General features: G+C 36.5%; 1 long non-coding RNA gene and 1 pseudogene across 1 annotated transcript in view; both read left to right on the top strand.

Moving 5' to 3' along the window:
• Nucleotides 1–11,057, top strand: part of LOC103237121 (uncharacterized) — a 250,174-nt gene extending 239,117 nt beyond the window's left edge. The window contains exons 3-5 of the long non-coding RNA XR_498555.3: nt 4,050–4,114; nt 5,929–5,966; nt 9,453–11,057. This is a non-coding gene — a long non-coding RNA (uncharacterized lncRNA). The remainder of the gene's footprint in view (nt 1–4,049; nt 4,115–5,928; nt 5,967–9,452) is intronic.
• Nucleotides 11,058–47,208: 36,151 nt separating this feature from the next.
• Nucleotides 47,209–47,454, top strand: LOC119624799 (cytochrome c oxidase subunit NDUFA4-like; annotated as a pseudogene).
• The last annotated feature ends 24,635 nt before the right edge of the window (nt 47,455–72,089 follow it).

Genomic DNA, 72,089 nt, shown 5'->3' with positions numbered 1-72,089 from the left:
GGATCCATGGAGGTCCAAATGTTTAAAGCTCCAAGTTTTGAGGATAAACAGAGGCAAAATTATTCTTCAGAAAAAAAGCCTTATGACTACACTGAGTCCCTTTCTGACTCCTTAGTAATGACTTAGGGATTGTGGTAGATTATTTGCAAAGTCCCTTTCTTCTTAAACATGTGACTCTAGCTTTGCCACCTCTCTAATCATTGAGTAGAGTCTATTTCCCCTCCTCTTGAATCTGGGCTGGGTTTGTGACTTCTTTGATTAATGGAATGTGGTAGAAGTGACTTCCAAACCTCCGCCTGAAAAGATCCTGTACCTTCTACCCTTTCTGCCTTGGAACCTGGGACCACTATGCTGTGACGACTCCAGGGATGTGAGGTCATGTGGAGAGAGTCCCAACCATTACAACCATCCCAGCCATTTAGCCAGATTGCCCCCACTGACTCTGTTACTGGTGTTCTTGTAATCTCCCAGGATAGAAATCAAGAGAGATCACCAGCCATAGCAGCAAAGAAAAAGAGAAAGCTTCATTTAGCTGGTGTGCAGGGAAAAGCAGCACCATGAAAGGTAAAGGGAGGGTTGTGTCCTGAAGGTAGAATGTATGTTACTTTTATAGGACCTATTCTACAGAAAACGATTTCATTGGGGCATGAATAGGAGAGATTTCTCTAGCACTTGCACAGTGGCTTTACATGCTTCTTCATACAATTCATATAACGTTAACGTTTTAAACTTCCAGCTCTGAGCATGATTTTTAGCATCAAAATGAGAAAAAAAGATCACTATGAGTTGAAACTTAAGCCTAGCTGTGCATTCAGGGCCTCAGTGAAGTCCCTAGCCCCAAAACCAGGAACTTGTGGTTAATAGTCTCTTGGGCCTTTGATGCTGATTGGCTGTAGAGGAAGTAAGATACAGCTTGAGTTAAGGGGCGTTTGTTCTTTTTCTCTAGACAATATAAAAACAGAAAACCAGCCAGCTTGTCTGTCTCAACTGTAGCCCATGTATGAACTAGGCAATTACAGCAAAAGAACTACCCAATCAATACAAGCAATAATTTGTTAACATTTTAAGACACCATGACTTGGGTTGGTTTGTTATGCAGCAAGAGATAACTGTTACAAAGGTCAAGCATATTACAGAAAATACAGAGAAGGATTTTACTATTTACTCAATGATTACCCAGCGATAGTGGTGGAAGCAACTGCAACACTCACTTTTACTGCCGTATATTCATATTACTTTTAAGTCCCAAAATACCATTATTCTTGTTAGTGCCATGTTATATTTTCTGTATATTGAAAAATCTAAAACCCAAATTATGTATGTGTTGAGCCTTACCCACAGAATCAATGCTACAGTAATGTTTTCATTCCAAGAAATTTGTCCTCATTTTGAAAATATCCTGAACATATCAAATAAACGGATCCATGGATTCCTCATGTGTTGAAAATCTTTTCAGGTTATCTTATTATTTTAATTTCAATTTCTTAGGTTAATTGGGAATCTTTCATGTTTATAGTTCATTTTTATTTCCCCAGAGTTAATTTGGGCCATCATCAATTCCAAGGTCTCTGATGGAGAGGTTTTAGCATGGAGGTGGGAGAGAATACTTAAAGCAGGAGGGAAAATATGTTTGGGGAGTTAGGAGAGGAGGAACATGGAGATGAAGTCTCCTGGGCCCAATTCTCAACCTTCTCATGAGGTCCAAAATCTTCCTTTACTCCAGAGCTGAATTCCCTCAGGGCCCTTCCACTTCACTTACTTTTTTTTGGATTTGCATAACTTCAACTTCTCTTTTAGATTCAGAAGTTATGTGTATAGGTTTGTTACATGGGTATGTTGTTTGGAATACCAATCCTGTTACCCAGGTGATGAGCATAGTACCCAATAGGTAGTTTTTCAACTCACACCCTCCTCTTTCCCTTCCTTCTCTAGTAGTCCCCATGTCTATTGTTCCCATCTTTATGTCCACATGTACCCGATGACTAGCTCCCACATATAAGTGAGAACATGCAGTATTTGATTTTCTGTTCCTCTATTAATTTGCTTAGGATTACCCAAAGGAAAGCTAATTGTTCTACCAAAAAGACACACGTGGTTGTGTGTTCATCACAGCACTATTCACAAACCAAAAATGGAATCAAACTACGTGCCCATCAACAGTGAATGGGTTAAAGAAAGTGTGGTAAAAATTAGCTGGGCGTGGTGGTGGGCACCTGTAGTCCCAGCCACTCAGGAGGCTGAGGCAGGAGAATGGCGTGAACCCGGGAGGTGGAGATTGCAGTGAGCAGAGATAGTGCACTGCACTCCAGCCTGGGCAACAGAGCGAGACTCCGTCTCAAAAAAAAAAAAAAAAAAAGTGTGGTGCATATACACCATGGAATACTATGCAGCCATTAAAAAGAACAAAATCATGTCCTTTCACTTGCTTTTTCCTGTTAGAGCCTGGTTCTGGTTTTTAGGGCCTCACTCATTCCTCTATTAATAATATTTATCTTGACCAAAACACACTTCCTTGGTCATCCTCTCTGACTAAGCTGTGGTCAGTCAGGCGACTCAGGCCTCAAAGACTGTGCCCTGGACAGACCCCTTATCAAGTGCAATAGTAACTGAGAAATCACAGTTGAAAATGATGGAGATTCTATTTGATTTTTTTTTTTCTTTTGCTATTTTAGTATTGGATAAATAAATACGAAAATACTGAAGTGCTTATTTTGCTCCAATATTGAAATCACAATGTGAGAACTTGTTCACTACTGCCAAGAGCTGAGTTTGATTTTGATTTCAAGATTTGCCACTTCCATAGTCCTCTAGCTCACCTCTAGATGCAGCCTCTGGCTTGTTTCCTCACCAGCCAGCTACATTACCACTGATCACCATTTCATACTTAATCCTTTGAGGGATCCATGACCTTCATTCGGCCTCACCTGTGGGAAGGGACATTCCCATTATTACTGGCTGAGGCATGAGCCAATCCTCCAGGCTCTGTGAGGCCCCACTGTGACCTTTGACTTCATGTCATTTGGGTTTATGCAGCACCCTTACTTCTGCTTGGCCAAGAGTGTCTCAGTGTGTCTTTTATTCCTACAGCCCCATCAGCTCCAAAATAATAATAGCAATTATGTTTTGAGCACTTAATATGCAAAAGGCATTGTTATAAGAATTTTATAAGTTTTCATTCATTAAATGGTCACATTATTATCATGATCATCTTGTTGTTAACCCTTAAGTCCTGTTAAGAGTTGTGTTTAGTGTGGCGATGTGTTTAGTCACTACTCTCGATAATATGAAACAACTTAACACCAATTTTTTTCTGTCTTGGGGCTTTATCCAAATTTCCAAACACTTATTACAGAAGCTTAAGAAATATTTTATCCCTTCCACAGCTTTGTAGAGAATTGCAACACACACACACATTAGCATAGTAAATCTTGATAAGTTTATAATTATTTTTGAAACTTACTTAATCTTATTTAATCCAATATTTCCTAACATTGTTAACTGCGGAAACTTTCCCCTGTAGTAGTTAACAGTTCTGCAGAACATTTTAGAAATGGTAACACAAGTATAAACAACAAAACAGTGAGATTCTGATACCAACTTCCAGTTCCTCCTTACCAAGACTTTGTGAAAACTCTTCAGCTCATCTGGCAAAACGAACAGGTTATGTTCTGGTTCTTTCTGGGTGTTCTTTTTAATATCTCACACTTTTCCAGGCTTTTGCTGGTTTGTAATTGAAAGTCACTTTTTCCTATGGAGGCCCTTAATCTTATGTTTCTGCATAACTTATTAAAAGGTTATTTTAAGGGCATGAACGAGGGGCCTCTTAAAGTCTCACTCTTCTTACTGCCCAGAGGTAGTTGGGCTCTGTTTGTTGTATGCTGCCTCTTTTTTTCTAATTAGAGTGATCTGTTTGTTATCTACTGTCTGGGTTCTGGGTGATCTGTTTTCTCTCTTTGTGAAGCAGGGAGGGTGGAGTTTTTAAATATCCTTTTGGCAGGAAGCATAACTTTCTGATATGAATCTAAACTGGGAAATCAATCTCTCCTCAGGCAAAGACACAGATACCAGGACACTTCCTTTTGAACACTTGGCTGCAGAAGTTAAGAGACGTGGGGTAAGGAGATGAAAGATCTATTCCCAATACTCCTAATGATTTTTTTGTGTGTTTGAGAACAGAATATCTGGAAAACATGTTATATGTATGAAGTTCTTCATTGTCCAACAGCAATCTCTTACAGATATAGGTCAAATTGATATCTAAAGACATTGGTGCTTGATAGAGTGCCAGAACAAAAAACCAGGAGAACCATTACCAAGTCATTTGACAAAAACAGCTCCTGGTATTCTAATCTTACTCTGTGAATTTTGTGGTAGTCAATTTAATGCTATTTTGATTTACTTAGCACTGAGGATGGTACTGCCTATATGTAGATCTGGGTTAGCTGACATTTCCTAAAGCAATATGAAATCACGAAAGAAAAAAAATTGTATTATTATTATTATTTGTATTAGCCACTTGAGGTATTCTTCTAAAATAACATTCTAAGATAGCATTGCCCAAAAGAAGTTTCTGAAATGATGGAAATGTTCTGTAATCTGCACTGTCCAATATGGTAGCCAACAGCCACGTGTAGCTGTAAAGCATTTGAAATTTGGCTAGTATGGTAGAAGAGCTGAATTTTAAATTTCATTTAATTTTCATTCAGTTTAAATTTAAATAGCTACATTTGTCTAGTGGCTACTGTACTGGGCTGTGATGCTCTAAGAAGCTTGCTCTATAGTTAGCCAATAGAAGTATCAAATCAAAAGGATCTTTGCTTTTGTTTTCTGAAATTAAGTGAAAAACACACAGATCATAATCTGTAGTCTGCCATCTATGTTTCTACTTTTGTAATGTTCATGTGTGAGTTAGTCATGTAAGAGACATAGCAATGTAGGACATTAAACATATTGAGTCTCTAGGAGGCACCTTGCCTGGTACTAGGTGTAGGAGAAGATAGCAGAAATCACACTAGACAAGGTTGTGAAAAGTAATTTATAGTATCTGGGATAAATTGATCATGGAATAAGAAACAAAACAAACAATTAGGCAACATAGTAATTAGTGCACTGAAGGAGAATGTTAAGTATTCACAAGCCAAAATATTTAAATGAGGTGGGTTTTCTTTTACTGACAACAAAACAAACAAAAAAACATAAAGCTAGTAAGGAAATCTTAATCTTGGATTTGTTTGGTGATGATCTCTTGTCACTTTTCTTCTGCCTTACCACCAGAGTTCAGCATCCAGATCTCGACTGAATACATTCTGAGTCCTACTGGATTCAGAAGCTTAAGCATTCAACAAAAATAATGCATTCCCAAATACTCCTAAAACTTAACTTTAGTCTGGGTTGGCTCGGGTTTAACTTTTAGTCATTTGGTTTTTCGTAACTTTAGCACACAGAAAAACAAAATTGAAATGTCAATAAAAAAATATACTGCCAAATACATTGGAACATTAAAAAGGCCACACGGGAGATTTTGACAACTAGTGATAAGTTAAATTTAAAGTGACATAAGTACATACAGTTGGCTAAAGTAAGTATAATTTACTTGTCAATATAACAGCCTTTAAAAAGATCACAAAATCAGGAGGTTATAAACCATTACATGAAGATTGAGTTATAATATTCTTTCCAAACGTTACCAGAGTAAATTGAATTGGATGAAGCAAAGAAATGTACAGATGAAAAAAAAAAAAAGAAGATGAAGAAAAAGTAAAATGTAATACAGGAGGAATAAAGTAGTTGAAAAAATTAGAGTGAAATAGCCTGACTCCAGTGGGAAATGGATTCTTTAATGTGATATAACCATAATCTGATTTTGGTTTTAAATGCAAAGTAAAAATATGAAAAAAGCATCGATATCATAATATGTTCTCTTTGCAGATACGCGAATTGATTCTTACATGATATGAGAGATACAGGTGAGTCAAAAGACTGCAGAGCTTCCAGTTTTATCTCCTCAGCCTGTTATTAACCAATCATTTTTTAAAGGTCCAACATTAAATGGATACCAAAAACCTAGTTTAATTCATTTTGCTCTGAATGACATTTTACAAATTTAAAGTTCTCTAGCTTTAAGTGTTTTTCTTATGCTTTAGTCTAAACATTATTTGATTTTACTTTTTCTTATTTAATTATCTTAGTACACCCCTTAATGTGTGTATGTTAAAATACTTAGAAGAATCACTTAATTTCTTCATTAGTCTATTTTCTGTTTCCTTAATACATTTTATTTATTTTCCCACTCAGACTTTGTCTCAAATTATTCCCTTATTATCTTTTACTGACTGATATGTAAGACGCTGGCTATAATATTTTAAATCATTTTCAGTAAGTCCCGCTCTACATATGCAAAATGATGTGGGAACTTGACATCCCATACTTGCTTAAATACTCAAGATTTATTTGATCTGTTTGTCCCTCCTCAGCAATTGCCTCAGTTTACCCTACCCATTTTTTGGTTACCTGAAACCCTCCCACAAGCATCCCTACAGACAGATTGCTTGGTCAGGGGTGCCCTGAATGAAGTTAGATGTATTTGCCTACCTAGTCCCCAGTACATGAGAAGATGACATATGATTCTCATCTTACAAAAGAAGAGTGATGTCAGTCCAGGTTATCATGAGTTGAGTCTGGATGTAAAACTTGAAGTCATCCTGGAACCTAGAGATAAGCTATCTCTGACCTTGAAGACTTGCAACTTTTGAGTACGTTATTCAGCTATGGAGGTCACAGCAGGCATGAACTACAGGTGGCTAATAGCCTATGTAATTTTGGTGTGTATACAAATTATTGTCATTTATAGGGTACTGTAAAAAAAAAATACCAAAAACGTCTTTATTGCTGATGGTTTTTTTTTTTTTTTTTTTTTTTTTTTTTGAGACGGCATCTTGCTTTGTCACCCAGGCTGGAGCGCAGTGGCACAATCTCGGCTCACTGCAAGCTCTGCCTCCCAGGTTCCCACCATTCTCCTGCCTCAGGCTCCCGAGTAGCTGGGACTGCATGCTCCGGCCACCACACCCAGCTAATTTTTTCTATTTTTAGTAGAGGTGGGGTTTCACCATGTTAGCCAGGATGGTCTCAATCTCCTGACCTCGTGATCTGCCCATCTCGGCCTCCCAAAGTGCTGGGATTACAAGCGTGAGCCACCGTGCCTGGCTGCTTATTTGTTTTGTTTTGTTTTAAGAAAAATCTAAATGTGTTGCATGTTGGGGTAATTTGTTTTATGGGTTTCTTAGGTTTTATGTTCATACTTTATAGCCTGGAATCCCTAAAACATACACTATTATATAAACTTAGCTCTATGTATAAACTGTCATTACTCAACTACTTGAAAATATTTTAAGCTGTGATGGTTTTCATTTTGGTCTTTTCTCAAAGCAGATTCAAATATAATTTTCTGCCTATGCCAATCTTTGGACATTTTAGCACTGCTGCCATATAAGAACTTCCTTCCTCTTAACTGGCTATAAATTATTAGCCTATTAATTGGGCATTACAAAGTAAAGAAGTTTCTTTAGTTAAAAATACACATCTTGTTGAAACACAGACACAAGAATGATTCATTTGAATACTACTAACAATTGCCCCTTCCACACACACATTGAAAGCTATGTCCTTACTCTCTAACTTAAATGTGAGTGAGAATTAAAATGTAATATTAAAAGTTGACCAAAACTTGTATTTCTGTAAAGTATTTAAGTCCCGAACACCAGAAAAATATATAACTAAAGTGGCATATATTTCATACATTATAATAAAAATTTATTTTTTCAGGTATCAGTAGAAAACAGCAAATGTATACTTCATACAAATGTAAATTAAAATTATAGCCATTCTTTCACCACAGGAAAAATGTCTGAAGGATATTTTCAATCATGAAGTGTGTGGGTACACACACTTGGGAATTAACCATCTGGCACATAATATCCTTACAGGTTTGAAAGAAAAATAAGTTCTTCTGAAAGAAACACTTTCCATTCACTACGCAGAACAGTCATTAATCGAACACTCACTGTTGAGTTGAAGCACAAGGAAATAAGATCTGCGGCACCGAAGCAGCTCATCCTTAAAAAGTTATTAGAGCCCCAGTGACATTGATAAAAGACCACTCAACAATTTTTTGCCAAACCAAAGACTCAACGACAAAAAACAACATCTGTGTACAAAAAACCGGTTCCAATCCTGGGCATCTGCAGGAGTTTACACTCCAGATCTGTTTATCTATATACTTATAATAACATTCCATAGATTAACCACTGCTCCTCCACCCACAGATCTAGTTTTGGAAGATGATGGTACACTGAATAAACCTGAAATGCACCTGTGCTGATATGTAGTCCAATTTCATTTGTCTCTGTGATACTACAGAACCACCAAAATAGTAACCCAAGACCTTCTTACCCCAAATAAATGGGACAAGTAGTTAAATGTTAAGAACAAAAATGTTGGTAAAAGTAAAATTATTTACCCTAATATTCCCACACTAAGACAGTACACTATAACTTCAAGCCGTATAAATTGTATATACCTCATTAACAAAGAATCATACAAACTAAATATTTGTTCTCTTACAAAATCAATTCTTATCACTCTCTTAGGGGATCACAGTAGTACAGGAGGATGTTTTCATTTGTTGGGTAAGCATTACTTGAGTGCCTCCTATGGATTCACGTTTCTATTTGAGGCTTAACAAAACACAAAGGAAGTAAAGGATGTTGCTCAGGAATTCAGAGTGTAATTAGGGCAAAAAGCTACACACACGTGAGTCAACTTGTAAATAATTCTTAGGCTACAGATATGTTTATGAGATTATTCTGGAAAAATCTTAAAACCACTCTAAAGTAAATTTAATCAAGAAATGTTTCTTGTACCAGATAAAACTTAATACATGAGTTTGAAAGAAAAGGAGGCTTTGCATTGAAGGGGAAGAAATGGAAAAACAGTGTAAAAGAAGAAGAAATGACAGGAGGGAGGGGAGAAGAAAAATGTTTCCTTGCTAGACTAGAAGGCCCCATGAGAAAGCAGTGAGAGATGAATTGTGAAAGATACATTGAGGCTAATGGAGATCCTTGGATATTGAAGTATAGGGTTTGAAGCAATAGGAAGATACTGTACATTTTTCTTTTTCAGAAAACAGAAATATTTAATCCTTTTTCCACAAATTAGAACTTGCTTTATCCTCAGAGCATAGCTTGATATGTATACATATGCACTTACAATTTGTTTCACGAAGTGTTAGTTAGACTGATATTGCAGTGCAGGACTTGGGAGCAGATCATTGCAGGAGAAAAAGATGTGAAAAAAGTCACACTTCTGACTGGGTCATCTGGAAATTCAACATTTTTCTAATTCTATCTTGTTACTTATTACTTCAAATTATTCTTTATCATAATCTTTCTTTTCAGGGGAGAGAATTATGAGAAGTGCTGCCATGAATTTTGCTTTCCCACCATCAGTGCAAGAGCCCAAAATGTTCTCAATCAAATCTGCTCACCCACTTCCAGAAACACGTCCGCGAGGGTGATCAATCCATCTCCTGAAATTTCCGTTTCTCTCAATACACTGTGCTGCCAAATTCTCTGAAGTCCCTGAACCTCAAAATTCCAAATATCAAAGTCAGTGCCAGGAGTGAAACCTGAAAGATAAAAGCAGAGAAGTTCCCCTCTGCCATCCCTGGGTTTCCTCTTCTCAATAATAATAATTATAACAACAGTAATTTAAAAAAATTACTGGTTCTCTGTAATTACGGAAAAAGAAAGACTTTTTGCCAAGATCGTCTCCTCTCCTTTCCTCGCTCCTGCTCCCCCATTCTTTGCCAACAAGGTCTTCCCTCCCACCTGAGGGCTGGACCCCGTGTGATTCCCGTGACGCGCTGCTTCTCCTGAGCACTCTACGGCTGCCCTCTAGGCAAAGCCAGCACCGGTCAGATGGGGAGAAACCAGAGACAGGATGGTGCTCGCGCACGCAGGAGGTCTCAGCGGAACCTGCGTGAGAACTTGTGAGTGACCTCCAGGGCATCCTAATTCTTGATCACTCATCACCACCTCACTTCTGTTCCTCTCCCCAACCCTGACCTTCGACACTGGGGGGTCTGAGTGAAGGGGGACCTGCCTGGAATCAGGGCCCAGGAAAGGAGGGGAGAAAGGGGCTCTTTCACAGTCTGTGATTCAATCTCAGCATGTCCAAGGACTACACTGGAGGCTTTCCACCGCTATCCCAGTCGGTTCCAACAAAGATAAAAAATGAATGTTCCCTATTTTCTTGTGTAATTCCAGTCACCAGAAGAAAGTTACAGACCATGAACTGCAGACTCAGGACGATAAATTGGCAAAGCAGCACTGTGATGAAAGAGCTCCTGGCAGCAGTGTAAATACTGCAGCCCAGTAGAAAGAGTCTAAGACGAGGAGGCATGAGGACAAGATGATCTGTAATTGCCCTTGTTCGAATGGGTGAGATCTCGCCGTTCCCATACATTCACAGAGGAACCCACAGAGTGAACTGTACACCAAGTGAGCAGAGGAAAAGCAGGATTATCACAGGAAGGGTAAACAGGCCCCTCCCTAACCTGGAGTACCCTCACAACATTTGCTCAGCAATTTATGTCAAGTCTGCTTTTAATCCTGCTGTAGATACCTGAATGAGCCCACTATCCCAGTCACGTCCTGAACCCAAAGAATTCATCTAGGCTCATACGCTGCCCTATTGACATTGATGCTCTTTTCCTGGGTCCCCCACATCATCTCTCCAATTTGTGTGACCATCCCACACCCCACCACCATTTTTAGTTTTTATGTTAGCTCTCATTCTGACCGGCACTGTGGGTTAATGTTTTAATTTTTATCTTACCATCCCAACTCCTACCTCAAAGCCTTTCTCCTAGTTGGAATCTAGCCTCGAGTCCTAAGGTGCCATCCACCCTTGAGATTCACATCCTTGTCTGTTTTGTGTCCAATTATATCTTCTATTCATTTGACTTCACATGAATAATTAAAATCAGAATTTGAATGGTCTCTGCTACTAAATCTACTTTTTAAAGTATATGTATTTCAGGAATCACGCTAACTTCCTATGTACTCAAACTGGAGAAGTCTTATACTGCTTCCAGAGCCAAATGTATTAGATCACAAAAACTTTGGCAAAGCCCTTGGCTTTTGGAATTCAGGTTAGTGCCTGTGACAATTCCTTCGCAAGTTAAGATTGGAGAGTTTGCTAAACACACGAAAGACTGAAATTATCTCCATAGCCACTTCCTTGATACTCCATTCTGTGTTAATCTGAAAGACAGTCTCTTTAAGTCCAAATTTCTAAGGAAAGATTCTTTGAGCAAGACATTCCTCTAGCACTTCATGCTTTTCCTTAGAAAATTGTCTCAAACACTTATAAGACCAAGTACTGTTTATAAGGCCAGCTACTTTTCAGATACTGAAATCCCTCAAGCCTTAACCCAAGGTGGTATGGCCATAAGCATAAATTTTCAGGAGAGTCATGAAATTTAATAATTTTGTTGGTATCAGTAGGCTTTTGCTATTTTTCTTAGCTTGTTCATTTTCCCACTGACATTTGTGTGCCATCTTTTAAATTCCGGTTTCAAAACAAGACAGCAAAACTTTTGAAAACAGAGTTAAGAACATTTGACCACTTGGTGCACAGAACAGGGTAGCAATAGCCTCTCCCCATCCCCTTGACTAAACATCTCAGACCATAAATAAATGTTAAAATCTCAAATAAAGAGATAGAATTCTACTATGTGTCAGCTGTTCCAGAGTAACTATAAAAGGCCGGGCTCTGAATACCACATTAGAGGCAGGAATTCTGAAGGTTGAGAACCTAGCCTCATTTATTAGTTCGTTCATTCAATCTCCTCTTACCAGCACTGGCTCTTACTATTCCGTTCCACCATAGAGGCTATAAAGATAAATAAAGTTTTGTGCCTGCCAGATATATTTCTTCTTGGTTTGAAGAGACATATTGCTGTCATGCATACAGCTTATCTAGTGAATAAAATTTTCCCATCTGCTTTTATTCATCTTCAGGTCCTCTCAGTTTCTGCCTAAAGTTTTACCTATATTAACTCTAGTACCTTGGTCTATAGAGGGTACCCAAGAAGCATCTTTCAAATGAATGAAAATGCAAAGGACCAAATGAACATACTATGTGCCAGTTAATAGGTGAACAAGAAAGCCATGATCCTGACCACGTCTTACAGTTTGCAGAGATTACAATGGAATAAACAAGTATTTGTATGTCTGTATCTCCCTATATAAAGATGTCTGCAAACATCTTACAGTTTGCAGAGATTACAATGAAATAAACAAGTACTTACTTGTCTGTATCTCCCTATATAAAGGGCAACGTACATTGAACCAAAACTCGGGGTCAGGAGACCCTAAGTGGAAAGTCTTGACATAACATAAGCCAGATAAAGCAAAAGAATTAAGATTGCATTTTAGGCTGAAGTAAAAGCATGTGCAAAGGTCCAGGGGCAAGAAAGAATAAGATACTTTTGCAGGATGGAAAGAAAGAGGATCCTCAAGGAGGGGACAGTGAAGACAGAGAAGAAAATGAACAAATAAACAAATGAATGAATACATGAACAAATGAATGAATGAATGATGAAGCATTTTCTTAGCTGAATGCTTGCTGTATTAGTCTGTTCTCATGCTGCTAAGAAAGACATATGTGAGACTGGGTCATTTATAAAGGAAAGAAGTTTAATTGACTCACAGTTCCACATGGCTGGGGAGGCCTCATAATCATCGCAGAAGGTGAATGAGGAGCAAAGTCATGTCTTACATGGTGGCAGACAAGAGGTCTTGTGCAGGGGAACTCCCATGTATAAAACCATCAGATCTTGTGAGATTTATTCACTATCACAAAAATAGTATGGGGGAAACCACCTCTATGATTCAATTATCTGCACCTGGTGAGATTTGGGTGAGGACACAGCCAAACCATATCACTTGTCCAGTGCTATCTGTCATTGAAGATGTTTAAAATTCAGTCTTCTCTCTTCTGCCATTTTGTCCTGACCCAGTCCTCAATGAAGTCTCCATACCTCTAAATGTCCTCTCTCTCTTATTGGAGTTCTCTCTTACCTTATTTTGTTTCCATGTAGATCTGTTTCATTTTTTCAAATAGATCAATAACTTCTTGAAGATAGGTATGATATATATTAGTAACTGACTAATGGAAAAGATAAATAGACTCTTCCATATCACAATTGTAAGAAGAATGTGAATCTTAACACTATAGAAATGTACAATCAGCAACATGCTGGAGTGAAAATTAACGTTTACTTTATGCCTGAGAGGTGCCAAGCACTGCACTAAATGCTCTCAATCTAAAACTAAGTGAGACAAAAATCCATGCAGGCGGACAGCACATAAATAGATAAATAACATGAGCATGTGGTAAGTGCTATAGTGGGTACGGGCACTCAGCTTCATAGGAGGCCAAGAAACAAGAGGATACTAAGAAGGGAGCCTAGAGGACAGATGCAAAAGGTTTCATGAGAAATGCCAGCTGAGCTGACGTTTAAAAAAGAATACAAATTTTGCTGGTAAAAATTCAAGAGCTGGGTGGAGCTGGAGATAGGGGAGGTCATTTAGGGGAATATGAATAGTGTGTGCAAAGGGTCATAAAGGAGGAGCAAGCATCCAATGAGGTTGGAGCATGGTGGGTGGGAAGCTGTTGAGGATAAGACTGGATAGACTTTCTGAGGCTTACTGTGAAGGCCCTTATGTTCATTTGGTTGATTTTCCTGTCTTAAAGTATGTTCACGCTGACCTGGAAGAAGGTGAATGGCAATCATATTAGTGTTTCAGAAACATTAGTGTAAGAAACAGACTGTAGTGAGGAAAGATGCTGGCAGGAACAAAAGTATGGAGCTATTTTAATAATTAGAGCAAAAGATGAAGTGTTTGGACTGCAGGTCCAGGAACTTTTCTGTAAAGAGCAAGATAGTAAATATTTTTTGTGGACCACATGGCTGCTGTCTCAACAACTCAGCTCTGCTGGTGGAGTGTGAACGGAACTGTAGAAAATATATAAACAAATGGATGTGGCAGTGTTTGGATAAAACTTTATTCATAAAAAGGAAAAAGGGGCATTAGCCTGGGCATGGTAGTGCATGCCTGTAGCCTCAGCTTTTCCAGAGGCTGAAACAGAAGGATCAGCAGGTGAAGGCTGCAGTGAGCCATGATTGTCCAACTGCTCTCCAGCCAGCCAGCCAAAGCAACAGAGAAAAATCCTATTTCTTTCTTTCTTTCTTTTTTTTTTAAAAGAGGGGACGGACCACAATTAACCAGACTGGTTCATTCTTGAGGCAGAATCCACCTAGTGAGTAAGAGTGAGAAAACAGTTTTTAGAATGAGTATGGTAAACTACGGAATTACTATGGATTGGTAATGTTAGTGATACATTGAAGAAAATAGAGTGAGGCCAGGCGCCATGGCTCGCACCTGTAATCGGGCGTGGTGGTGGGCACCTGTAGTCCCAGCTACTCAGGAGGCTGAGGCAGAAGAATGGTTTGAACCCAGGAGACGGAGCTTGCAGTGAGCCGAGATCGCCTCATTACACTCCAGCCTGAGTAAGAGTGAGACTCCACCTCAAAAAAAAAAAAAAAAAAAAGAGTTGAAGTACTTTTTAAGGACAAAATAATTATTTTATTTATGATAAGCCTACACTGACTTTGAAGAGCCATGTCAGCAGATACCTGGTAGAAAGATTTCTCACAGGTTTCCAGATTGGATATTCTCAGAAGATAGAGAGATGGCTACCAAGTGTCAATTTGTACTTTTTTATACTTACTGATGATTTTATTCAGAGAGGTAATGAGTTTGTTTTATTTATCAGCACTCAGGTAATCAAGGGCTTATTCTGAGGATCTCATGGAAATGAGAGAAGCAAGAATTCAATGTCAGGAAGCTCTTTCACCCATGACTACGCTAGAGTGCCCTTCCAAAAAGCCTCATAACCCCTGTTGTTTTTCTTCATAGCACCATCCTAATCTATTAGTTAGTAATGGTTCTTGTTGAAACTTGCTAGACTATAAGCTCCATGAGGGAGGAGCAATGTATGCTTTTTTCTTTGTTGTTCCATGATCTCCTAGCAAAGTGTCTGGGATGGAATAGATGCCCAATAATTATTTGTTGAGTGAGTGACTTCGTGAATGACCAGACCTCATAAGATCTTAGGACAGCTACATAGACCTTTAAAAATAACAAACCTACACATGGATTCCCCATATCTAAAATAAAAGTTGAATTAAAAAAACAAAACAAAAACAAACAAACAAACAAAAACAACAGAAATTGTAGCATCAACAGTTTCCGCGCAAACTTAGACATATTTTGGGAACTGGAGCACCACTGAGAATTCACCGTAACTAGCAACTTAGTTATTTTATCATGCCATCAGCAGCTAGAGCTTAATGGTCTCAAGTGTCTGCTGTTAATTTGACTCAGCTATTCTTCTGCTTGGCCTTCTCCTTATGCCTTATGTTTCCTCTACAAATATCTTACTTTCTCTCTGAATTTCTTGCATTCAAATTCCCTACTCTTTCTGGGAAAACCTTTTATGCCAGACTTCTTTATAAAATGGTGGTGTCACTGGTGTAAAAGATGACAGTCCATGTATAAGAAATGGCTTAGCATAGCTTCCATAGGGGAAGATGGGACAATGTCCCTAAGAAGAGACCTGCAAGCATGACAGGCCCCTAAAGACTCCTCTCAAGTAAAGCAAGAATTTAGAGAGTATCTTGGCCAGAGCATCATATTGAGAAAAAAATGCAAATAAACAGAAATTTCATGTAAAAAGTTTTTGTCTCTGTCATCAGGATAGTGTTGGCAAACAGATATTTTGGAATTCATTACCCAGAACATTATCTTGAGTTTCTATGTCACTTTCTTTTTCTTTTTCTTTTTTCCTTTTACTTTAAGTTCTGGGATACAGGTGCAGAACGTGCAGGTTTGTTACATAGGTATACATGTGCCATGGTGGTTTGCTGCACACATTAACCTGTCATCTGTATTAGGTGTTTGTCCTAATGCCATCCCTCCCCTACTCCTCCACCCCAACATACCCCAGTGTGTGATGTTCCCTTCCCTGTATTCATGTGTTCTCATTGTTCATCTCCCACTTACAAGTGAGAACATGTTTGATTTTCTGTTCCTGTGTTAGTTTGGTGTGGATATGGCTTCCAGCTTCATCCATGTCCCTGCAAAGGACATGAACTCATCCTTTTTTTATGGCTGCATAGTATTCCATGGTATATATGTGCCACATTTTCTTTATCCAGTCTGTTATTGATGGGCATTTGGGTTGGTTCCAAGTCTTTGCTATTGTGAATAGTGCTGCAATAAATATATGTGTACATGTGTCTTTAGAGTAGAATAATTTATAATCCTTTGGGTATATAACCAGTAAGGGAATTGTTGGGTCAAATGCTATTTCTAGTCCTAGATCCTTGAGGAATCACCACATTGTCTTCTACAATGGTTGAACTAATTTACACTCCCACCAACAGTGTAAAAGCATTCCTATTTCTCCACATTCTCTCCAGCATCTGTTGTTTCCTGACTTTTTAATGATTGCCACTGTAACTGGCATGAGATGGTATAACACTGTGGTTTTGATTTGCATTTCTCTAATGATCAGTGATAATTAGCTTTTTTTCATATGTTTGTTGGCAGCATAATTGTCTTCTTTTGAAGTGTCTGTTCATATCCTTCGCCCACTTTTTGATGGGGTTGTTTGTTTTTTTCTTGTAAATTTGTTTAAGTTCTTTGTAGATTTTGGATATTAGCCCTTTGTCAGATGGACAGATTGCAAAAATTTTCTCCCATTCTGTAGGTTGCCTGTTCACTCTGATGATAGTTTCCTTTTCTGTGCAGAAGCTCTTTAGTTCAATTAGATCCCATTTGTCAATTTTGGCTTTTGTTGCCATTGCTTTTGTTGTTTTAGTCATGAAGTCTTTGCCCATGCCTATGACCTGAATGGTATTGGCTAGGTTTTGTTCTAGGGTTTTTATGGTTTTAGGCCTTATGTTTAAGTCTTTAATCCATCTTGAATTAATTTTTATATAAGGTGTAAGGAAGGGGCCCCGTTTCAGTTTTCTGAATATGGCTAGCCAGTTTTCTGAACACCAGTGATTAAATAGGGAATCCTTTCCCCATTGCTTATTTTTGTTTGGTTTGTCAAAGATCAGATGGTTGTAGATGTGTGGCATTATTTCTGAGGCCTCTGTTCTGTTCCATTGGTCTCTATATCTGTTTTGGTACCTGTACCATGCTGTTTTGGTTACTGTAGCCTTCTAATATAGTTTGAAGTCAGGTAGCGTGATGCCTCCAGCTTTGTTATTTTTGCTTAGGATTGTCTTGGCTATATGGGCTCTTTTTTGGTTTCATATGAAATTTAAGTAGTTTTTTCTAATCCTGTGGAGAAAGTCAATGATAGCTTGATGGGAATAGCATTGAATCTATAAATTACTTTGGGCAGTATGGTCATTTTCATGATATTGATTCTTCCTCTCCATGAACATGGAATGTTTTTCTGTTTGTGTCCTCTCTTATTTCCTTGAGCAGTGGTTTGTAGCTATCCTTGAAGAGGTCCTTCACATCCCTTGTAAATTGCATTCCTAGGTGTTTTATTCTCTTTGTAGCAATTCCAAATAATAGAAAAAGAGGGAATCCTCCCTAACTCATTTTATGAGGCCAGCATCATCCTGATACCAAAACCTGACAAAGACACAATGAAAAAAAGAAAATTTCAGCCCAATATCCCTGATGAACATCGATGCAAAAATCTGCAATAAAATACCGGCAAACTGAATCCAGCAGCACATCAAAAACCTTATCCACCACGATCAAGTTGGCTTCATCCCTGGGATGCAAGGCTGGTTCAACATATGCAAATCAATAAAGGCAATCCATCACATAAACAGAACCAATGACAAAAACCACATGATTATCTCAATAGATGCAGAAAAGGCCTTTGATAAAATTCAACACTGCTTCATGCTAAAAACTCTCAATAAACTAGGTATTGATGGAACATATCTCGAAATAATAAGAGCTATTTATGACAAACCCACAGCCAATATCGTACTGAATGGGCAAAAGCTGGAAGTATTCCCTTTGAAAACTGGCAAAAGATAAGGATGCCCTTTCTCACCACTCCAATTCAACATACTATTGGAAGTTCTGGCCAGGGCAATCCGGCAAGATAAAGAAATAAAGGGCGTTCAAATAGGAAGAGAGGAAGTCAAGTTGTGTCTGTTTGCAGATGACATGATTGTATATTTAGAAAACCCCATCGTCTCAGCCCAAAATCTCCTTAAGCTGATAAGCAACTTCAGCAAAGTTTCAGGATACAAAATCAATGTTCAAAAATTGCGAGCATTCCTAATCACCTATAATAGACAGAGAGCCAAATCATGAGTGAACTTCTGTTTCACTTTTAAGAATGATTTTTCCTCTGTGAGAGGTTTCTTAATAATCCTCCTCCCCCCATTTTTTTTTTTTGTCAAACAACAGGCTAGTGTTATAAGGTAAAAGCAGCCTACCCCTTTAACCTTGGGGACACTGGGGAACGAATACATTCAGATTTACACTGAGAACATTGAGGAATAGAGAAATATTGTTATCCTGTTTCTTTAGAATACAACCAAAGAGATATAATTAAATAATAACGATCTTGTATTGCTGACCTCATAGTACATCCCCGATACTCACTGCTGTGCCAAAAAATAGAGACTTTCCTTTATTAAAGAAAACCAAGAGATGAGACTGCAAGTGCCTTCTGAGTCTAACAGAACTGCAGTCCAGGTTTTTTTTTAAAAAAATCTTATAAAAACAATGACCCATCTCCAAAAAATGGCCTGTTTACAGTGCTTCTGATTCCAAATATGATCAGAATTGTCAGGATGCATTCCAAAAGTTGATATCCACTTTAATAAGAGGTCTGAACCTAGATGTGGTACAGTTTGCTGTATCTTTATCCTTTTCAGCAATTAAGGTAGTCTGGATATAGGGGCTGGCAGGGATGAATCCACCTGAGTCCCTCAAGTGATTGAGCTCATCAAGTAACTGTACAGAGACAGCTAAGCCAAAGGTTTTATAGAAATCTCCTGTAGCTCCGCCAGGGCCAAGAACTTTCTCTTGGGGAGCATTTTTAATTACTTCATCTATTTCTGAAAGTAAAGGGGAATCAAGTAATTCCCCAGTCTTCTGCAAATCACCTAGACAACTTGGAAGGAATGAGAATTGACTGTTTATCTGTTCATGATATTGGGTTCTAATTTCTGTATCACTCTTCATCCTGTTTCTGAAATAACTTACTAAGGAGCCCTGGGCCTGTATTTGTCTTTTTCTCCTTTGGGCACCTAACTCCCATTATAGTTATGAGTTTATTGTCAGAGCTCAGCAGCCAGCATAGCAATCACTGGCTCTTATCCTCCCACTGGTGTAGGTACTGACTAGCTGAGTGATGGATATCTTCACTTTATGGGTTATGAGTGCACTCAGTGCCACTGGGGCAAAGGAAAAGTTTGCTTATGACTTTTGGCAGAGGTAATCTTCCAAGTCTGGATTTTGCCTTTCCTTCCTAGACAGCTTTCCTCAATCAGACTTTCCCATATATATTTTTACTGAACAGGAGAATCAGTCACAAAAATGAAACAGGAGAGAACACACAATAATGTTCAGAACATGTTCAATCTGTAAAGGAAACAGTCATCATAAATCCTTTTGAGAACTAGGTGGGTATAAATAAATATAACAAGTGAAATACAGATTTATAAATTTCACACTAATGTCAAAATTTTAAACTTGGCTAATTTGTGCCATCCAGTATATTTTATAACAATTTTGAATGCTAGACCATGTAATCTATTTCACCAAAACTACTTCTTATTCAACTGAAGACCCTAAAAGCCTCATATAATAAACACTTTATCTTGCCAAGAAGGCACTCACTATTATAAGTTAGGAGGAGTTTCTCAGGTGATGTATACAACTACACAAGATGTATACAACTGCAGTATACAACTGCACTAAGATGCATTTTATAGGTTTTCTCCTAACAAATTAATGGTAAGATTTGTAGTCTCCTTAATTCAAGAAAATCTATTTTCCAAAATATTGCCTATTTCAAAATGTAGGTCAGTATTCAAGCATTGCATGCACTTTAATAGTTTTATTTATTGTCAAACACTTCCATTTTTAAAAACACTTCTTTTGATATTCAATCTATTTTATGTTTTAAGTTTTCATAATTATTTAGACTTTTAAGCTTAAACTGCCCCCCCACCAACTAAAAAATGTTTAACTATTTTTATGATCACTATTAACAAAATTAATTAAACAGAATCACATTTTTTAAGTAAAGTTTAATGAGCCTCTTCAGATATTTGGCATTCGGCCTCCAAAATTTGTTCTGTATTTTTCAAGTTGTTGAGACAGCAATTTGATCTATATGGTAATTTTCTGGAAGTTCTCTTCTTATTATAGTTGATTATTTTAATTAACTCAAATTTAGTTGCTAATCTGTTATAATCCTTAGTGATGCATTGCACAACCATGTCTTTTTCTCTAAAGCAAGCACTGATAGTAGAATTTCTGGGCTCTGGTCTCCACTTTAGGCCTAGGAAAGCACTAATTATTTGTCTCCCTGGGTGCAAAAGGGAAAATTGAAAGCCCTTGTAGTGCACTCCTTCATAAGCTTGGAAGTTTGCCCTCTAGTAAAGACCTTGAAAATGGAGAGGTTATAGAGTTTTTTTCTGGCAATGTCATTTTATAGTTCGGGTGACCACAGATCCTAGATTTTTCCAGTTACATCTCATTTCAAATATTCTGTCCTACTGTATGACCATGTGTGTTTAATGTTGTTTCAGAAAACATGGTCATTTACCATCTCACTTATCATCAGATTGTATCCCTAAAGTATAATTCCTCACAACCCCTGCCTCTATAAGCGTCATATAAGACAGAAGCATGTAACACCTGGCAATTTACAGAAAGCCACTAAGTTGAAAGAAACAGGAAAATCTAAATGTATCTCTAAGTAAGATGGTCCTTGCCCATCATAGAACTGCCTTGGAACTAGCAAATCTAGGTGCTGCATAATAATTGTAATTTACATTCAGGAAGCAGTTTTAGTTCATGAAGCACTGTCACCTGAGCTTCCCATCTCTTTGAGGCAGGTATTACTATGTCCATTTACAAAACGGTACGTACTTAGCTATAGCAATTAAGTCACGGGAGCTGACCCCTGCTATTCCCACTCACTGCTCTTCTTCTACTCCATGGTTCTTTCAGGATTACACCTTTTGCGGTATTGCAAACAATGGTTATGTTATCCAGTGACCCACTCCTGAAGCATGAAGATTGCATTAAAAAGCCTGGCCCAGTGTCAGCATAACATTTCCTTCAAAAAAAACTTCACACTCTCTGACTAAAAGGCAGATTTTGTATTGAGTTTCCTTAAAGAAAAAGGAGGTAGGGGTTTTACACTGTGCTTCATAAAGAAAAGCTTCTTAGAATTTCTCCTTAGACACTGCTCCTTTCCTCCAGAGTTTTAAATTCAAGGCTCCTGCTAAAACCTTCTTCTATCCTTAATTATCTCTCCCCATACCAAATTCTCCATGTTGTCTTTTCATTGCCTTTCTCTTTGCCCCTTCACTTTGTTCTCCTATTCTGTCATTTCTTACCACGGCTAAAGATTTTTTCACTCACCAACCCGCCCCAGTGCACCACTCTAGGATACTTGGAGTATGTGACCACTCCTCCAACCACTACCTTCACATTGCTTATTTTGGAAGGAAGCCCACGGAATCCCCCTGGGAAATATTGTTCTTTTCTCACTTTTACTGAGAAAATCTTGTTGAGAATTCCACCCTAATAACAGTAGAAGTTTGCGGAAGAGAACAAAGAGAGGATAGTTAACATTTGAGGAGTGATTATTTTATGTCACGCTCTGATGAAGAGTCTGCTAGAGTAAGAATACTAGAGCATTTAAATAAAGATTGATCCAATTTAGCTGTCTGCTGGCTGTGTGTTCTTGAGCATGTTGTTTATTTTCTCTTCTGCCTGTTTCAGTACTCATAGGACTGTTATGAGAATTACAGGAATTGATGTATGTTATGTGCCTGGTATGTAAGTACTCAAGGAAGTGTATTTTTGTAGTAGCATAAAGTAGATATTGCCAAAAAAGGAAACTGAAGTTTTCAGAGATCAAATACTTGACCCAGGTCACAAAACTAATAAGTAATGAAGACCAAAAGAAGACCTCAGTCTACAACAGGCGACAAGGAAAAATGTGTTAACATGTTCATTTGGTGCAGTGGGTCTTCCAAAGTGAAATTCTCACATGGGAATTTAACTTTTGTCAAAGGTCTACCCTCCTGCAATTTCAATGAGATGCTTTAATCTGGGTTTAGATCAGCAGTTCCCATGTTTGATCATCACTATTATTCTGTTCTCCCTTCTGCCCCATGACAACAAAGCACATACACTGACATATGATAGAACAACTGAATTAAATATTATTTTCCTTGTCACAGTTCAGCTTTCTCTGCTAGCTTGAAAGTTATGATTGTCTGGACAATTTTTTAAAATAATTAAAACAAGCATTCATTTCAACTGAGAATAAATCCATCTTTCTATCTGAACTGATGAAGAACAGCAGAGATCTTAGAGTTGCCTTTAAACTGAAAACAAGGTCAAAATATAAAGTGTTCATGTCTGACTCCACTACCTTCAAATATTTTTATTGGTACTGTGTATACTGTACCTCATACCATTTCTACTTGTATGAATCAAGCCTCAAAATGTATTATATGTTCTTATCAGAATCCAAATGGCAATGATTTCATAAACATTATTTGTTGCTAAACTCATTGACATTCACATTTTCTATAACCATAAAGCAAGACAACCTTGACCAAGAACAAGGTTTTCAGAAGCAATTTAAAATTCATTGACCTCTTCTATTGAATGTACTCCCATCAATGCTGCTAGTTTTTCATCAAGAAAATGGAGGTCAGTTTAGGCAAACTTCAAAGTAGTTAATATTTGACATCAGCATCTTCAACTCCCTACCTCTGGAAAAATCATATGGGTCTCAAGTCTTGTTTCTTCTGGATTTGAGTGTAAGCCTCTCCTTCACTTTTGAACTCAGTGTGTGATGGCACATATTTCCTTCTCTGACAGCAAGACTTTATCATTGTGTGGGGACATTCATCATAAGATCACACTCCTTTCTGGGCTATTTGACTGAAATGAGGGCAACAAAGTCTACATCTAATCCAAATAATAGCTGGTACCAAAAACCACTAAAGACATTGAAAGCATTACAGTTTTAAAAGGACTTTTAAATATGAGATCATATTTATTTCTCTGAGTAACTATATGTAGACGGTACTATCCCTTTATTAAAGAAATTACATATGTAATTTATTAAAAATAAATTGTTCCTTTTTTCCTTTTTTCTCCAAATAAGAATACTGAGGTCCCAAAGATAAAATGAATTGTCCATGTGGTCAAATGACTCAAACACAGACCTTCTCACCTCTAAAACCATATTTTTTCGTTTTCTACTGACCCTCCCATGAACCTTACTCACTTCCAGACACTAATGGGTGAGGCTCAGGAAAGTTTGAGACTAGATGATAAACAAATTGATTCACAGACAGCGGAAAATTGTATGTTAATTTCATCCATGGTGTATACATCCAAGAGTAACTTCATTACACTCAAATCTGAAAGTACCAAGACTTGAGACCAGATAATTCTGCCAGAGGTAGATAAAAGGAAAAAGATAGCATGCAGGTTGGAGGCTTCTTTTGCTCCACAAGGAAGGTACTGGTTGAGCAGATTCTAAGTATAACTGGAAGAAAAAAGAAACTGACATACCAAAGCAGTACCTATTCTCAGGTAGCTTTGTTTGACAGATAAGGAAGCTGGATTGTGATCACAATACAGATTGACCTATGAAACTGTTGTGAGAATTGAACTCAATTTCTTTCTTTTCTTCCTCTCTATTCCCTAATATCTACTCTTCAAGATAAAAGAAATATTTTTTTTAGATTTTTGAAATAGCATTTTATTATAAAATTAGTATGATATTAGTACAATTAGTACAAAATTCAATACCAAAAAAAAAAATCAAACCCAGAAAAATAAACACAAAGCATATAAACTACTTTACATCCCTCTACCCAAAGATAATCCCAGTGAACATATTGATATGTATCCTTCCCGTAGTTTTTTCTTTTAAAATGATGTTATGTAATGCATGTTGCTTTATATACAGTTGTTTTCACTTAGTATTGAGTACCTTTTTACTTATAGACATTTGTGTTTAATTGATTGAATATATAGCCCAAATTGTTCATACCTTCCTATAGTCATACTCTTTGGTTGACTTTGTTAATACCCTCACACACTGATTCTGAACTTGGTCATGTGACTTGCATAGGCCAGTAGCACTGCAGAAAATTTGCAGCCAGCAGAGAGGGGCCTGAAACAGCACATTTTTTTTTCTTTCTCGTTCCTGGACCTCTGACACATTCATGAGAATGTGCCTGAGCTAGCTTGCTGGATGATGATAGTACATGGCCCAGACACCTTTTCAATTCAGCCAATAGCCAACAACCCACCATATGTGGAAATTAGCCCAACCAAGACCAGAAGAATAGCAAAACTAAGACCAAGTCAACATAATTTCCTGGCAGACCTATGTGTAGTGTTTGAGAGGTTGCTATTTCAAGCATCTAGGTTTAAGGTTGCCTATTATGTAGCAATAATTAACTAATACAACATTTCATAACAGATAGACACACACACACTCGCACTTACACACACATCCATGTATCCTAAATTCACTCTTGATCCCCTGTTATTCTACACATATCAAGTCTTCTTAAAATGTAAATTATATCATGTTATTTCCCTGCTTAAAACACTTAAATAGTCTCCTCGTTGTTTAATTTGAATAAAATTCAAATTCAGCATACACTCTGATGACACTGCTCCTGCCACCTGTTACACCTCATTTCTTGGCTCTTCTCCTTGATGAGCTGTTAAAGACAGCTCTTGCCCACTTCAGAGCCTTTGTATAGGGTCTTCTTTCAGCCTTGAACATTCTCTGTATGCTACTGCTCATCCTACATCCCTGATTCTAAATATCATCTACCCCTACCAAAAAAAGAAACTTTGACAACAGTATCTAAAGAAGAGTCCTCCATACCTCCAGTTATTCTCATCTTCAGATACTTTATTATTTCTCTGTTAGCACTTGTCACAGTAATAATCACTTCATCCATTTGATTGTTTGCTCATTTCTTGCTATCTGCCCTTCTTGGTCACAAAATCAAGAAGAAGAAAGCCCTGTTGGTTTTGTACGTCGTAATACTGCCAATTCTATCTCGATATCTGAAACCTGTACACTCAACAGATTTGGTTTTAATGTATGAACGTTTATACCATAATTCATCAAAATGATTCCCTATTTTGGACATATAGGCAGTTTGTATATGTATATTTGCTATGCATGCTACATATTTATCAAAACTTTTAAAAATTAATAAGAAAAAAGATGAAAGCCCCCTCAAAGTTAGAAAAGAACATGTACAATTTCATTCAAAGAATAAAAAATACAACTAAAAACATGTAAATAAATGCACTAATCATTAGAAATCTAACATAAAGCATGATATACCCTTGATTATACTTTGAAAAAATAGAAAGTAGTGTTATAACAATTTAAGATACAAGCATAAATGAATATAAGCTTTCTAGAGGCTTTATGGACATATATATCAATGTATTAAAATCATGTAATCAAATGTATTAAAAATGTGCAATTCTTTCACCCTGCAATTCCACTCTGGGAGGTTGTCATAAGGAAATAGTACTGAAAGGATACTACCATTGTAAATGCCTATCCATGGGCCAATGGAGTGACACCCAAAAGTCTGTCCTGCTCCTGCACTAGCTGCACTGAGCAGCCCAGCAGATGATGCATGAGGAACAAGGTGGCAGAACCCCCCTTTTTTGTGTGGATTTCTTTATATACTGAAAATTCTTACTTTCAAGAAACAAGTTGGGCTATGCATTCTACCTCTTTTCAGTCTCTTCTTTGTATTTTATAGGGGAAAAAAAGGTGAACAGTCCTGCTAATGATTACCCATTTCCCACAGTTTCCTAAACAACAAATCACTTGGATAATATTGGAATGCATAATAAGCTCCGTTCCATAGAACAAAACTGAATTACTTAACCTCTTACAGCCTCAAACTACTTAATGGGGATTTAAAAATAATATTGTATATGAAATTGCTTTGTAAGTTACAGTTGATGGTTTTACTAAAGTTTTTGCAGTTAATTCTTCACCCTAGTCTCTAAAGTCTCCTCTTCACCTTTATTTAGGACTCTTTTTGTACATAAATGTTAGTTTACCCTAGGATTCTGTTCTTGGCCTTTGTTTATTTTCATGTTGTATATAATTCTGATAAGTTGGTTTTATCTATTGTAATATCCTCAGACATCACTTATTACTGTTGATGGCTCCCAATTCTAGTGACTGACTGTCTATGTTCTGGTAGATATGATGAGATTGTGTTCCTCCAATTCTTTGAAGTTGCACCTGGCTGTATAACTTGGTTTGGTCAGTAAAACATTAGCCAGAAAGGACATGTGTGACTTCCAGGCAGAAGTGTCTAAAAGTAGTGTGCAATTTTACCAACTTCTCTCCCCCTGGAAGACCAGCAACACTCCAGTCATTGAAACCCCCTTGATCTGATGTCTGGGAGTAAGGACTAAATGTATATATAACATGAGCAGGAAATAAAGCTATTGTTTTTAAGTCACTGATACTTGGGGATGTTTGTCACTGAAGCATAGCCTAGACTGACTGACACTGCCTCTATTCTAATTTTCTTTTAGCCTGGACATCTGCACTTTGATGCTCCACAGACAAAATATAATTTTACCCCCAAATCTCATCATCCTCTAGTGTTCTCTACCTTTGCTAATGGCACTGCTGTCCAATTAGTTGTCCTAGGATTCATGTTAGTTTCTTTTTATCACATCCACCTCTAACCAATTATAGAATCCTTTTATTCTAGCTCCTAACTACCTTCCTTCCTATGACCTCCAAACTCTATTTTACACACTGGTATACCTTGATTCATGCCATAGTTATTACAAATCTATCCCAGGTCCTTTCAAATTCTTTAGAATGCCAACCTTCCAATCTGTCCTTCACACAACAGTACGATTAAGCTTCCTAAAACCTAAAGCTGATCACATCCCTTTCCTACCTAAAATGCTTCAGTGGTTTTCTTTTCTCATTCAAGATTAAGTCAAAAAACATAGATGGTATGCTAAGCTATCCAAACTGTTGTTCCTGACTAGCTTTCAGGCTTTCTTTCTCGCTCACACACAAACTATTTTCTCTAACAGTACTGAACTCCTTGGATGAATATGCTCCACTATTTCCTAGTTTGATGCCTTTTCTGTACTTTTCCCCCTGCCTATAATGTTCTCCCACACACTCCATTTTACTTTTTATCTACTTGCCAGCTTGTAGTCAACCTTCAAGACTAGACTCAGCTCTACGAAACCTGCTTGGACTGCGCCCCCCTGTCCTGTACCAACTTGGACAATTTTTTTATAATGTTCCTAAATAGTACCTCAACAAGTATTTTTGAATGCCTACTAAAGTTATTCTATAATATTTTTTAAAATAGGAGAATTTATCAGCTAAAAAACACAACTTAAATATATTGTAATTATTCATTTGTGTATTTGTCTACTCAAGTAGACTATAAGCCTGTCCATCAATGGCAAGGGTCATTTCCTGATTAATCTTTTTATTCCAGAAACTAATCACTCAGCAGGAATAAACAGTTAGAAACACAAATATTTTGAAATTCATATCAACATTGTTGAATAGTAAAACCAGAAATATGAAATCAGAAGAGGTCAAAGATTTATAAGGAGCATAATTCTTTAATGTGCTTGTTGACTATTTCATTTCTTTTTCTTGTCTCCATTCTCAAACATCTCCATGTCAAGCCTCTGACACTGGAGTATTCAGAAGACAGTTTTAGTTGCTAGCAGCTAACGATAGTTTTAGAAGATAACCATTCTAGTTGCTTTTTGGAGAGGAGGTTGATTTCTCTTGAAGTTAGCAAGGAATGGAAGGGAAATCCACCAACACATGTTTTAATAGGAAAATGCTGTCTCTCTCTCTGAAGGCTCTAAATATTTTTCAATCATTGTCTTACAGTTCTCAAAGCAAAGTTGAAAACTAAAACTATAAGTCATTTTTAATCTGCAATTAATGGTAAAATTTTGCTGCTGTTGTTGAGACGGAGCCTCGCTCTGTCGCCCAGGCTGGAGTACAGTGGCCTGATCTCGGCTCACTGCAAGCTCCGCCTGTCCCGAGTAGCTGGGACTACAGGTGCCCGCCACCACGCCCGGCTAATTTTTTGTATTTTCATTGGAGAGGGAGTTTCACCCTGTTAGCCAGGATGGTCTCCATCTCCTAACCTCGTGATCCGCCCGCCTCGGCCTTCCAAAGTGCTAGGATTACAGGCGTGAGCCACCGTGCCCGGCCTAATGGCACAATTTTTTAAGAATAGAATGGAATTCATTTGGAGTGGTGAACCTCTCATACGTTACCATCTGCTAGTGTAATATTCTCTGGGTAGAAATAATGTGCACTACTTAACACCCTCCCAAACCAAACGAATATCAAAACAAAACAAAACAACTCTAAATTAGTAAAGTTGCTGAGACTCTCTCCATATCACCACTGATTTCCAGATGACATCCTTTACAATAAAACATGAGTGGAAAAGGAATTATAAATACTGACCGCAAGCCCCAGATAGAATAGCCTCTACCTTTTGGAAGGTGAAATACATGAAGCTACAGTCACCCAACTTACGCTATCTACCAGTCAGACAGGAGCAGGATTGCTAGGAGTTGGAGAATGTGAACATTTAACTGGAAGATGCTACCACAAATTTTCACTATGACAAAAGATGATATGTATGCTTATTTGACAAATGACAGTCTACACAAGGTTTCAAAAACTACCCCAATTAGATTCTATAGGGTCTCAGATGTCTCCCTTCTCCCCCACCTGCCAGTGTTCCAAGGAGGTGATCAGACACCATTCCTACCACCACATTTCTTGACACTGATGATACAAAACTCCTTTCAGAACAGTCATCAAAGTGATTCAAAAATTTAATTTGTTGTATCTTAAAATGCTTTGTGATTTAAAGCATTTCAAAACTTGCTTTCCCTCCAGAGTGATAAGAAAAAAATGCATTTGCATCACCAATTTTGGCCTCCAGGAATTTTCAGTTTTTAACATTTATTTTTCTTAAAAGGAAAAGATAACAGTAAAAATGAAGTAAAACAACCATTTTAAAATGACAGTTTGGTATCATATTATTTGTGATTGAGACTAACCTGTTTTAATAAATCATTTTATTTACTTTTAGTAGCAGTTAACTACAAAGGAAATGCTGGCCAAAAAAAAGGAAATGCATATGTATATATTCATACATATATTTATTTTCAAATAGTTGTGAGTCATACCCTTTTCTTTTATTTCAAGAAATGCAAATTCCAAGGTAGAGTCATAGGACAACCCAATGGAAGAAAGCAAAAAATATATTGGCCAAATGGCCAAACTGAGAAAGACTGCTCTCTACAAAAAAAGTAGAGAACATTCACTTGTTTAGCAATAATTATTATTCCCTTATAATAATTACAATATTAATTATTTCCCTTGGATCCCCAGAGGTATTTTGCTTGCCAAACCCTTAATATCCTCTACTTCTCTTGGTTCAAGATTGTTTACCTTCTAAAACAGAAACTGGTAGAAGTCAGCATGTGTGTGTGACGGAATGCATTTGTACCTTTTCAAATGTTTTTCCTGTAAGTTTATGATTCTGGTGCAGCCTTCTTGCAAGCCTGAGTTCACTACTCACGGACTCCAGTCTGTGGTTGTAGCTTAGTCTTCTCGCAGACAGCTGGTGAACAATGAGCCAACCAGGAATTTCTACTTTGGAGATAAGGGAATGAAACCCTTCGTTGAGAATTCTGATAGCCACAGGGAGACACAATACTCATCTGCATTTTTCAGAAGACTATGAAATTCTATCAAATAATAAAATTTTGCTCTGAAAATCAAACCAAAGAGAGTGGAGACAATTCCACTATCATGTAAACAGTAAAACTCACTACCTATTAGAAAGAGTGAGGCATTTGATTTTGAGCTCTGCAGGCCTGACTGTGTATCCCCAAATTATATACGTAAAAACATCCACTTTCCACATTGCTTACCTATCTAAACAACATTGAAACATTCATAGAAAATTTTTTTAAAATTGTATTATTGAAATTTGTCAAGTGCAATTCTGTTTTTTTAGCTATTTTTCTAAACAATTTTGCAATATTTATTTGGTCTCACCACGTAGGTTTACCAATAAAGTAACAAAAAAATCATTGTTGGAAAATGATTCAGAGCAAATCTCTTGTGTTTCTCCATGTATTCTACTTTCCTTCTACTCCTACTTCCCTTTGTTGCTTTGTTTTCAATGATAGTTGTAGTGTGAGCAGCCTTAGAAAATAGAGATAGTATCTTCCTCTAGAGCAAAACATGGTATGCTTACTGCCAATTATAAAGTGGTTTCCTTAAACTCAGTTTCTTTCCTGAAATGCAACCCATTGTGTATGCAGAGACTCTCTAAGGCCTAGAGAACTTAGCTCAGAAATGCTGATATTCTGGATTCTGCTAATGCTGTAAGTAATAAACTGCCCTTTGACCCTGGGCCTGGAATTGTGTGTTTTCTGCCAGCATTCATAAAATGCATCAGACAAAGTTGTTGACTTACAAGTAGGGTAAAATGTCAAACTCTTCAGATGTTTTGGAAATCTGATGTATCACACAGGATGGGTCTCAAACAACTAGTTGGACTTAGCAATGAACCTATCACGTTATTGGGTTAGAACAGGAGCCAGTAAACTTTTTCTTAAAAAGTTAGATAGTAAATAGTTTAGATTCTGCAGGCCAGATATTATCTATTTTAACTATTCAATTCTGTTGCAGCGTAAAATTAGCTATTGGCAATACACAAATGAATAAGCATGTCTGTGTTCCTATAAAACGTCATTTATGCACACTGAAATTTAAATTTTATATAAATTTCACACATCATGAAATATTATCTTTTTAAATTTTTTCCAACCATTTAAAAATTTAAAAACCACAACTAGCTCACAGGCTGTACAAAAGCAGGTGTCAGGATGGGTTCAGCCCATGAACCATAATTCTGCAAACCACTAGACTAGAAAAAAAAATGTCAAAAATAAAACATGAAATAAACCTATGAGTGAATTTGTTTGTTTGTTTGTTTGTTTATTTTTCTGTTCCAGTTGGTCTGGAAAGACCAAAGGCAAGTGGAAGACTTGGGACCAGAAATATTTTTGTAAGCAAAATATAAAAAGTTTCTGTTTCTTGACCCTTCATTTTCCAACCTCAGATTCTATGGTACTCAGTTTACCTGTTGTTAATTTATTGTCTGGTGTGTGCTACCTGAATGCCAGAAAATGTAATACTAAAGGGACACTTACTAGTACTCAACATTTAGATTTCACTTAAGCAGTAGTGACTTTAATTATTTCTGCATTATTTTTACATACAGTTCTTAGCCCTGTTTTTACCTTAGGGTTCTGTGAAACCCCCTCACAGATAGGCATCATGCCTATGACTGGTTCCTAATAACTTCAAAGCTTTGTGCCCAAAAGGAGCAGAATTTTTAAAACTGAGATTTATTTTTGCCATACATATTATGTTAAATGTTATGACTCACTCAGGAGCCAAAGATCATTTGAACCACTTGATAACTTAAAGGAAGCACGTAGAACAGTGCCTGGCAGGTAGTATAGACCTAATAAATAAATTTCAGTTATTATTATCAATAATATCTTTTCTTGGAGTTTGACCCAAATTCACCTGAACCAAGTCATACAGGCTTTTCCACATCTTCCATTATTTATATAAACAAGAAAGCAAAGTATGCACCAATTTGCATAATGCTGAAGGGTGATTTTGGATTGATATTTATGTGAAGTTTGCTTTGGTGGGAATGGGTAACTGTTCCTTCTCAAAGGAAGGAATTTATAATTCACAAAACACTGAATGAGTGAGTGAATGAGTAAAAGTGTCACAATCAACTTGACCCTGAATTTTACTGGCTAAACCAGAATGTAGGTTCCAGAGGGCAGATTTCATACAGATAGTAACACTAGGTAGCTGCACGTTACTTCTCTGTTTAAATTATGAAGCTTTATTTTTTCATCTTGCACACACATTAGAGAATGACCTGGCAGAACAAGACCCACAGTTTGACCCTAATCAGCACTAAATAACATCCCTGAGTCAATGTGTTACTTAATTTGCCATATAATTGCCATTGAGCAATACCCAATTCTCAAGTAAACATTCAGCTTTGCATTCTTCACACACATATTCCTTCAATCTATACAGTATTATTGAGTCAAAACTTAATATTTTCTGTAGTCTGAAAGAAATCTTTCTTTTATAAATCAATGTTAGTCTAATAGCATTAGCAATTTGCCAAGAGAAGAGTGATAACCCTATTGTAGTTTGGCTGACAACAAACACGTTAGTAATTTCTCAGGAAAAGTATTTCCTGTTGATCATTAAAAGCCAAATTTTGAGTCACTTCCCCCTCTGAATTGAATAAATACTATTAGATTTTCAACTGTACACAGTAAATATGAATTTCAAGACTTGTTTGTCTGCATTTCTTAAAACATTTATGAACATTGAGCAGATGAATTTGTTTTAAGCATATTTTTTCATTTGAACACTTTTCCCAATGGTTTTTAATATGGATACTGTTCATCACATATTGAATAAAGCAACTTTTACTTTATTTAATGTCTTGACCCAAATCACATTGTCTCCATAAATATTTTACAGTCTGTGTGCAACAAAAGCATGATTACCTAAGTCATGTCTGCACTTATAGGTAATATTCCATAAAAAATGGATTATTTTTCCCTTCTCTTGTTTTTGAAAGAAGGAATTGGTGCTTGCATTTGCCCAAGTGGGTTTTTTTCTTTTTTCTTTCTCTCTTTTTTTACACTAACTAGCTCCTTAGGGGTAAGATATTGGAAGCATGAGTCTGTGCCAAGTTACTAGCTCTATAAAATTCACAAAAGAATAAGAAAACATTGCTCACTTTACTTCTTTCCAGCTGCTTTTCCCTGAAAGAAGAAATTTTGAGACTTTCATTATCCTGATAGAATGAAACTACTCCATGGCTGACTGGGAAGAAGTTACACTGCTATTCAAAGGAGTAAAATAAAATAAAATAAAATTTGAACATTTCTTTCTTCTAAGAGCTAGCAAGCATCTCACCTTCCTTTAGCACCTGATGTCTCACATAATTGAAATTAGAGTATTTCATAAAAGTATCTATAATTTGGAAATGCATTGTAAAATATTTTTAAAGGGTAAGATGGTTTATAAGTTCTGCAGAATTTACACCTTTTGCCTTTATATTAATAGTATAAAAAGTGAAGATACATTCTAAACTCTTGGTGAAATGCAACTTTCCTAAGTAAACAGTGTGGATTTTGGCATACTTTATACTAATCATTTATTCTGTTCAACTCCTATCAACTGAGATAAACTAAATAAAGCTTACGTACTTAATAAAGGACTTCTTGAAGTTTCCAGGGACCAAGCAGCCCTTTCGCAGAGGGATCTCTTTAACATTTGTCTCACTTAATGGTCAGTCCAGCCAGAAGTAACTCTGACTACATGATTTTAAAAAGAAATAGAGAACTGGTAGAATGACTACACATTTATGCATTTATGCTTTTCCTATCAGCTCAAAATAAAATAGCTGTGTCACATTTGTGTAAGATAACCATAAAGTATGCTTCTTGTGTTTGTTTGTTTATATATGTAGAAGAAGCTTAGCTATAATATTTTACTAGTGATACCACATGGCTCTTGGAAAGGCAGCATGAAAACATCACTACAGTGCCTTACAACCACAATTAGTTTGGTGTAGTGGTTATTGTTTGTGGCCTTCGCAGTCTTTCCTCTCCATTACTTTCTTGCCAAAATAGACTCCACTTCTTTTCAACATGGGCTGGACATGCAGATGAAGCAAAGCCTGGCCACAGTTCGAGCTCTGAGGGACAGGCCTCAGTATTAATCCTGCTTGATTAGAATTGTTCCCCTGGGATTTTTACGCTGGTGCTAACAGAGAAAAATAGTCTTTTCTTTGAAGTTCAAGACACTGTAAAGATGCAAGTTTGGGGCTACCAACTCACTGAATCCCCTACAGTGGTTTCATCCCCTGAGCAGTTGAAACTGAGAGAAAGAAAGATGAGAGATAAAGAAAAGGAAAGGAAAGGAAAGGAAAGGAAAAGAAAAGAAAAGGAAAGAAAAGAAAAGAAAAGGAAAGAAAAGAAAAGAAAAGAAAAGAAAAGAAAAGAAAAGAAAAGAAAACAAAAGAAAAGAAAAAAAGCCTGATGGCAATTAAGTCTCCAATTCTATTTTTCTACAAAGTCAGCTCTACTCCTGACCTTCTTATAATCTGGTCATATGTAACAACAAATCTTTCATTTTTGCTTAGGTATTTTGACTTTGGGTTTCTTTCTCTTTCAGAAAAAAGAATCCTGACCTAGACAGCTGATGGATGAATGAATATAATTAGTAGTAGTCTCAGCCCTATGTCTATTTAGAAGGACTGAAAGTGCTTTTGGCCAAATCTCTCCCCCATCAGTTTGCTATGATACTAGGTAAATTCTGAGATTCTAATTCAAGTATAAATGTCTCCTGTAAGAAGTAAGTATTAAAAAATGATTTCTGACTTCTGATTTGCGGATGTCTGAGTAAATACAATTTTGTATTCTCTTGGAAATTAGAAGTTGCTTTATTGTATATGCAAAGAAATTTTTATTTCTATCAGATTAAGTTTCTTTGGAAGTAGAGTGGAAACATTAACTCTACCTTGAACAAAATTGTTATCTGTTGCCCCAAAATATATGAGAAAGGTAAAGATCAAGTAGAGGTACAGAAAGGCACTTGCTGTTACAGATCTCAAAGAGACAGAGGAGCTCAATTATCCAAAATACTTAGTGTAGCCTAAAGATTACAACAAGGAAGCAAAAATGCTTATGGAAACAATGATAATAATTGCATGGATTGCAACTGGTAACTTGCTATGACCCTGCTGACATGAAAGGTAGCAGGAAATGCTGGGAAGAATAAAGAAATGCATAGTCAGGCTATTTCTTTCAGAAAACAGTCTGTATAGGAAACATCATACAGGAGAGTGATTTCAATTTTCAAGGTAGTCTTAGAGCTGCGTATGTTTGCTGGCTGAGAATAAATGAAGCATAAGACAATCTCCTAACTCCAACACACGCACTCAAGAATCCAGTGCATTTTGGGAGGCCAAGGCAGGAGGATCACTTGAGGCCAGGATTTCAAGACCAGCCTGGCCAACATGGTAATACCCTGACTCTACTAAAAATACAAAAAAAAACCAAAACAAACAAACAAAAAAAAATGGCCAGGCACAGTGACTCATGCCTATAATCCCAGCTATTCGGGAGGCTGAGGTGGGAGAATCACTTGAATCCAGGAGATGGAGGTTGCATTGAGCCAAGATCGCACCACTGCACTCCAGCCTGGGTGACAGAGCAAGGGCCTGTCTCAAAAAAAAAGAAAGAAAAAGAATCCATTGCAGGCCAAAAAAACTAGCACAAAACAATCCATTAACCCCTCCCCTACTTGAAGCTCTGATAAACAAAAGATCCAGGAAAAATTTCTGAAATTAAAAAATGACTAATTATCTAAAATTATCAGAAGAGAATCTATATAAAAATAATTCAAGTAAAAGGATTAACAAATGGCAGACGAATAATCTCTAGGGGGTAGGGTCATTGCTATTAAAAGATAAAAACCTGATCCAATTAGCTGGGCATGGTGGCATGTACCTGTAATTCCAGCTACTAAGGAGGCTGAGGTAGGAGAATAGCTTGAACACAGGAGGCAGAGGTTGCAGTGAGCTGGGATCACATCACTGCACTCCAGCCTGGGCAACAGAGCAAGACTCTGTCTCAAAAAAAAAAAAAAAAAAAAACTGACCAAATACATTGCCATACACTCAATAGGAGAGCTTAAGAAAGATAGTGTAAAATGATACAAGAAGGCGATATACAATGCAGCAAAAGCTAACGTAAGAAATGGATGATAGAACTAAAACCAAAAGTCACGTTATAGGCAATACAAAAGAAAATAAACACAGCTGTTTAATAGACACAGTTAGATATGTGGAAGTTAGGAATGAGAAAATTGAACAAAAGTAAATGGAAATGAAGAAAGATTTTAAAAGTATTAAAGAGATCATAGATATGAAATGTGACAAAGGAGATTCAATATATGTATAATTGATATTTTTAAAAATTAGATCTGATCTAATGAAATAGAACATTTTCAAAGGTTTAATAAAAGAAAATTTTCCAGGCAAAAAAAAAAAAAAAGGTTTGAATTTTCAGATACAAAAAGCATATTATACTCTACAAAGGGAAACAACACAAATGATTATAGCCTGGTAAAGTTGTTGGACTTCAAATACAAAGGGAAAAAAAAGATCTTTCAAGTATCTAGGCAAAATGATCAAATCATCTATAGGAAGGGAACTTCAGATTAGCTTCAAATTCTCCACAATACACTTCAGTCTGGGAGACAATAGTGTGATGTTTTTAGGTTTTCAGAGAAAATGCAATCCCAGAAATTGATAATGATTCTCCTGTCCTGGGAAATGCCTCAGGAGTGTGTAGCAGATACCATGGTAGTTTGAGTGCTTAGCAAAGCACCGTGTTGATCAGAGTCACTTCTGGTTTCTGGCTTGTCTTCTTGGAATATTCTACTTTTCTTAAGAACTTGCCTGCTTCCCTCCCATTTCCATGGACTGCAATTCCAAACAGGTTGGTTTTTTTGTTTGTTTGGTTTTTTTTTTTTGTTCCTGTTACCTAAAAGGAATGGACAAAATGTATCTGCTCCTATCTAAGACCAGTTCCTCTATTTCTACACTGAATTCCAGCCCTGCCCCCTTTTACTCAGGGTTTTTGCTCCTGCATATATAATTTTTTCTTTCCTGCATCATCATTTTTCCCTTTCTACTGGTTTATCTCATCACCCTTAGAATATATCATCATTTCTTTCATCTGTGATTGCTTTCTTATGTCCCTTTCTCTCTTCAACCCACTTAAGTCAGATTTTGCTCTCACAAAGCCACTGAAAACTCTCTGTTAAGGTCTTCAACTACCTCCACCCTGACAAATCCAATCACCTGTCCACATTTCACATTACATCCTTTAGCTTAACAGAAAAGATTTTAGGCCCATAGATTTTATAACCTATCTTGGATTTATTGGAATTAAATAGACTTATGTAGAGGTAACCTGGAACAGTACCTTTTTAAGAGGCTCATAGATCTAAAATAATCTCTGTAAAACTTCAAACCAATCTTTTTAAGTTAAACCTAGCCTTGTCTCTGCTGTGCTTCAACTTTTCAGTACCCTTCAATGTCCAACCAGGCATTGGCTGAAGGTTAGTTTGAGGCTTCGTGGATAAAATTTTGGAGCGATGGGCCTCTTAAGAAAGTATTGTTCCAGGTTACCCTTATATAAGTCTGTTTAATCTCAGTAAATCCAAGGTGAGATATAAAGTCTACGGACCCTAACATATGATAACCAGGCATATGAGCTCTTTTGCAGTCTAAGCTTTGCTGCCCAATCACTTCATCATTCAGCACTTTGCACCACACTATACACCATGACAACATTGAGTTCTCTACAGTTTCTTAAGAATTTCGTGCTGTGTCATCTTCCCATGTCTTTGTGTGTATTTAAGCCTCCTCTGTGTGGAATACCCTTGGTCTGCCTTGAAAACTCTTGTTCATCCTTTAAAGGACAACTTAAACATTAGTTCTTTTTGGAAATCCCTAAATAATAATATCTATTTCTCTCTCTCTCTCTCTCTCTCTCTCTCTCTCTCTCTCTCTCTCCCCCTCCTCTCTCTCTGCTTACCACCAAGCAGAATTAATTATTTCTTTCTCTGTATGGCAATAAGTGGATACTACCAGTGTGATTGCACTTTTTATGGTATATATAGACATTTTTTAACATGTTGCTAAACTCCACCAGACTGTGAGTCTCTCGAGGACCAAGATTTTCAGCATTGTATTTGCAGCGCACAGCCCAGTGACTGACATGCCTGCAAGTAGGAAGTTGAAGAGGGATCATGGGCAGAGAGGGACAGTAAAATAGAAAGTGATGAATGAATAAATGAACTTCCATCAATAGTGTTCCAATGGAAAAGTATTTTACCAATTTCCAAAAATCAAACTACAGATGAACATTTAAAACACAGTCTGTTACACAGTTAGGAACTCTACTTCTATTCTTGATGTCTTTGTTGTTTACTTTCTGTGCTTAAGCCAGATGTTCTTAAACTAGGGCCTATTGACCTCTTAAAAATTCACAGATGGTCTTTAGAGAGACTGTGACTTTCCCCAAATCTTACTCAAATTGTTGTATAATTTACATATAGCAAAGTTTTTAGGGGAGGAGAAGGCCCACAGCTTTCAACAAAGTGGCATATATGAATAAAGCAAAGCTGAGAGGCACTACGAGGTACATGAGAACTTGTTTATGAAAGCTTAAAAACAACTTTAAAAAATATAGTTGTCTGTCCCTTCCTTCCTTCCTTCCTTCCTTCCTTCCTTCCTTCCTTCCTTCCTTCCTTCCTTCCTTCCTTCCTTCCTTCCTTCCTTCCTTCCTTCCTTCCTGCTTTCTTGCTTGCTTGCTTGCTTGCTTGCTTTTTCTTTTCAGACTCTCATTCTGTCATCCAGGCTGGAGTGCAGTGGCGCTCACAGCAACCTCCACCTCCCAGGTTCAAGGAATTCTCCTGCCTCAGCCTCCCAAGTAGCTACCATGCTAGGCTGATTTTTGCATTTTTAGTAGACACGGGGTTTTGCCATGTAGGCCAGACTGGCCTCGAACTCCTGCCCTCAGGTGATCCACCCACCTGGGCCTCCCAAAGTGCTGGGATTACAGGCATGAGCCACTGCACTCAGCCAAGTTGTGTCCTTTCTGATAAACTATTTTTGGCCTTTTATGATTAAAAAAGACAAACTTAAAGGTGGATCACTTCTATAAATAAAATATTTTTCTGGCTTAAAGAATTTAGTTATGTGAGATGTTTTTGAGGAAGGAACAGCCAGATGCCTTAAAAATGAAGGCACATGGCGGTCTTGTGCTGTCCACAGGCTAAGTATCCTTAGGCTGGGCCAGGCTGTGGAATTCCATTTCCCTGAGTTTGGGATCTGGAGACCCAGCAACAGTTTTCTGTCTTCTTTTCTCCTTTTTCCTCTCCCTTTATCTCAAACCATTATTGGACAAATAATAGTTATTTAGCATGGCGAATCAGCCCCACTTCCCCAATCAATCTCTTTCTCTCTTTCTCTCTCTGTCTGCCAAGAGTCGGGGAGGGATTTCTGGGTTTGGCAGCTGTCAGCCCATCATTATGGGCTCACTGTCCCATCTGCACTACTTAGATTGGTGCAGTCACAGGGGGTTTTACCCAAACAGGCTCTCAGGGGAACAGTAACATACCTCTTGATTTGGCTGTGAAGTTATACTTGTGATTATTAATAGACAAGATAAGAGGCTGGTGCTCTATTCATCCATGTTAGAACTAATTATTCAGTTTGATCTAAGCTGATTATATTACTGATAGATAACCACACTACATTTATAGCCGCAGCAAGCAGTGGCCAAGAGCCTTGACACAGTGCTGCCATTTGGGTTTGTCAGATAGGAAGAAGTGGGAGGGTGGGCGGTGAGGGAGAAGAAGAAGCGGCTTTGGTTGATTAGCAATGTGCTGCATGGGACCATTTATAATGAAGCATATCATTTAAATTTTCCTTTACAAATGAGTCCAACGCGTGTTGCAGGCTGCAGGCCCTGTTAATTGTCACAAACATTGCTTTTTTTTTTTTTTTTTTAACATTATTAGCTCTTTGGCAGGATCTCCATTGTTGACTAAAAACTTGGCATGATCAGGGCTTGCTGAATAATTTAGGTGGTTGGCAGCTGGAGAAGGAGAACACACACATCTAGGCAGACAGACATGCTGCTTGAGCTCTTTATATAATAGGATTGTATACAAAGCAGAGTACAGTCAGCAGTGACTTCTGTGTCTGTTTATAGGTAAACACTGATGTTAGTTTTATAGGAAAACTGGAGGGATACTTCTCACAAATCATATGCAGCATATGAGACAGATGCACTGGAGGACTGTTCAGATGACTCGGATCATCTCTGACTCTCACAGAATATGATTGCTGGAGTTTTCCCCCACCAGCACTTACGTTGCCTCTGCAGTGGGGGTATTTGAGGACTTCATTGTCAGACACAGCAGGACTAATATGATATAGAGCCACCCAAAACTCTGAATGGTTGCAAGCAGCAAATCGGAAAGACTCATGAGTCACGAAGACTACGAAACACACTCATTTGGGAAATCAAATATATATGATTACATATATATATTTGATGAGAATGTACAATTACTGTGTCATGTAAAAGAACATGAAGATCATGGGTAATATGGCAAATACTTAACATATATGTATAATTCTTTAGTAAATGAACCAGATCCACTGTTTCTCTTTCTGGGTATTCTGTACTATTTAGGACTGTACAACATTCAAGGAACAAAAACACAATCCAAACTCCTTAAGCCAACAGGATTTATCTGCTCAGATAAGTGCAAGTGCAAACGAAGAAATGGCTGGATAAATATTTAAATGACGTTACCAGGATGCCTTTTTCTGCCTCCACCGTTGGACTTTTATTCCAATGTTCTGTCTTCATTCTCAAAAAGCTTATCATCATCTTGGTGACAAAGGGGTCACAGCTCCAGTCTCTCATCACCTCCTCCTTTTCAAGGCCAGTAGGAAAGAGTGAGTGAGATGACACTAATGAAAGTTCTGAGATTGAGTCCTGATGTTCTACCAACCAACAGGGTCACAGGCTCCTTCCTAAAGCAATTGCCACAAAGCCGGGATTGAAATTTAGAGAGAATAAGATACCTAAATAAAAACTGGGAGGCTGTCAAAAAAAAGAAAGAAAAAGAAAAAATCTAATAAAATAAAAAACATAATGAGTACAGTTTCCCTTAGCTTGTTTCATTTTAGGAACCGAGGTTAATTTCTTTTTTTTTTTCTTTTTTTTTTGAGACTTTGAGACGGAGTCTTGCTCTGTCGCCCAGGCTGGAGTGCAGTGGCCGGATCTCAGCTCACTGCAAGCTCCGCCTCCTGGGTTTACACCATTCTCCTGCCTCAGCCTCCCAAGTAGCTGGGACTACAGGCTCCTGCCACCTCGCCGGGCTAGTTTTTTGCCTTTTTTTAGTAGAGACGAGGTTTCACCAGGTTAGCCAGGATGGTCTCTATCTCCTGACCTCGTGATCCGCCTGTCTCAGCCCCGAGGTTAATTTCTGCACCTCTGTCCTACTCATCAGCCTAGGAATAGTTTTTCGAACAACAAAATATTAATGAAAGACATGGGTAGGTGTGTAGCCATGGTCAAACTTACCCCAGACCTTATGACACAGCAAAAACTAGACTCTGGAGGTATATGACTGTAGCAAGAATTGTCTTATAGAATAATAAGTTGAGTGTTCAGTACTGATGTGGCTGTACCCCCAGCCTACAGGAAGTAGAGTCAGCCATCGTTGATCCTGGGCTCCAGAGTGAATTTGTTTGTACTATAAGCACTAGTCACTGAGTTTTAGATGCTTCTCTGGCAAGAAATAGCCATTGAAAAGCTATGTGCACTGGCATGTATCCTTGTGTGTGTGTGTGTGTGTGTCTGTGTGTATTTCGTACTGCTTGCTTCCTAGTTTAGAGTAAATTTAGGTAAAATATAATGTTCATCTGAGTCTGCATCCATCCTTGTCCCCCTTTATATTAGGTCTGTCCTATATGGTTTGTCTAGCTTAGCACATGCAAAATATCACAACAGTGCTAAGCCAGTTGACCCTCCTCAACAGGATAGAATCCATGATTACCAGTCTATCCAACCACACTAATCTGCCAATTGTGGCATTTTCATATTATGACATCATCATATTCAAATTGTGCTGTCTCCAATAAATAGAACTGCTGCATATTCTTATTAGCAGGATCTTTTTTGATCCCATCCTTCTAAGAGTTCTATTTTTAAAAAGGACTTTTGATGACCAGGTAGGCAGGACTGTTACTTACATCCCAGGAATGTCTTCCACCATGTTTAGCTCCCTCATTTTCACAGGGTGGTAGCCTCACAGTAAAATTTTACCCATAAAGAGTTAATAATCTTCTTAATAAACAATTCTCTACTAAGGTTCATGCAGACAAAAAAAGTTACTATTTAGAAATTGTAAAATTCTGATAGGACAAGATAAAAATAAGAAATGATGATTTCCCCCTGTTCCATTCCCTCAGTGATAGTTTTAGACTTTTGTCTGGATCACCCCAATCCCTAACTCAGCATAGTAGCATACTGGCTTACTATAAATCATGTATTTTCTATTTGGAAGTAATTTGCTCTCTAGAAACTTGAGTATTATAGTTCTCCTTGAGCTAAGAAACAGCAGAAGTCTTGAAATATTAACATGAATCAAAGAAATTATTTCAGAAAACATCAATAAAATCAATTCAATTATTGTGCTCATAGAATAAGTCTCTGAATAAATATATGTATACAATAGATACATAAATCTATGTGTATGTGTTTATATGTTTGTATGTTTTTTGATTCATGTTAATATTTATGTATGTGTATACATATGTGTGTACATGTGTTTTATATTTATATATAACCTAGATATTTATTACTACTAACTTGAGACAAGGGTAAAGATTTTGAAATTGTCATGAGAAAATCAAAAATATTTAAAATTTCTAAATTAAGAAACTGTGCACAAAAAAAAACTTAAAAAAATCAATGAACTGAGGAGCTGGCTTTTTGAAAAAAATAACAAAATATACCACTAGCTAGATGAACAAAGAAGAAAAAAGAGAAGAATCAAATAGACACAATAAAAAATGATAAAGGGGATATCACCACTGACCCCACAGAAATATAAACTACCATCAGAGGATACTATAAATACCTCTATGCAAATAAACTAGAAAATCTAGAAGAAATGAATAAGTTCCTGGACACATACACCTCCCAAGACTAAACCAGAAAGAAGTTGAATCCCCAAATAGACCAATAACAACTTCTGAAATTGATGCGGCAATTAATAGCCTACCAATCAAATAAAGCCCAGAACCAGACAAATATACAGTCAAATTCCACCAGAGATACAAAGAGCAGCTGGTACCATTTCTTCTGAAACTATTCTAAATCATTGAAAAGTAGGAACTCCTCCCTAACTCATTTTATGAGGCCAGCATCACCTGATACCAAAACATGCGAAAAACATAACAAAAAAAGAAAACTTCAGGCTAATATCCCTGATGAATATCGATGAGAAAATCCCCAATAAAATATTGGCAAACTGAATCCAGTAACACATCAAAAAGCTTATCCACTACAATGAAGTTGGCTTCATCCCTGGAATGCAAGGCTGGTTCAAGGTATGCAAATCAATAAACATAAGCCATCACATAAACAGAACCAATGATAAAAAGCACATGATCATTTCAATAGATGCAGAAATGGCCTTCAATAAAATTCAACATCCCTTTATGTTAAAACCTCTTAATAAACTAGGTATTGATGGAACATATCTCAAAATAATAAGAGCTATTTATTAAAAACTCACAGCCAATATTATACTAAATGGGCAAAAGTTGGAAGCATTCCCTTTGAAAACTGGCACAAGACAAAGATGCCCTCTCTCACCACTCCTATTCAACATAGTATTGGAAGTTCTGGCCAGAGCAATCAGGCAACAGAAAGAAATAAAGAACATTTGAATAGGAAGAGAGGAAGTCAAATTGTCTCTATTTGCAGACAATTTGATTCTATACTTAGAAAACCTCATCATCTCAGCCCCAAAACTCCTTAAGCTGATGAGCAACTTCAGCAAAGTCTCAGGATAGAAAATCAATATGCAAAAATTACACCAACAGTAGATGAGCAGAGAGCCATATCATGAATGAACTCCCATTCACAATTGCTACAAATAGAATAAAATATCTAGGAATACAGCTAACAAGGGATGCAAAGGACCTCTTCAAGGAGAACCACAAACCACTGCTCAAGGAAATAAGAGAGGATACAAACAAATGGAAAAACATTCCATCCTCATGGATAGGAAGAATCAATATCATGAAAATGGCCATACTGCCTGAGGTAGTTTATAGATTTAATGCTATTTCCATTAAACTACCATTGACATCCTTCACAGAAGTAGAAAAAAAACTACTTTAAATTTCATGTGAAACCAAAAAGGGGCCTGTATAGCAAAGACAATCTTAAGCAAAAAGAACAAAGCTGGAGGCATCATGCTACCTGACTTCAAACTTTACTGCAAGGTTATAGTAACCAAAACAGTATGGTACTGGTACCAAAACAGACATATAGACCAATGGAACAGAACAGAGACCTCAGAAATAACCCCACACATCCACAGTCTTCTGATCTTTGGCAAACCTGACAAAAACAAGAAATGAGGAAAGGATTTCCTATTTAATAAATGGTGTTGGGAAAACTGGCTACCCATATTCAGAAAACTGAAATGGGACCCCTTCCTGACACCTTATACAAAAATTAACTCAAGCTGGATTAAAGACTTAAATGTAAAACCCAAAACCATAAAAACCCTAGATGAAAACCTAGGCAATACTGTTCAGGACATAGGCATGGGCAAAAACTTCCTGATGAAAATGCCAAAAGCAACTGCAACAAAAGCCAAAATTGACAAATGGGATCTAATTGCACTGAAGTGCTTCTGCACAGCAGAAGAAACTGTCATCAGAGTGAATAGGTAACCTACAGAATGGGAGAAAATTTTTTCAATCTACCCATTTGACAAAGGGCTAATATCAAGAATCTACAAAGAACTTAAACAAATTTACAAGAAAAAAACAAACAACTCCATGAAAAAGTGGGCGAAGGATATGAACAGACACTTCTCAAAAAAAGACATTTATATGGCCAATAAACATATGATAAAAAGCTAATCATCACTGATCATTAGAGAAATGCAGATCAAAACCACAATGAGACACCATCTCACATCAGTCAGAATCGCAAATATTAAAATGTTAAGATACAATGAATGCTGGCAAGGCTGTGGAGAAATAGGAATACTTTTATACTGTTGTTGGGAATATGAGTTAGTTCAACCATTGTGGAAAACAGTGTGGCAAGTCCTTAAAGATCTGGAACCAGAAATATCATTTGACCCAGCAATGCCATTACTCAGAATATACCCCAAAAAATATAAATAATTCTACTATAAAGACACATGCACACTTTTGTTTAGTGCAGCACTATTTACATTAACAAAGACATGGAACCAATCCAAATGCCCATCAATGATAGACTGGATAAAGAAAATGTGGTACACACACCATGGAATACTATGCAGCCATAAAAAGGAATGAGATCATGTCCTATGCAGGGACATGGATGAAGCTGGAAGTCAGCATCCTCAGCAACCTCACACAGGAACAGAAAACCAAACACCACATGTTCTCACTCATAAGTGGAAGCTGAACAATGAGAACACATGGATTCAGGGAGGGGAACAACACACAGTGGGGCCAGTTGGGCGGTCGGCAGGGGTGAGGAAAGGGAGAGTATTAGGACAAGTAGCTAACACATGCAGGGTTTAAAACCTAAATGATGAGTTGATAGGTGCAGCAAACCATCATGGCACATGTATACCTATGTAACAAACCTACATGTTCTGCACATGTATCCCAGAACTTAAAGTAAAATAAAAATTAAAAAAAAAAAAAAGAAACTGGAAAAATTTACAGCTTAAAAAATAAACTAGAAAATATGTTTTTCTCTTTTGCTTTTCAGAATCTGCCTATTTCTGTCTGTCCCTTTCAATCATTCTTTAACTATACATTTCTTACCTCAGCTATTTAAGCATTCTACAAATGAGTTTTAAGCAATTTGTAGATTTCAAGCACTATGTAAGGTCCTGGTAATATAAGATTTCAAAATACAGCCTCAGTCTTCAAGAGATTAAACCTAGTGATGTGAGACAGACCAGTAAACAGATGGTTCAAACACCTTTTAATAAGAGCTACATTAAGGTTTATACAGAAATTTTAACAATGGTGTGGGAGCCACCGGGGAACACTTCTTGGAGGAGATTATGTCAAAGCCAGGTCCTAAGGTTCTAGTCATATTAACTAATGGTAAGGAGTTTTTAAAGGACTCAAGGGAAGGAAGAACATCAATGTTAGGGAAACTCCAAATAAGGATGCTTTGAATCCTAGAATGCTTGGAGCAATTTAAGCTGGAAAGATAAGCAGAGTTGGGTCATAAAGGAACCCGAAGGCACCACTAATGTATTTGGATTTTTATCCTGAAAAAATCAATCTGGAGGCAGAGTGCAGCAAGTAAGATTGGGTTAAGATTGGAGGCTGTGAGAACAATTACAGAAATAATAGACATAAAAAAAAAAATTAAGGTGGTGTGGCAGCAAGGAGGTATGGAAGGAAACAGACCAAATCAAGAGATTTAAGAAGGTCGAATTGATAAAACTTAATTCATTCTTCCTTCAGTTTCCAACATGAGCATTCTGTTCACTTAACTTTCTCTTCCATTTTGTTTTCTAAAATCTACCAGTCTCTCTATTATCAGGTATATCTCTTTCTTTACACTTCCTCCAGTTAAGTAGAGGAATATGGCTCATAGATTTACCTGATAGCCCATTAACTATACTATAACATTTAAAAATACATTAAAACCAGTCTTTTTGAGTGCAGATACTACTTAGCCCAGGGCCTGGTGGCAATGCTGGTTCTCTCCTTTCCAATTGGAGGCCTCTGTCGCAAACATGTTCCGCCAGATCATCAGTCAGGCCAAGAAGCATCCGAGTTTGATCTCCCTCTGTACTTATTGGAGCTGGAGGTACTGGAGCAGCACTGTATCTCTTGAGTCTGGCATTGTTCGATCCAGATGTTAGTTGGGACAGAAAGAATAACCCAGAGCCCTGGAAGAAACTGGGTCCCAATGATCAATACAAGTTCTACTCAGTGAATGTGGATTACAGAAAATGAAGAAAAAAGGTCCAGATTTCTAAACGAAGTGTTTCGCTCTAAAGCTGCTTTAGAATGAAGGTCTTCCAGAAGCTCTCCGCACAATTTTCCACTTAACCAAGAAATATTTCTCTTCTAAATGCACGAAATCATGTTGAAGTAATCTACTAGAAATTACACTGATTAATAAATAACTGAAATTTGGAAAAAAAAGTCTTTTCAGCAGTGTGAAAAATCAGAGATTTGAGTGTGCCACAAAAGCCAAGTGCTCTTTAAAGTTATGCTGCTATATTGCACAACTGGGAGCATCATTCAAATACAGTTCAATGGAGTTGTATGACTCAGCACCCCTTACACTGAGGTTCAGAAACAGTAAGCAGGTACTACCGTGACTTCTTGGACTTCTCTACGGAACTTCATTTCAGCTTCTAGAGCTGGCACTTAGAGCCCAGGAAGAAATTTGATTAAAAAGACACGTAAAAGCAAGGTTTGTTCATCTATGTATTCTGAACATGAGTGTGGTTCTACATGAGGCTGAATATAAGGCAAACATTTAAATACCATTTCCAACAATACTATTACTATCTTTGTGCTTCTAGATGAACATCTGATTACAATTAAACTTTACTCTCCGGGAAAAATAACTCTCCAATCATATAAACATTCTTGAATTTTAGCCAAGGAAATATGTTTCAGTAGTTTCTTACAATATACATTTCATTCCATATTAAAGAATCAAACAAAGCAATGTTCTAATAGGCCATTAGATGACTTTTCATGCATCCATCTTTTCTTCTAATTATGCAATCAAATGATGCCAGATCCACATTATGACTGCAGATTAAAAGCATCACAACTCAAAAATTTACCCAGATATATTTTTTTGGATGTTTCAAAGATTTATTCCAGAATGCTAAATATTTTTACATGAATTAATGGGACTTGATCATTCCGAATATTTTGTGTAATGAAGATTTATAAATTATACAGTTGGTCTGCAAGAATAGAATTATCATGTACAGTTTTTCTGATCAAAACCTTTCTCTAAGTCATTTATTAAATATGACATTAATGTGAAATATTAATAATATTCCAACTCATGTAAAAAGGAATAACAGCATGAGTTGAGGAGATTTATCATAATAAAAGTAATTATTTTCTGAATAGAGGTGCTCAAAAAATGTTAAGTTGTTGACTACTGTAAAAAATCATTGATAGTAAAAAACACATCTCCAAATAGTAAGATGGTCTAAATGATATTGGATTAAAAGAAGGGTTACCTATTTATTCCCTTTTGATTTTATTTTAGCTAGTTTATAATTAAGCTAAGAAGGAAGTGAAATCTATGAAACTTTGAAAACAAATATTTTGTACTTTATCACTGAACTACTTAAAATGACAATAGAGAAACACTGAAGATATTTGTGACTACTAGACAATAAAAAGACAAATAATAAGATGGATAAACTGAGATCTTAAAGACCTAGATATAATTTTAAGTAAGATTCAAGAAATATTCACACCAAAATGATATTAATTAATTCCCAAAATCCCACACTTAGCTTACTGTCAGTTTACTCTACTCCTTCATTCCACCTTTGTAGTAACTAGGTGATGACATCGAGGCCACATAATAAATGATCCAATGGACTTGGAAAATTTTATATAAAGAGCCAAGTAAAAGAGAAGTGTGTGTTCATAACCTAGAGTTAGTAATAGATGACATTTGAATGTATGAAACATTCTGCTAGGAAAATGTTGCAAGGGAAGGGACAGAAAAGAACGGACATCTGTAGTTCAAGCGATTAAGAAAATTTTACTATGGACATTTGAGGGCTCCTTTTCCCTGTTTTGAAAAATTGATGTTAAGACCACATTTAGCAGATTTCAAATTGCAACATATATTTGAAATGAAGCATGAGTTCTTCAAAAATATTTTTAATACCCCACTCATTATAAAATTGAAAAGGATCGCACTTCATAATCTGAATAAGTGTTTTGTTGAATCTAGTGTTAGTTAAGTAACAGTTTCTGAAAGTGGGGAGGTTGGCCTGAGGTCAGACTCTGCTTCTCTAATATAGCCATCTCCTACCCTCTACCTCTTGAACACTGTAGTCCAACCCAAATGGCTTTCTTTTTAGATCCATCAAAGAAGTAGGCTCCTTCTGCCTCAGTTCTTCACCCATACCTTAAAGACTCTGATACAATGGTTACATGTTGGTTCCCTTAAAACAAATCCCCACTGATGCTGATGTGCAGCTCCCTTTGAGAACCATTAGCAACTCTTCGAGGGCAGAGGTTCCACCAGTCTTATTGTTTAGCAAGGTCAAGAACATTGTAACATGCAGGAAGTATTAATTAAATGAACACATGAAAATGATTAAAGGAACAAAGGGAAAGGAATATTTTTAAAAGATGGGACTACACAACAAATTGATAAACTTCCCAAAGCTTTTTAAATTTATCTTGAATTAACATGTATTTCTTCTAATGTAATAATGGAAACTCTTAGCTCTTTGAGCTCACAAGAGACTCCGAAGCACAAGAACCTTTTAATAAAGTAGCTCTCTTTGTTATAAATCATTCATGGGGTAAGAGACTCTTACAGGACTAGCAGTGTTACTCACTTTGATGAATCTCATAAAGAGTTTAACCACGGACTCATAAAAAGGTTGTTCATGATGGAGTCCGAAGACCTAAGGCTACTTGTGTACGCATTGCTACATGATGTCCAAGATGAAGAAATAAAGAAACTGGAAGTTTGTTATTATGTTCAAGTAATTCAATGAATTGAGACCCAATCATTCCTCTCAAAATGAAAGGTAGCTCTCTCTATAGCCATGGGCTTTTCAGAACAATGGTAACGTAAAATGATAAAGATCTTGGATAGAAAGAGGAACTTTAAAAGCAAAATTGTATATTCTATTCCATTTTGTGTTCTTCCCAGAAAGGTAGATAGATGCTTCTAAGAAAGAACCCCCTAAATGAAAGACAGATTAATAATCATGGTGAGGGCTAAACCACCTCTGGTATGTTTATCATGTGCCAGGGACCTTGCTAAGACTTTGAATGGATTTTCTCATTTGATTCTCAAAATAGCTCATCAAGACAAATGCGACTATTCCTCTTTGGGAGGTTGATTGACCTACCGAAAGATTCACAGCGATAAGTACTAGAGGTGGCTCTCCACCCAACCCTGCTGACAACAGGACCACACTCTACAATTTTTTCCTCTCTCTACTCTCCTCAGAGGCATCCAGGGATGTCTTGTGTGCCTTGTAAATGATAAAATGCATGGTCCTTTCTTGCATTCTTCTCTTTCTGTGTTATGAGCCTGTTGGATCATGAGGACTAATTATTTTCGAATAGCTTTAATGCTTAACACAAACAAAAACTATTGATAGAGTTGACGATAGGTAATAATGGCACAAACTGTTTTTTCAATTTTACGTATAAAAACTTTAAAATCTCCCCCGTGAAGTGACTCACACCTGTAATCCCAGCTACTCTGGAGGCTGAGGTGGGGGCATCACCTGAGGCCAAGAGTTTGAGACAAGCCTGAGCAACATAGTGAGAACTGTATCTTTAAAAAATTAAATAATAAAAATTAAATAATTTTTAAATTAAAAAAAAACTTTAAAATCTAAGTAACTCAAGTGTTCTGATTCTATTTTATTTTATTTTTCCGCCATGGACTTGAAATGCCATCCCAAACACCAGCAGCTTCTCTGAGTATCTGCTATGTTCTAAGCATGTAACTAGGGGCTCTCCATGTCTCATTTCTCAACCCATCTTCAAACTTATTCTGTTAGTTTTTGCCATTTACAAGACGAGAAAGCTTGGAATTTAAGAGATTATATAACTTGCTCAAGGCAAAAGAGAAACTGGGTGGCAGGGCTAGAATTCAAATTCAGGTCTGTCTTCTGTGACATCAGTTGCCTCTCGGGGACATAACTGGATATTTCTGCATCATAAAACAGTATATTTAATTCTTTTCTTTGACTCAATTAGTAATTTAAGAATTTTTTTTTCTTCCCTTAATTGGTCCTCACAAGCACTGCTCTTGACCCAAATAAGTAGGAAATGATAGAATAAACGTTTAGACTGCTAAAAAAGAATAAAATAATTTTAAGGAAAAAAACCCTCTAAAATACACCAATTAAATAAGGAGATGCCAAGGTGCTTGCTTGGAAGATGATGCTGTTCACGACCACTTGGCTACAACCACGGGAGATTTTCAGAGAAAAGCCAGTACTTGAGTAAAACATTTTTCATCTGATCACAGCCAAGCGTTTTATTTTTTCAAGCAAAACCAAGTGCAAATTGTGTTTGTTTTTGAAATTATGATCTCTACTTTACAAGTGAAATTCCACACACCAAAGTGTGAGTTTATTTTGATAAAACCACATTTCAGATTCCACATGCAACTGGGTATAAAATCAGGACATGTGGTGTGGGGTTTTCGTAAAAGTCAAAATCTGGTAATTAGCACCAAAACTGTTCTTTGAAATCTGAAAGTATTGGAGATAATAGAAATAAAAGCTCATGGAAATGCCAAGAATGTCTGCTCTTGCTAAATTCTACTCAAATACCATAAAGCACCAAGGTGATAAACATTTCAAATCTATTTTACCTTGCTTATTAAGGGAAAAAATACACTGACATATTTTTGCAACTATTTTGTTTATATAAAGTTTCTCCTGATCTTTAATTGTCTGAATCTGAAGTGGAGTTGTACCAACTTAGAAGCTATCATATAGACCTGAACAAATATACTGGCCTTAGCCAGAAAAAAAAAAAAAAGTTACATAAAACATATCAAGGTAGTTCCATGCATGTAACTAAGTATCTCAATGGCAAGGACAAGAAAATTGTCCAAAAAGAGCTTTAGGATTGATTATATGAGAATAAACTGGAATCTCAAAGTCCCAAACACCCGTAACTCATATTCGTTTTTGTCCCTATTTGTAGAGTGTGTGTGTGTGTACGTTTTAATTCTGCCAGCTTTAACAGTAGTTTAAAAATAAAATAAAATCTACCTTGGCAAGTTTCCAGCCCAAATTGGTGACTCGATGCCTGAGTCTGTTGATTTCAATAGCTGTACCAGCTCCTGTTCTCCAGTGCACCTCAAGCCTATATTATTATTTAGTAGAGGAGTAGTAGAATTTAATGTTTCAGGAATTGGCAGCAGATTGCACCAGCAGTCCTTAAACAGCAGCATACTGTATTTATTTGTGTACTGCATTTAATCCAATGTATGTAATTCTATCTCCAAATTCAACATTTGTTGGCAATAAAATGGGGAATGATTCTGTTTAAGTCAAAGCAGCAGTCAAAACAGGAACAATACTATATTATAGCTCAGATATGAACTAACTACTTGACACTGATTTTTTGGAAAACAACCAATATCTTGTATTCAAATAGTACACTCTATTTTTATGGAAAGTAAGTCAAACCTTTACTTACACAGAAAAACCATTTCAAATATTCAACAGAAATTAACTTGTAATAAAACACCCCAAAGTAATTTCTTAGAAGACAGTGTCACCTATGAGGCTAAGAGTAATGAAATACTGACATTTGAATACATGTGTAAGAAACAACTAAATAGCACCATTAATTTTAAGATGTTTAATATTGTTAACACAACACTTATTAATGTATAGAGATAAGTATATTACATACATAAGGGAAAGTGACAGAATTTAATTGGGTACAGCAAAAATATTTTAAATACCTTTAAACACCTAAAGTTTTAAATGTTTAAAGTTACTTAGATTTGAGGATATACAATCATAAAATGTATCTGCACTTAGGCTTTGTATAGCTAGATACAATTCTATTTCATTAATTAAAAGAGCACATATTATTTATGTAGTCGGTTCCAATTATTTGTCCCTCCCAGATCACATCATTTTATATTCTTGACATTGAATTTGGACAGAATCATTTAGCCAGACACTGGGCATGTGAAATCATGCTACCATCTGGGACTATGAGAACAAAATGTGGAGATCCAAGGATCACCAGCCAAATGATTGTTCCACTGCCCAAAATCTTTTATGATGTCTCCAAGTGGCCTCATATGCTTTATGTGTTCCTCTTGGGATGAGTTTGCACAGCCCAGGTAGAGGGAAAAAAAAAAAAAAAAAAAAAAAAAAGAAAAAACTGGCTTTTAACTCTTCAGCAAAGTAGAAGGACATTACCACTGACTATCTTAGAACTGGGCAAATCACTTCAACTTCTGGGTCTGTTTCTTTATCCATAAAATTAAAAAGTTTACTATTTGATCTTCAGTTCAGTTTTGTTTGAGGAGAATTTCCTTATCACCTATTATATTAGGTTTTAAGGATGCAAAGATGAATAAGCTATATCTGTGTCCTGAAATAATTTACATTCTAAAAAAGAAATGATGCTTAAATAGATTATTTTGAGATCATACAAGGTTAAGAGACATATTTACAGAGTCTACAGCTATCTAAGGTTCACTTTATGAATCTTTGCTAGTAATTTTTCTCAATATTTTTTCTTCAATAAGAGGAAATATTATGCCCTTACTTCAGGGAGGAAAAGGGAATGTTAAAAACAGTCAGGGGAAGGACATGGGACAAGATTCGTGGTTTTTGCTTCCAAGAAGAGACAAGGGAAAAAATGAGAGAGGGAAGCCAAGAAACCTCACATTCAAATGACTTAATTATCTCTCAGCTGGCTTGTGCAATGCTGAAGCGATTTATCTGTCCAACTTGGACTATAAGCAGCCAAAGAAACACTCTGTCTGCTTCCTAATAAATACAACTTTTGCACTCAACAAATGATTGAATAAGTTTGACAATCATAAAAGTGGTCAAAGAACTGAAAAGATGTGCTTGACCATGTTCCAATCTAAATGTAATGGATGTTATTGATGATTTTGTACATTTAATAAACTCTCCCTCTGCCAACCATTTAATCTCATTTTTAAAATTTATAAACCCTTGGGGTTGAAATGCTAGTAAAGCACAATATTTGATATTCTGTAATGTAGCACTATAGCACCTGTCCCATTTTCTTTGCAAAACTCAAAATAACTGTGAAAGGCTACCTGAATAGATGTAAATGCATATGTTTTCTTTCCTTCAGATTACTCCAAGCAGCGAAGTACACACTGATAATTTATACTGCCAAGATTGTGAAGGTAAGAATAATACTTTAAATAAGAAGATCAGAGGTTTTTCTGCAAATAAATTGGCATATAGTCGTTGTGACTTCAATACTCTCTTCTTGCTATGTGTTGGGTTCAGTGCTTCAAAATGGGAAAACACATATATCTGAGAGTCAAGGGAAAAGAGTCCTTGCCAAGCAGATGTTGGTAAATTGCCAGCTGAAACAAAGTTGTGATGTTGGTGACAACAAGATTGGTTTCTAGAGGATATTTAGAAAGCAGAGAGTCTGGCTTTGCTATCATTTCCCTCAGGAAGGGGCTGGATGATGGGCTATAGCACATTACCAGCTAGTATCTTGCTTCCAAACATCTGGATTCCTAGTCTCATCCATTTAAAAAATGATTTACTCATTGTAGCTTGTTATTTGTGGAGGTTTCAGCCAACAGAGAAAACATTCAGCCACCTCTTCTCTACACATCCATTTCTTAGCTAGCTCTGCCACAATTCTTTTAAATGATTTAAAGAATCTCATATTTAAATCCCCTTTTCTTCTTACAAACAAATCTAATATCTACATTTTGATTGGTTGGTTTTTATAGTGTATCCTTATCAAATCAAGGATAAAAGGAAATGTAAACAAATATGTCCAAAACAATGAATGTTCTTGCATCAGCTTCTCAGACATTTGAGAGCAAAATATATTCAGGACTTGAATTATACAGAAAATGTATTTGTATTTTATTTTATTTTATTGATATAGAAGAGTGTTTCACACCAAGGTTTTTGCATCAGAATAATTTGGGAAATTTTTTAGAATAAATGTGCTCAGGCCCTAGCCCAAACCTATGAGAGCAGATGAGATGCAGAAATGGTTATTTTGAAAAAGACTCCCAGTCTTGATTAAGAAACACTTAGAATTTTGTTCCATTTAATAGTAGGTGTTGAACACCTGGTATAAATTAAACTGTTGCTACATTCTGTGTGTGTGGCAAGGGAGGAAAAGGCAGATTGTGTACATGAAAATATAAAATAATTTATAGATAAGTTATTAAAACAAGTTAATTTAGCAAAATTACTGAACAAACTTGGTATTTTAAAAAATCAGTATTTCTATTTGTTAACTATGACGAGTTAGAATATGAGATTTTTAAAAGTTAATTTTAAAAGCACCAAAAATACCAATAAATAAATCTACCAAAAGATATGGAGAAAAACTATAAATCATTATTGAGGCTAGAAAAAAAAAACACACACACATATTCAGTGACTGGAAGATGCAATGCTGGGAAAATGTTAGTTATCACCCGTTTGATAAAAATATAATACATATAGTCCCCCAAAATGTCAAAATTTATATTTTTGTTTTGTTAGAAACTTGACAAGCTACTTAGAAAAGGTACAAGAATGTTCAAAGCATTTTCAAGAAGAATCATTTTCTCCTCTACTGTCTTGGTTACAACTGTGATCAGATAACCATCAGGCTAAAAGTACCACTTCCTCCTGGCAGAAGGAAACAGAGCATAGACAATTCATGAGAAAGGTCTTAACACTTTTCCTCCAACTTTGCCTCTATTACTTATGAACACTTTCCGTAGCATAAAGCAAGTCATATATCCAAGCTCTCAAGTCAATAGGGCAAGAAAATATCTTCCTTTCACAATGAAGTTCTGTCAGTCAGTTACATAGCAACTGGTAGGAATGTGTCATCTTCCTAGAGGAGTGACATCAGCAAGATGTCAAAATAGAAGTTATTTGTCACCACCTCCCCATAGTGCAACCATAGTGCACAAAGGAACCACAAAGAATACCTTTGTGGGTATCTGGGAGCCCAGCAGAGAAGTTTCAAAAAATACATTCTAATAATACATTAAAAGGGAAGAAAACCAGTCTCCCTTTACCCTTTTCACCACTTGCCCAAGGTGGCACAGCTTAGTGACAAGAGAAAGCCCCACAGCCCATGATACCTCTCATAGGGGAAAGTGAAAGCATAATGATCCTGACTATGCCAGTTGTTCAGGGCACTGCCTCAGAGTCCCATCTCTTTCTCATCTCCCCACACTGAAGGGATCAGTGTGGCTAAGTGGCTGGGGGAGGCTGGGAGGCCAGGAAGCAGAGGCTGGGCTAGAAACTCAAAAAAGGACCTTGTGTCCAACTAACAACCACATGAATTCCATCAGGAGGACCACCCATAAGCGACTTGGAGTGCCTCACCCACAGACCCTCTCCTCCCAACTGGCCCACAGGCACCTTCAATGTTCTACACACCTCACCCATATTCCTGGTGGCTTACTTCCCATGTGCACTCCCTCAACAACGAGTGGGAGCCTTTGCACACAAGCTCATGAGCACATGCAGTCAGCCAGCTTCATTCTGCAGGATTGGAGAAAGGCAGACAAACTTAAGCATTTCAAGGCACTGCCATAGGGAAAACAAACAGAAGACTCTCAATACCAGACCTGGTTTTGGAAAATTCTTGAATTTTTAAGAATTTTCTCCCAAAAGAGAACATGAAGGATGGAGTGACTACATCCACAGAAAAGGTGTGAGAGAGCTTCAGAATCCCCAACCTGGCTCACTGATGAAGGTATTTCTTTCCCAGGGCCAGTCAGTAAGAACTGGAAAAGGTGATTTCTTCTTTAAATGTGAGGGTAGCAATGCAAGACTTCAAAGAACATTAAAAAAACAAGGAAATATGACACCAGCAAAAGAATACACATATTTTCTAATAACTGTCCTAGAAAAAATGGAGTTCTATAAATTGCCTGACAAGGAATCCAAAATTATTGTTTCAAGGAATCTCAGTAAGCTAAAAAAAGGACACAAATAGATAACAATGAAATTAGGAAAAAATACATAAACAAAATGAGAAGATCAACAAAGAGACATAAATTATTTTTGAAATGAAATTCTAGAGGTGACAAATACAGTGAAGGAAATGAAAAATGCAAAATAGGCCTTAAATAGCACACTTAAATAGTCAAACAGAAGAAAATATGTGAACTCGAAGTTAGGTAATTTGAAATTATCCAATCAGAGGGAAAAAAAGAAAACAGAATATAAAAAATAAAGAAGCCTTATGATATTTATAAGACACCATCAAGAGAAATGATACAAGAAATATGGAGTCCCCAGAAGGAGAAAAAAATAGAGAGAAAAGTTATTTAAATAGATAATGGCTGAAAATTTTACAAATATTGAGAGAAATATGGACAATTCATGTACATGATTCTCAAAAGCCCCCAAATAGTTTCATTGCAAAGAGGACTTCACAGAGACATATTATAATAATATTATCAAAAATCAAAGATAAGGGAAAAATTTTGAAAGCATAAATAAATGAGACTTGTTACAAGCAACAACAACAGAAAGCTATCTTAGACTCAATGAATATCTTAGCACAAACCTTGAAGGCCAGTATAGAGCAGAATGATAATATTCAAAGTTCTGGGGAGTGGCAAAGTCAACTAAGAAAACTTTATGTAGCAAAGTCGTCCTTCAGTAATGAGGGAAAGATAAAGACTTTCCCAGATAAACAGAAGCTTAAGGAATTCATCACCACTAGACCTGCCTTACATGAAATATTAAAGGGAGTTCTTCCAGTTAATACAAGGGACACTAATTAGTAAAATGAAAGCATATAGAAGTATAAAACTCACTGGTAAAGGTAAGTAAATGATAAAATTCAGAATAATACTGTAATTGTGGTGCATAAATCATTTTAAACTCTACTATAAAGGTGAAAAGACAAGCATATTAAAATAGTTGTACCTATAATAATTTGTTAATAAGCAATATAACAAATTGTGAAATTAAATCTTAAAATGTGGGCAGTAGTGGGTAAATGGTAAAGTTTCTGTATGCTATTGAAATTAAAATAAACTTAGACTGTTATACCTGCTAAATGTTTTTTGTAACCCCATGATAATCACAGAGTAAAAACCTAGAGTAGATATTTAAAAGATGAAAAGAAAAAAATCAAGCATACTGCTATATAAAATCAAATAACAGGAGAAGAGTACAAGAGATGAAAAAGGAACTGTAAAACAGAAAATAATTTGAAATGGCAATAGCAAGTCCTAATCTATTAATAATTACTTCAGATTTAAATAAAATGAATTCACCAATCAGAAAGACACAGGGTGGCTGAATTTTAAAACACACACACACAAGATACAACAATACACTGCCTGTAAGAAACTCATTTTAGCTTTAAGGACATACATAGGCTGAAAGTGAAGGGATGGAAAAGATATTTCATGCAAATAAAAACCAAAAGATAGGAGTAGTAGCTATATGTATATCAGACAAAATAGACTTAAGTCAAAAACTATAACAAGAGACAAAGAAGTTTATTATGTAATGACAAAGGGATCAATTCATCAAGAGGATATGATAATTGTCAACGTAAATGCACTCTACAATGGAGCACCTAAATGTATAAAGTAATTATTGGCAGATCTGAAGGAAGAAATAGACAGCTATATGATATTATTAGGAGATGTCAATACCTGTATCCCATGGTATGGATATCACACAATGAATAGGTTATACAGAAAGAAAACCAACAAGAAAACATTGGAAGTGAACCTCAATTTATTCAGAAAAACTTCACTTTACTCTGCTCAAGTGTATACAAAACATTCTCCAGGGTAGATCATACGTTAGACCTCAAGACAACTTAACAAATTTAAGCTAGGTGGAATGGCTTACACCTGTAATCCCAGCTACTCAGGATGTTGAGGTGGAAGGATAAATTGACTGAGACCCCATCTCTAAAAAATATTTGAGGACATTAAAGTTGTATCATGTCTTTTTAAAATTTCAATAGTTTTTGGGGTACAGGTGGTTTTTGGTTACATGGATACGTTCTTTAGTGGTGATTTTTGAGATTTTAGTGCACCCATCACTTATCACAATGTGCACTGTACTCAACATGTAGTCTTTTATTCCTTACCCCCTCCCATCCTTCCCCACACATCCTCAAAGTCCATTATATCATTCATATGCCTTTGTATCCTCATATATTAGCTCCCACTTTAAATGAGAACATACAATATTTGGTTTTCCATTCCTTAGTTACTTCACTTAGAATCATGACCTCCAGCTCCATCCAAGTAGATGCAAGAGACATAATTTATTCTTTTTATGGCTGGGTAGTGTTCTATGGTATATATACCACATTTTCTTTATTTACCCATTGGTTGATGGACACTTAGGTTGGTTTCATATCTTGTAATTGCAAATTGTACTGCTATAAACATGTTTGTACATGTGTCTTTTTTGTATAATGGCTTCTTTTCCTTTGGGTAGATACCCAGTAGTGGAATTGTTAGATCAAATTGCAGTTCTACTTTTAGTTCTTCAAGGAACCTCCATATTGTTTTCTATAGTGGTTGTACTAATTTACATTCCTACCAACAGTGAAAAACTGTTCCCATTTCATCACATCCACTCCAACATCTTTTTGTTTTTTGACATTTTAATTGTGGTCATTCTTGCAGGAGTAAGGCGATACTTCATTGTGGTCTTAATTCACATTTCCTAGTAATTAGTGAGGTTATGCATTTTTTCTTTTTTCTTTTTTTTTTTTTTTGAGACAGAGTTTCTCGTTCTTGTCACCCAGGCTGGAGTGCAATGGTGCAGTCTCGGCTCACTGCAACCTCTGCCTCCTGGTTTCAAGCAATTCTCCTACCTCAGCCTCCCAAGTAGTTGGGATTATAGGCAGGCACCATCATGTCCGGCTAATTTTTGTATTTTTTTAGTAGAGATGGAGTTTCGCCATGTTGGCCAGGCTGATCTCAAATTCCTGACCTCAGGTGATCCAGCCACCTTGGCCTCCTAAAGTGCTGGGACTAAAGGCATCAGCCACTGCGCCTGGCCACACTTTATTATATGTTTGTTGACTGTTCATATATCTTCTTTTGAGACATATCTATTCATGTCCTTTGTCTACTTTTTGATGGGATTTTTTTTTCTTGCTGATTTGTTCGACTTCTTTGTAGATTCTGGATACTAGTACTTTGTTGGATGGATAATTTGTGAATATTTGCTCCTCTGTGGGTTTTCTGTTTACTCTGATGATTATTTCTTTAGCTGTGCAGAAGCTTTAAGCTTTTTAGTTTATTTAGATCCCATTTATTTATTTTCATTTTTGTTGAATTTGTTTTTGGGGTCTTAGTCATGAATTCTTTGCCTAAGCCCATGTCCAGAAGAGTTTTTGGGATGTTATCTTCTAGAACTTTTATAGTTTCAAGTGTTAGATTCAGATCTTTGATCAATCTTGAGCTGATTTTTGTATAAGGTGAGAAATGGGGAACCAGTTTCATTCTTCGATATGTGACTTGCCAGTTTTCCCAGTATGACTTACTGAATAGAGTATCCTTTCCCCAATTTGTGTTTTTTATGCTTTGTCAAAGATCAATTGGCTATAAATATTTGGCTTTATTTCTGGATTCTCTATTGTATTCCATTGGTCTATGTGCCTATTTTTATATCAGTAGCATGCTGTTTTGATAACTATAGTCTTGTAGTATAATTTGAAATCGGGTAATGTGATGCTTCCAGATTTGTTCCTTTTGCTTTTTGATGTGGGCATTTTGTGCATAAATTTATCTCTGAACAGTGCTTTAGCTACATCCCAAAGATTCTGGTACATTGTCTCTTCATTCCCATTAGTTTAAAAGAACTTCTTTTAAAAGAAAATATAAGTAAATATACTTAAGGATATCTTCCAGGAGAACTTCCTTAACCTAGCAAGACAAGCCAACATTCAAATTCAGGAAATGCAGGGAACCCCAGTAAGGTATTCCACAAGAAAATCAACTCCAAGACACATAACCATCAGATTCTCCAAGGTTGAAATGAAAGAAGAAATGTTAAGGGAAGCCAAAAAGAAAGGCCAAGCCACCTACAAAGGGAAGCCCATCAGACTAAGAGCAGACTTCTCTGTGGACACCCTACAAGCCAGAAGAGATTGGGGACCAATACTCAACATTCTTAAAGAAAATAATTTCCAACCCAGGATTTTATATCCAGCTAAACTAAGCTTCGTAAGTGTATTGGCCCACTATCATGCTGCTATGAAGAAATACTGAGACTGAATAATTTATAAAGAAAAGAGGATTAATTGACTCAGATCCACATGGCTGGGGATGCCTCAGGAAACTTACAATCATGGCAGAAGGCACCTGTTCACAGGGGGGCAAGAGAGAGAATGGAGTGCCAACAGGTGAAATGCCCTTGACATGTGGGGATTATTACAATTCAATGTGAGATTTTGGTGGGAACACAGAGCCAAACAATATCAATAAGCAAGAAGAAATAACATCCTTTTCAGACAAGCAAATGCTGAGGAATTCATTACCAGCAAGCCTTAAAGAGTTCCTGAAGGAAGCACTAAATATAGAAAGGAAAAACTGTTACCAGCCACTACAAAAATGAACTGAAGTACATAGACCAGTGACACTATGAAGCAACTACATACACAAGTCTGCAAAATAACCAGCTAGCATCATGATGACAGGATTAAATCCACACATAACAATACTAACCTTAAATGTAAATAGGGTAAATGCCCTAATTAAAAGATAGAGTGGTGAGCTGGATAAAGAGCCCAGATCCATTGGTATGCTGTCTTCAAAAGAATCATCTCACAAGAAAAGACATACATAGGCTCAAAATAAAGGAAGGAGGTAAATTTACCAAACAAATGGTCAAAAAGAAGAAAAACAGAGGGTACAAACCCAGATTCTGACAAGACAGACTTTAAACCAAAAGCTACAAAAATCTTAAGTGAACACCCAAACATCACAACTAAAAGAACTAGAGAATCAAAAGTAAACAAAACCAAAAGCTAGAAGAAGATAAGAAATAACCAAAATCAGAGTTGAACTAAAGGAGACAGAGACACAAAAATCCCTTCAAAAAAAAAATCAAGAAATCCAGGAGCTGGTTTTTGGAAAAAATAATAAAATAGATAGACTGCTAACTAGAGTAATGAAGAAAAGAGAGAATAATCAAATAAACACAATCAGAAATGATAAGGCAGATATCTCCACTGATCCCATGGAAACATAAATAACAATCAGAGGATACTATAAGTACCTCTATGTACGTAAACTAGAAAATCTAGAAGTAATTGATACATTCCTTGACAAATATACCCTCCCAAGACTGAACCAGGAAGAGATCAAATTCCTGAACAGAACAATAACAAGTTCTGAAATTGAGGCAGTAATAAATAGCCTAACAACCAAAAAAAAAAAAAAAAAAACCTGAGGACCACAGGGATTCACAGTTGAATTCTACCAGAGGTACAAAGAAGAGCTCCTACCATGTCTAGTGAAACTATTCCAAAAAATTGACACTAAGAGATTCCTCCCTGATTCTGAGGTCAGCATCATCCTATACTACCAAAACCTGGCAGAGATACAACAAAAAAAGAAAACTTTAGGCCAATATTCTTAATGAACATTTATGCAAAAATCCTCAATAAACTACTAGCAACCTGAATCCAGCAGCATACCAAAAAGCTTACCCAGCATGATCAAGTAGGCTTTATCCTCAGGTTGCAAGGTTGGTTCAACACATGCAAATCAATAAATGTGATTCATCACACAAACAGATCTAAAGACAGAACCCACGTGATTATCTCAATAAATGTAAAAAAAGCTCTCTATAAAATTCAGCATCCCTTCATGTTAAAAACTCTCAATAACCTAGATATTGAAGGAACATACATCAGCATAATAATAGCCATATATGACAAACCCACAATCAGTTTCATACTGAATGGACAAAAGTTGGAAACATTCCCCTTGAAAACTGGCACAAGACGAGGATGGCCTCTCTCGCCACTACCATTCAATATAATATTGGAAGTTCTGGCCAGGGCAATCAGGCAAAAAAAAAAAAAAAAAAAAAAAAGAAATAAAGCATATTCAAACAGGAAGGGAGGAAGTCAAATTATCTTTGTTTGCAAATGACATGATCCCATATCTAGAAAACCCCATCATCTCAGCCCAAAAGCTTCCTAAGCTGATAAGCAACTTCAGCAAAGTCTCAGGATACAAAATCAATATGCAAAAATCACTAGCATTCCTATACAGCAACAAAAAACAAGCTGAGAGCCAAATCCTGAATGAACTCCCACTCACAATTTTCACAAAAAGAATAAAATACCTGGGAATACAGGTAACAAGGGAAGTAAGGGATCTCTTCAAAGAGAACTACAAACCTCTTCTCAAATAAATCAGAGAGGACACAAACAAATAGAAGAACATTCCATGCTCAAGGATAGAAAGATCAATATTCTGAAAATGACCATACTGCGCAAAGCATTTTATAGATTCTGTGCTATTCCCATTAAACTACCATTGACATTCTTCACAGAATTTGGGGGGAAAAAAACTATTTTAAAATTCATATGGAATGAAAAAGAACCTGAATAGCCAAGACAATCCTAAATAACAATAACAAAAAGCTGAAAGTATCATGCTACACAATTTCAAACTATACTACAATGCTATAGTAACCAGAACAGCTTAGTACTGGTACAAGAACAGAAACATAGATCAATGGAACAGAATAGAGAACCCAGAAAATTATAAGACTGCATACCTACAACTATCTGATCTTCAGCAAACCTGACGAAAACCAGCATGAGGAAAGGATTCCCTAGTTTAAAAATTGTGTTAGGAGAACTGGCTAGCCATATGCAGAAAATTGAAACTGGGCCCATTTCTTATATTGTATACAAAAATCAACTCAAGATGGATTAAAGATTTAAATGGAAAACACAAAGCTATAAAAACTCTAGAAGAGGGCTGGGCACAGTGGCTCATGCCTGTAATCCCAGCACTTTGGGAGGCCGAGGTGGTGGACCACCTGAGGTCAAGAGTTTGAGACCAGCCTGGCCAACATGGTGAAACCCTATCTGTCCTAAAAAATGCAAAAACTAGCTGGGCATGGTGGCAGGCCCCTGTAATCCCAACTACTCAGGAGCCTGAGGCGAGAGAATTGCTGGAACCCAGGAGGGGAGGCAGAGGTTGCAGCGAGCCAAGATAGAGCCATTGCACTCCAGCCCAGGCTGACAACAGCAAGACTCCATCTTGAGGGGGAGAAAAACCCCAAAATCTCTAGAAGAAAATCTAGGCAATACCTTTCAAGAGATAGGCACAGGCAAATATTTAATGATGAAAAGACTAAAAACTATTGCAACAAAAGCAAAAATTGGCCAATGGGATCTAATTAACCTAAAGAGCTTCTGCCCAGGAAAAGAAACTATCATCCAAATGAACAGACAACCTACAGAATGGGAGAAAAAATTGCAATCTATCCATCTGACAAAGATCTAATATCCATCATCTACAAGGAACTTAAACAAATTATAAGAAAAAACAAATAACCCCATTAAAACATGGGCAAAGGACACGAACAGACACTTCTCAAAAGAAGACATACATGCAGCCAAGAAACATATGAAAAACAGCTCAACATCACTGATCATGAGAGAAATGCAAATCAAAAGCATAATGAGAAACCATCTCATACCGGTCAGAATGGCTATGATTAAAGTAAAAAAACAACAGATGCTGGTAAGGTTGTGGAGAAAAAGGAATGCTTTTACACTGTTGGTGGAAGTGTAAATTATCAGTTCAACTATTGTGGAAAACAGTGTACAGATTCCTCAAAGATTTAGAGGCAGAAATACCATTTGACCCATTACTGGGTATATACCCAAGGGAATATAAATCATTCTATTATAATGACACATGCATGCATATGTTCATTGAAGCACTGTTTACAATAGCAAATATGTGAAATTAACCTAAATGCCCATCAATTATAGACTAGATTTAAAAAATGTGGCACATATACATCATGGAATGCTATGCAGCCATTAAAAGTAATGAGGTCATGTCCTTTGCAGGGACATGGATGGAGGTGGAGGCCATTATCCTCAGAAAACTAATTCGAGAACAGAAAACCAAATACTGTATGTTCTCACTTATAAATGGGAGCTGAATGATGAGAACACATGGACACATAGGGAAGCACAACACACACTGGGGCCTTTTGGAGAAAGGAGGTAAGGAACAGAGACAGCATCAGGAAGAATAGCTAATTGATGCTGGGCTTAATACCTAGGTGATGGGATGATGTGTAGAGCAAACCACTATGGCACATGTTTACCTGTGTAACAAACCTGCACATCTTGCACATGTACCAGTGAACTTAAAAATAATAAAAGACAAAAGTTGTATTAGTCCATTTTCACACTGCTATAAAGAATACCTGAGACTGGGTAATTTATAAAGAAAAGGAGTTTTATTGACTCACAGTTCCACATGGCTAGGGAGGCTTCAAGAAACTTACAATCATTGTAGAAGGCAAAGGGGAAGTGAGGTACATCTTACATGGCTGCAGGAAAGAAAGAGAAGTGGGAAGTGCCAAACACTTTTAAACCATCAGATCTCATGAGAACTTACTCACTATCTTTACAACAGAATAGAGGAAACCACTGTCATAATCCAATCATCTTCCTCCATATCCCTCCTTCAATATGTGGGGATTACAATTTGAGATGAGATTTGGGTGGGGACACAGAGCCAAACCATATCAAAACTTTATAGCAATAAATGTCTACATCAAAAAAGAAAATTCTCCAATAAATAACCTAACATTATACCTCAAAGAACTTAAAAAGAAAAAAGAAAAAAAGCCCACAGTTAGGAGAAGAGACAACAAAGATCAGAACAGAAATAAATAACATAAAATGAGAAGAACTGTAGAAAAGATAAGTGAGATTAAGAGGTTTTACTAAGATAACAAAAGCAAAAAATGTTAGCTAGGCTAGCTAGCACAAAATTTATAGAACTGAAATAATTGAAATCAGAAATAAGAGAAGAAATATTACAACTGATACCACAGAATTTCAGAAGATCATAAGAGACTACTATGAACAATTATATACCAACAAATCATATAAAATAGAAGATGGATACGTTCATAGAAAACTACAACCTATGAAGACTTAATCATCAAGAAATAGAAAATCTAAACAGACCAATAATGAGTAAGGAGACTCAATGTATTAGTCAGTTTTCACGCTGTTGATAAAGACATACCTGAGACTGAGCAATTTATGCAAGAAAGAGGTTTAATTGAAACAGTTCCACAGTGGCTGGGGAAGCCTCACAATCATGGCAGAAGGCAAGGAAGAGCAAGTCACATCTTACATAGACAGTAGCGGGCAAAGAGAGAGCTTGTGCAGGAAAACTCCCCCTTATAATAACTATCAGTCTCATGAGACTTACTATCACAAGAACAGCACGGGAAACATATGCCCTCATGATTCAATTATGACCCACTGGGGTCCTCCCAGAACACGTGGGAATTCAAGATGACATTTGGGTGGGGACACAGGCAATCCATATCACTCAGTAATAAAAAAATCTCCCAACAAAGAAAAGCCTAGGACTGGAGGGCTTCATTGGTGAATTCTACCAAACATTTCGAGAAGAATAATTGCCAATCTTTTTCAAACTCTTGAATATTGAAGAGAAGGGAAAAGTTCTAAAGTAATTTTATAGGTCAATGTTACCCTGATACCAAAACTAGACAAGAATACCACAAGAAAAAAAAATTACAGGATAATATCTCTGATAAGCATAGACACAAAAATCTCCAACAAAACACTAGCAAACTAAATCTAACAGCACATTAAAAGAACCATACACCATGACCAAGTGGTATTTATCCCTGAGATACGAGGATGGTTCATCACAAGCAAATTAATCAATGTGATACACCACATTGACAGAATGAAGGATATAAATTATATGTTCATATCAATAGATACAGAAACAAACACTTCGCACAATTTGGTATTCTTCCATAATAAAAACTCTCAACAAACTAGGTGTAGAAAGAATGTACCTCAACATAATAAAAGCCATATATGTCAAGCCCACAGCTAACATAATACTCAACAATGAAGGCTGAAAGCTGTTCTTTTAAGATCAAGAAACAAGACAAAGATGCCCCCTCTCACTACATCTACTGAACACAGCACTGGGAGTCCTACCCGGAGCAATTAGGCAAGAAAAATGAATAAAAGTCATCCACATCAGAAAGGAAGAAGTAAAACTGTCTCTGTTTGCAGATAACATGATCTTATATAAAGAAAACTGTAAAGACTCTACTAAAAAACTCAGAAATAGTTGACAACTTCAGTAAAGTTGCAAAATACAAAATTAACATATAAAAATCAGTAGCATTTCTACACACTAAGAATGAACTATCCAAAAAACAACTTAAGAAAGCAATCCCACTTACAATATTAAAAAGAACAAAATACTTAGGAATATATTTAACTGAGGAGGTGAAAGATCTGTACACTAAAAATTATAAAACAGTGATGAAGAAATCCAATAAAAAACAAATAAATGGAAAGGTATTTCATATTCATGGATTTGAAGAATTAACATTGTTAAAATGTTCAGGCCAGGGCACAGTGTCTCATACCTATAATCCCAGCATTTTAGGAAGCCAAGGTGGGTGGGTCGCTTGAGCTCAGGAGTTTGAGACAAGCCTGGGCAACATGAAAAGACCCTGTCTCCACAAACAAATACAAAAATAATTTGGGCATGGTGACACATGCCTGTAGTCCCAGCTACTTGGAAGGCTGAGGTGAGAGGATCACTTGAGAGGCTAAGGTAGGAGGATTGCTGGAAGTCAAGGCTGCAGTGAGCTAAGATCATGCCACTGCACTACAGCCTGGGTGTCAGAGTGAGAGCCGGACTCAAAAAAAGAAAAAGAAAAAAAAATCTCTGTACTACCCAATTTATAGATTCGAAATTCCAATGGTATTTTTCTGTAGAAAAAAAACAACTCTAGAATTCATATGAAACCCCAATAGACCCTGAAAAGTTACAGCAATCTTGAGAAATAGCAACAAAGCTAAAAGGATCACACTTCCTGATTTCTAATTATATTATAAAACTACAGTAATCAAACAGCTGGTACTGGCATAAAAACAGACACATAAACCAATGAAACAAAAGAGAGGGAGCCCCCAAATAAACTCACACGTATATGGTAAACTAATCTTCAATAGAGGGCCAAGAATACAGAATGGGGAAAGGATGATCTCTTCAATAAATGGTGCTGGGAAAACAGAATATTGGTATGCAAAAAAATAATAATAAAAGTGGACCTTTATCTTATACCATGCATGAAAAGCAACTCAAAATGGATTAAAGCCTTAAACATAAGATTTGAAACTGTAAAACTTGCAGAGGAAAACATAAAGGAAAATCTCCTTAATCTTAGTCTTCTCAACAATTTTTTGGATAAGACACTAAAAGCATGGGCAGCAAAAGCAAAAATAAAATGAGACTACATCACATTTAAAAGTTTCTGCATATTAAATGAAATAATGAACAAAATGAAAAGATAACCTATGGAATGGGAGAAAATATTCGCCAACCATATATTCAATAAGGGGTTGATATCCCAAATACATAAGAAGTTCCTACAACTCATTAGCAAGGAAACAAATAACATGATATTTAAATGAGCAAAGAATTTGAATAGATACGCTCTAAGTAAATGAAAAGGTGCTCAGCATCACGAACCATGAAGGAAATACAAATCAAAATCACAATGAGCTATCACTTCACACCTGTTAGGATGGCCATTATCAAAAAGTCAAAAGATAACAAATGTTGACAGGGATGTGGAGAAAAGGGAACCCTTATACACTGCTGGTAGGAATATAAATGTGCATAGATATTGTGGAAAACAGTATGGAGGTTCTTCAAAAAATGTTGGTCAAAGTGTAAAAACTTTTAGTTTTGAGACAAATAAGTTGTGGAGATATAAAATACAGCATGGTGACAATAATTAATAATGTATTCTATATTTGAAACTTGCTAGGAGGGCGGATCTCATCACAATAAAAAAGATAACTATGTGAATTGATGGATATTTTAATTAGTTTAATGGTTATAAACATTTCATAATATATACATAAATCAAATCATCATATTGTACACTTTAAATATATACAATTTTTACTTGTCAGTCATATCTTTAAAAAGCTGGAAAAAATGAACAAGAAAATGCAATGGGTCAAGAATAAACAAGATACTCTACAACAAAAACAAAAAGATGAGAGGACTTCCTCTAAAAATAATCAAGACATATTATGAAACTACAATAGTTAAGACAGTGTGGTCTTGGCACAAAATTAGATAGATAGATAAGATAGAATTCTTAATAAATATACATATTTACCAGTGAAATAAAATAGCCAAAAAACAGGCTGTGGATTTTTGGTGAAATGTCCCTGCAGAGCCATAAAGAAAAGACAGTTACTGTTTTTTTTCTCCCAATAAATAGTTCTAAGATAATTTTATCTTTAAATGGCTAAAATAAAATTGGCCAGACTCAAAGCTTAATTTCAAGAGGATTAGATCTAAATGTGAAAAAGAAAAATAACAAACTTTTACAAAATGGTATAAAAGAAAATTTTATGACTTCAGTGTAAGGTTTTTTTTTTTTTAAAAAAAAAGATAAATGTACATAACTATTAAAAATGATAAATTTGACTACACTAAAATTAAAAGTGTCTGCTCATCTAAGACATTATTGAGAGAAGAGAAAAGCAAGTAGCTGTGGAGCAGAAGAAGGTGTATACAATACATACATTTCACAAACAACTTGATCCAAAAAATAAAGGTTTTTTTTAATAAATCATTTTTAAGAGAAAGGTAGTTTTGTTTGAAAACAAAGAGGAAAAACATCAAATATCCATATGGCTGATAGAATAAGTGATGTTGCTGAACTTCACTAGTAATCAAGGACATATAAATAAAAGCACCATAAGATACCATGATATACTACCAAAAAGAAAAAAAAAAGAGATGCTAAAACTAAAAAGACTGACAGTAACAAGTGTCGGAGAATACTTGAAGCCACAGGAAACTTCATATATTACTGGTAGAAGTAAAATTTGCTACAACTGGTTTGGAAGAGTTTAACATTATCTACTAAATTTGAATATACACAAGCATCATGAAAAAATTTTACCCTAGGTATTTACAAAAAAAAAAAAATTGTGTAAATATTTGCACCAAGAGGCATTTACAAAAATGTTTATAGTAGGATTGTTCATTACAGCTAAATATTCATCAGCAACACAATGGTGCTATATTCATACAACAGCATGGTGCTATATATTCATAATGTGGGAATACTACCCCACACAGAGCATTAACTACAGCAACATGTCACAGCATGAGTAAATCTCATGGAAATGTTGTCGAGCAAGAGAAGCCAGACACAAAAGAACACATTACTTCATTTCTATAGGGTTTAAAAACAAGCAAAACTATAGTGTTTAGGCACGCACATTTTGGAGTAAAAAGTGAAGAAAAGTAAGGAAGCAACTATCATAAACATCAAGAGTAGAAAGTGTGCATTGTAACTCAGAAGAGCCATAGAAGGTACTTCTGGGTTGCTATCAGTGTACTATATCTTGCTCTAGTCGGTGGCTACATGGCTGTTCACTATAATACTATACTAGTTCTACATTATGTATTCTGTAATTTACTGTGTGCCTGTTATATTCCAGCATAATTTTTTAAAGTATATGATAAAATAAAACAAAAAAAGTGTTACTTACAAAGATCTCCTACCAAAATTGACACTATTAACCACTAACCACTTCTTTGTTTATTAAACTGTCTTAACAAAAGAGGGTATCAATATGGCTAATTAAAACAGTAAAGAGGCTGTTCATCTAATGGGTCCGCAAGGACATAGTTCAGAACACAGCTCAAATACTTGCACAAGAATTCCCAAGGTTTGATTAACCTAATACCCATAGAGATAGTATGGAATAGTCTAAGTCTTTATTACCCTTATGATCTGAACTGTGGGTTGGTCTAGATTATTAATGCTGTCAAGTGAACACAGAAGTCTTGAAATCTTTCCCCCTCTGCTGAACTACCCACAATATATGAACTAACTCTTCACTTAAATATTATCTTAATATTCTGTGATATTTGGTCTTCATACCAGGTCCTTGACATATGGTTCTTAAAACCTTTGGAATCTCTGATGTAATAAGAGTGTCTCTTGTGTGCTAATGAGATTACTGATGGCTAGGGGCCTCTTGTTGGCTTTAGAATGGGGACTGGTCACCAGAAAGTCCAAAGACATGATTCTAGGGTTAGGAATTTCATGCCTACCCTCCCCCACCAACCTCTAAGGAAGGGAAAGTAGCTAAAAGTTCAACTGATGACCAGTGGCCAATGATGTAATCAATCATGCCCGCACAATGAAGTCTCAAAAAAAAACAAAAAACAAAAAACCAACGGACAAGATCTGGAGGGTCTTTCCGTGAGTTGAACACGTGGAGGTTCCTGGAGGGTGGTGTCCACAGAGGGTATGTAAATTCCATGTCTCTTGCCATATACCTTGCTTTCATCTGGCTTTTTATACATATACTTTGTAACATCCTTTAT

This window comes from Chlorocebus sabaeus, chromosome 8 (genome assembly GCF_047675955.1).
Source record: "Chlorocebus sabaeus isolate Y175 chromosome 8, mChlSab1.0.hap1, whole genome shotgun sequence".
Classification (NCBI taxonomy): domain Eukaryota; kingdom Metazoa; phylum Chordata; class Mammalia; order Primates; family Cercopithecidae; genus Chlorocebus; species Chlorocebus sabaeus.
The sequence above is the reverse complement of the archived record's forward strand: the minus strand, read 5'-3'. Positions and strand labels throughout refer to the sequence as shown.